We start from the raw sequence: 70,341 nt of genomic DNA, 5'->3' as shown, positions 1-70,341 counted from the left end.
AAAGCCTCCCTTTCATTTTGATACCTCCACAACCACTTACCCAAGAAAGCTTGATTGAATTTCTGCAAGTGACGAATCCCCAAACCTCCTCCAGAAATTGGGGTACAAATTGTAGACCAATTAACCAGGTAGAATTTGAATTCTTCTCCCAATCCACTCCATATGAAATCCCTTTGTAACTTCTCAATTTTATTAGCCACTTTTGTGGGAAGTGGGAACAAAGACAAGAAATAGGTGGATAAGTTAGAAAGAGTGCTTTTAATCAAAGTCAACCTACCACCTTTCGACAAGTAGAACCTCTTCCAAGTAGCCAATCTGCACTCCACCCTTTCGACTACATCATTCCAGATCATTTCAGATTTAAAAGAGCCACCCAACGGTAAACCAAGATACTTCATAGGAAGCGAAGATATCTTGAATCCCAAGGTAGAATAAAAAATCTCCACATTGGGGGCGGCCCCCACTGGCACTATTTCCGACTTAGCGAGGTTAATGCTCAATCCTAACACAACCGCAAAGCAAAGGAGTAATGCCCTCAAGTCTTAGACTTGACCGAGATGTGCACCACAAAAAATAAGCGTGTCATCAGCAAATAACAAATGAGAAATGTTAGATCACCATTCCCTACCGAAAAATCATGGATTAACCCACCATCCACCATCCCCTCAATCATCTTGCTGAGAGCTTCCATGACAAATAAAAAAAGTAGAGGGGAGAGCGGATCTCTCTGTCTCAGGCCACGAGAGGAGTTGAAGAAACCCACCGGAGAGCCATTTACCAAGATGGAGAAACGAGCTGAAGAGATACAAAATTCTACCCATTTCTGCCATTTCCCCCCAAAACCACATCTTTCAAGTAAATAAAGAAAGAACTTCCAGTTGACATGATCATAAGTTTTCTCCATGTCTAACTTGCAAAGTAGCCCAGGCTCTCTAGATTTAAGTCAACCATCCAATACTTCATTTGCAATAAGAACCGAGTCAAGGATTTGCCTACCTTTTGACAAACGCATTTTGCGGCTTCGAGATTAGTTTTTCTACCTCCGTGCTTAGTCTATTTGCTAACACTTTGGATAGAATCTTGTACATCCCGTTCACAAGACTAATGGGCGATAGTCCCTCACATCCCTAGATCCCACATTTTTAGGAATGAGGGCTAAAAAGGTGGCATTGAGGCTCTTTTCAAAACTAGCATTAGAATGAAATTCAAGAAAGACTTGCATGATATCTTGCTTGACCACCTCCGAACAAGCTTGAAAGAAAACCAGGGTAAACCCATCTGGACCGGGAGTCTTATCACTTGCTATACTTCTGATAACATTGTCCACTTCCTCTTCTGTAAATGACCTTTCTAACCACCCTACACTATGCTGGTCTAATATGGAAAAAGAAAAACCATCCACTCTCGGTCTCCAATTATGTTCTTCTGATAATAATTGTTGATAGTATTGTTCAATGTGGTTTTTGATAACCGTCTGATCCGAAGAAGCTGCCCCATCTACCATTAGTGTATCAATAGCATTATTCCTCATGTGAGAGTTAGCCATCCTATAGAAGAATTTCGTGCATTTGTCCCCTTCCTTAAGCTAGAGTACCCTTGATTTTTGTTTCCATGAAATCTCCTCCATCAAAGTAACCCTTTCAAGATCAGCAACTACCTGGTTCTTTCGGATTTTGTCAGGATCAGAAAGGGATCTGGCCTCCTCCTCACTTTCCAAGCCCTGTAATTCCTCTAAAAGAGAGCGCTTTTGCTGAAGCACATTGCCAAAAACTTGTTCATTCCATTGCTTCAGGTCCTGTTTCAACGTTTTTAGCTTTTTAGCCATAATGAAACTTGGAGAGCCTTGGAAACTATAGGAAGTCCACCAATGTTTGACCCTGTCTACAAAACCGTCAGTTTTAAGCCACATATGTTCAAATTTAAAATACCTTCTACCCCCATTGATGCCTCCACAATCTAAAATGATGGGGAAGTGATCAGAACATAAACAGGGTAATCTTCTTTGAGCCACATCAGGAAAGTGTGACTCCCAATCGGGTGTTAGCAAAAATCTATCGATCCTCGACCATGATGGGCAGTCACGGTTGTTAGACCAGGTAAAAGTGCCTCCTGATAGTGGAATGTCCATGAGCCCCTGTTCTGAAATAAAATCAGAGAAATCTCTCATAGCTGGAGTGATGCGAGAAGAGCTCGACCTCTCGCTTGGAAAGCGAGAAGTATTAAAGTCCCCCCTATACAACTCGGTCACTCCCACCAACTAATGACTCCCGCCAGTTCTTCCCACAAAAATCTTCTCTCTGAATCAATATTAGGGCCATAAACCCCAGCAAAAGCCCACTTAAAGCCGTCTTCTAAGTTAACAAAAGAGCATGACACCAAGAATTCACCCATACACTCCTCCACCCTTTCCATCACCCTTGTGTCAAACATAATTAAAACTCCTCTGGAAGCACCTTTTGATGGTAGGTATGACTACCCAATATGTTGTCCTCTCCATAAACTGCGAATTACTCGTCTAGTAATGACTTCCAACTTAGTCTTTTGTAAGCATATGATGTCCCCTTTCCACTGGCGAAGTAAATTTCTAACTTGGAGCCGCTTATTAGGATCATGCAGCCCCCTCACATTCCATGAAATTATTTTTGGCTCTATGGGACAACCATCTTCCCCCTCCCTTTACTACGCTCCCGAGTAGAGCTCTTCTCACCTCCATCCTCTTCCATTGCCCAATCTAGCCTTTTGAGTTCCCTTTCCCTTTTTTTGGCCGAAGCCAAGGATTGATTGGACTTTGCTTGGGCATTCACCGCCTCTACGGCTGTAAGTAAGGCCATAAAATTCAGCTTCAAAATCCCCATAAGAAATTCTTACCATGTGCTTAATGTCCATTGCTCTCCGGATAACCTAATCTGACACATTGGGATGAAAAGAATAGAGTGGAGTAGGTTCATCCTCCCCATCCCTGTTAGTCGAAAACAGAACCAAAGAACTAGTATTTTCGAAACAACCAGGCTCTTCTACCACCTGTTCCGACGCGATGGCTACTGTCTTCGCAGCGAAGGGAACAGAAAACAGCCCAGAAGGAGCTGGCGTCTCTGTCTGTGCCACTGCTAGGCCCGAAAGTTCAACTACATCCAACAAATGATTTTGAGACGGCACCGGTAGAGTCTTCATCACTAGAGGGTCGGGAAGTAGTCCAGAACATGCCGGCGGCGAAGTCTGTGCCACCTCAAAAGGTGGTGGCCCTTCGAAAGCACCTCGTGTTCCAACGAAGCTTGCGCAGGGCCGCTAGCTTCATCAAGGGCTTCCGTAGCATGAGTTGGCGTATCAATGGCTGCCGGCATTTGAGTCGCCGTCGTGAGGGACACCATCGGGTTCTGATTCAGTGAGGATTCTGGCGAACCAAAGACCCTGTGTTCCAACGAGTCTTGCGCAGAGCCACTGGCTTCATCGAGGGCTTCCATAGAGAAAATAGGCGTATTAGTGGCTGCCGGCGTTTGAGTCATCGGGTTCTGTTTCAGGGATGCTGACGTTTGAGTCGCCGACGCAAGGACTCCGACAGTAGTAAGAATCGGATCGTCAACTCTACATCCTACCGACACCACCTTAGGCACCACAGAACTCACCGGCGAGCCAACCACCGCCTCCGTCAAACTCGCCACCACAGACGAGGAGACCTGACCCACCACCAACGGTAGCGACGACACTGGGCTTACTCTGTGGGCATCCCTGCGTCTCCACGCAGGCTTCGAGCCCTGGGCTACGGGCTTGGCCAAGTCGTTGGGCTGCTTGATAGAATTGGCCCGCAAATGAGGCCCACCAGAAACGATTCCCTTCCCCTTAAGCCCAGACTCTACCCAGGCCCATTAAAGAAGCCTTCACCCTAACCCCCCACAAGAATCTTCTCCCTTTGAAGTCCCTCCTGAGTGCAGCGTTTTAATACACCCATATTAAGTATTAACCCACCCACTTGCTTCTCCATCTCTGTCAACGCTAGAAGCAAAGTTTCCAAACTTGGTCCCGACAAAGGCTGCATACACTTGCTTCTTCATAGGGCCGTGTCTTCACTAGAGGACTTGACCCCTTTGCAGGTATTGGAGCTCGAGACTAAGCCTCCTTGTACGAAGAAAAAAATCCATGCCCCTGTGGTAGCAGAGGAGGCAACGTCCATGGGTGGTTCCCTCTATTATCCCTTCCCAAAACAGAGGAGGTTGCAATTGCAGCAATTTCCTTCAACAACTCACAAAAATTCCTCCAACCAACACCTTTCCTCCCTTCCGGAATCACTAGCAAGCCACGCCGTTTCTCTTGACCGAACTCTAATAAGAAGAAACTCCCATAGAAGTTGCGTTGTCTCTGAATCACCAACACCTGAGAGCCACTTCTACGCGACCGGATGAAAACAGAGGGACCCTCTGAAACTATACCTTCCTCCACCATGCCAGCCAGCCACCCCAAGGAGTCTTGCTCAATGAAAATGTGATTCACAGCTCGACAATTGCTCTCAGTGATTCTCCACCACCTTGCATTCGTCTTGATAAACTCAAAACATTTTTTTATCAATAACAACATTCCTACACGACCCCATCCCAATACAACTACTCATATAATCCTGGAAACTCTACACTAAACAAACACTGGTCTCAACCAGCGAAAACAGGAAACCAATGGGAAAACAGAAAACCAAAAGGAAAACACAGCATTTTCCTCAAGTGTACGGAGAGAGAGTCTTTTTCTTAAAAGAAACTCTGAAACCTAAAAGTAAAAGCTAACTGCATTATCTACTATACTAACAAATAAAGTGATAGGTCAATTTGGTTTCTCACCCAATTCGATATTGTCTGAAAAACTTCTAGAATCCAACTTTGTTAATTAATGTTGGTCTATCTATTATATCATTTATATCAAATCAATTATGTAAATAAATTCCTTTTCTTCCTATCATTGCCTGATTTATCTCTCACCTCAATTATCCACTGAGGCACTGTTTATGTTTATCTCTCACACCTAACTGCCACTTCATCACCTACTTTCTCTTGGCCACACAAGTGTTTTGTCTTCACAACTTGTACCGCATGTAAACTTAAATAAGCTGTCAATTTTTGCAATAAATCTTCAGTGTATGGATATTTTCAGATAATTTTGCTGAATGAAGAGATATGGTTCCAGATGTGATTACTATTTGCATTATATATTTTTTAATAAGAAGAATATTCAATATTTTTTTTATTTAGAAAAATTATATGTTATAAGCATATCAATCTTACTGACTATGATTTGTAGGAAACATCTTCTATTGAAAGTTTGAGGAGATGGAAACTTGTTAGGGCATTCAAAAAGAAAATAAAAAGAACCCTAGGAAATGAAAAGAAGTGCAGAAGTATGGGGCATGGTACAGTTTATGAGTGAACTAACAAGTATGATAGTTCTACCATCTATAATTCTGATGCTTACAGAAAAAAACCTTCTATAGATAAATATATATATATATATATATGTTTAAGTTTATATTGTTCCTGACAGCACAATTGTATCCATATGCCCTGTCCAAATCTTCGGTAGTTGCTCTGTGTGACTCTGGTCCCTTGGTTGAAGCTTGACATTTATGTCTATATTTGTTAAAGACGGGATAGGATTGTTTCATGCATTCTTGATTTTATAAGTTTTGCATATTTCCTCCTTTGTCACAGGATCTGTAGGTTAGTTTACTGTTACCTCACTTTTATTTCAACTTTATTTTAAGTATCATTTTCATTTCCACTTTTCTAGTAAAATGTTTTTTATGATTTTGTTAATAAATTGATTTTGACAGGTATTCTTGTTGTTATGTCTGTTAATTTTGGACAATTAACGAGCATAATTGTTGTCAACAGTTGATAATTTGTTTCTGCCCCCATAAAATATTAAGGTCAGCTTTGAATTAATATTTCATGTGTTGTACCCGGTCAGGGTTTTCATTCAAGCTTCTGTGACTTCTAATTCTTTTCCAATTAAGAGTGACTGTAGATGTCCTTAGATTTGGTTTACATGTGCAGCTCTTCTTTAGTTCTGTATCTTCACATTCTGTGGGTGGTATTAGCCTTATCTAACTCATTATTGTTTTGGTTAATCGATGTTTGATTTAGGCATAGAAGGTTCTCTTCCTTTACCATCGCGGTATCCAGCGTACTAAAATCATTTTGAAAACTTGCTCTTTCTTTTTCTTTTTTCTTTTTTTGTTTCTTTGGGGGGTGGGAGGGAATTCCTTTTCCACCTTCTGCTGAGTCTAATTGGTTTTTATCATTTTAAAAGCTAAGGTTAATCCTACCCTTTATAATAAAATCCCAAGTTTTAAAGTCTGCAGACACGTTTGTGTGGATATGAATATACAGTTCTAAGATACATATAATTTTTTTACAGATACGAGTATAGATGGGCAGATGGTGAAAAAATAAAGAAACCTATTGAGGTTTCTGCTCCGAAATATGTTGAACTTTTGATGGACTGGATTGAAGGCCAGCTTGATAATGAATCTATATTTCCTCAAAGGCTTGGTAAATCTGTTGTCAGATTTGTTGCTTATTTCAAATTTTTCTCCAGTTTCTTTTACTTATTTTTTTTCACAAAAAAATTCTGTAGGGGCACCCTTTCCTCCCAATTTCAAGGATGTTGTGAAGACAATATTCAAAAGATTGTTCCGCGTATATGCCCACATCTATCACTCTCATTTCCAAAAAATTGTAAGCCTCAAGGAGGAGGCCCATCTAAACACGTGCTTTAAGCATTTCATACTATTTACTTGTGTAAGTCTCTATACCTGAATGTATTTTTTCTCTCTTTATCATCTTCTTTGGGAGTTTTTTTATGCTTTGGGTTTGATCTATATTGCATTGGTTTTTAATTTAAAAATTGTAGGTTTGGCATAACTCTATGGGAATGAAACTAGACAAGACTCAATAATAAATAACTATAGCACACTACTAGCTTATTGGAATGTGGTCCATGATCATTAGCAATTCGAAAGTTTTTCTTTTCTGTATTTTTTATTTTTTGATACTTCCAAAATAATTCAAGCGATTCTAAATTATTTTACAGATGATGACATTTTGTTCGTTAAACCAGAGTAAAATTATAATGATTAAATAACAAGTACAGGAATGTGGAAGGGTTCCTACATTTTTTTTTTCGGTAATAAATGTTTATTGATTAGCACAAAAGACAACTCAGGTACACGGAGTATACAAGAGAGACACCTTTGTAGAAGGTAAAGTGGAAGGCTTCCTGCATTAAGATCCCATTGTTTGTGATGTCAACTTCTGAAAAGATCGGTGTTAGGAATTTGGACTACATTGTCATCACATTATTTGTGATTCCATTTTTATTTGATGTAAGAAATTATCTACAGTTTTTTGGATAAGGAAATAAATTCTCAGTTGATTGTTTGTCATGCTGGTTTTTGGCAGGAATTTGGGCTAATCGACAGAAAAGAGCTGGCTCCACTTCAAGAGCTCATAGATTCCATAATTGTTCCTTACTAAATGGATTGGCCTATCCTGTAAAACATAATGATGTATTAGGGAAACTTGATTGAGCTAAATGGAATAAATACTGCTCAACTGTATGACTCTAGGGACTCTCTCAAGTTTCTTTATATTACAAATTCAGGTGCTTGTGCTGTATGCCTGACTGCTTAGATATTTTTATGCCAACTTTTATGCTAGTGAATCAAGAAACTGTCGGAATCAAATGTGCAGCAATCGGTATTGGGAGGTTGCGGCAATGGCTAAAGGCCAGTCAATTAGATGAATACATAGTCTGTCTTGTTTTCAGCTGGAAAAGCATTCCAATCTTTTGCACCTGCTCTATCCATTGATTTTTCAAACTGTTTACCAACTTTTCTCTACATGGACCAAGAAAACTTGATGCAATTGAGCAGCTGTTGGTCCAGAGGGTCAGAACTATAATTTAGATCTGTTTTGAATTCGTGTTTTTTTTTTTTTTTTTTTTTAATTTAACATTAGCTTCAGTGCTTATGACAGTATTATTTAAACTCAGTATTGGCTGGGGTCAAAATAGGTATTAAGTGCTGTCGGGTTTATTATCATTTTTAGAGATAAGTTCAGCATTAGCCTCATTGTAGTATGCAGCAGCTCCATGCATTCTTTATCAAATGGAAGAGTTTTTTAGTCAGGTTTGAGAGCCAAGATATCTCTTTGAATAGGTTTCCATATGGTGATGAAGAGTTTCTTGTAATGTAATCTAGCATACCAGTATTACCATTAATATTCAGTTGTAATAACTGAGTACTTTACAAAAAGAAGATGGGGCCTGGGAAAAAAGAGAACTTTTTCAGAAAAAAGAAAAAAAGAAGTTGCTCTAGAGCAATTCAACTTTTGTCGTATGAGACATTTTTCTCGTCATTCTATTGTTTTGTTACATCAATAGCAGACATCGCTTTAGGGGGATTACATGACAGAAGAAAAACTGAACAACTTGAGGAGAAGAAGATGAACAGAATGACAAAATGGTCTCTACATTCACCAGACTCGCAAAAAGTTTTTTTTTTTTTTTCCTCCTTTGGAAAACATCCTCAATCATGTCCGTTGCTGTACCCAAAATAATTATGTTTCAAACAATGTTGCCATTTACCTATGAAAAAGTCTAGGGAGCAGCCCGTTCATGCATCATCCAAAACACACCTTACGTGTCAAAGTAAATTGACAAATTTATCCCTAAGCAAATTGACGAAATCCCACGAAGTCCCCCTCCCCCCCAAATTCGAAAAGTTGAAAACACTCCATTGCTACCGAGGGCTGATCTGAGCTGCGATGGAGAGGGAGGAGGGAGGAGGGAGTTGCTGTGATTGGGGTTCGACGGTGGGGGTTGTTGCGAGGTCGTGAGGCTCGGTGGTGGTGGCTGGGCTGGTGTATGGTGGCGGCGAGAGAGGGGGGAGACCCATTTCAGGTTAGGCTGATTTGAGCTGCAATTGGGGGTTGTCGTGACTTGGGTTTGGCGGTGGGGGTTGTTGGGAGGTCGTGTGGCTCGGTGGTGGTGGCTGGGATGGCTTACGGCGACAGCATTTCGGGACTAAATCCGTGTGAGACCCATTTTGGGAGTGGAGAGGACACTGCGTGTGGAGGCTGTGTGAAGGCTCGAAGGTGGCTAGAGGGTTGCTGGTGAGGTGGTCGGTGGCGCTGTTGGGTGGCCAACAACGCGAAGAGAGGCCGAATGCGATTTGGTTGCTTGGCGAGGAAGGAGTACACGGCGCGGCGAGGGAGGAGTACATGACGAGCATCAGTGGTATCGATGGTGGGGCTGGAGGCTAACGATAGTGGTGGCCAGTGACTGCAGGTGGCGTACAGAGGGGTTGGGTGGGCTGAGAGAGGGAATCGGGTGGGGGTAGGGGCTGGGTGGGGTGAGAGAGGGTCGGTTTTGGATTTAAAAAAACAAACAAACAAACACGTCACGCGTGGATCCGTAGCACAACTCTTTCACATTCGCAGTCCATTTCACAAATTGCACCCCTTTGTAGATGAGATGATATGAGTTGAGATAAAAGTTGAAAATTGAATAAAATATTGTTAGAATATATTTTTTTAATATTATTATTATTTTGAGATTTGAAAAAATTGAATTGTTTATTTTATTTTGTATGAAAATTTAAAAAAATTGTAATGATTATATGATATGAAATGCGTTATGAAACAAACGAGACATTCTGCTGTCCAAACCAGAACCAAGAAAAATAGACAATTATGATACCAGACCACTGCATCATATGCTTCTTGAACAGAATATTTATTGTATTAAGTGCACAGATCCGAACTACATGCAAATAGAATAAAACAATTTCATCTCCAGAAGAGATCAAAATGCCTCTTTGAGAAGACCCTACATAACTGGGACTTAAGAAAGATCATACAAATATATACCCTACTCTAATCTTGATCTAATCCATCCTGAACAGCGTGCAAGCTCCGAAGCTCAGAATGCCCATATCGTGAAGCTGCAAAAGCATATGATCCCACAACAGCAACAAGTACGCCAAGGACCAAAGAAAATAGCTGGAAGTTTGCAAGCAACTCACCTCGGGCCTCGCTGTCTTTTGAGTGACAAGAGATCATCTGGCTTTCCTTAAGCCAACAACCATGTGGCATCATGGGACCATAGAGAGTGAAGGCAGTTTGATAGAACCAAAGACCCTGGAGTGTTATAGCAATGCCACTACACAAATCAACTGGGAAGCTGGTCGGTAAGAAGGCGCCAGTAACCGTGGACATTATGCAAAGCCCTATCAAGAGAACAAGCAGAAGGTGGTAGTACCCTTCAAGGCCTTTATGGGTTGTCGAATGAAAGTAGAATAGGAGATACTCTACAGAGAATGCTGTGGCAGCAATCAAACAAAGAGCTCCTTCTGGCAAGGGAAGAAACCTAAACAGAGAGGAAATGTTGAACAAAAAAAAAAATATAAAGAGGATAAGACAATAAAAGCCATGATTACAGTTGATAAATTTAATTTTAAAATCTTGTGGTGATGGTCAGGTAAAAGTTAGCAAAGATTTACCAATTGCAACAGTAGGGTTCTAATATGATGCAGTGAACCTCTTTATAAAATGGCATTACCAATTTTAATTTCACTGGATTTAAAATGACACTGCAAATTGCCCATAACCATCAATCATTATTTTTTCAGAAACATTGAGCAACATACTGATTAAATTCAACCAATATTTAAGAAAAAGATACAAATAAAAAAGCAGGCAACATATAAGGCTTAACCCTTGGGGGTTGGCTCAAGTGGTAAAGGCCTTGGGCTTGGGGGTATGCTCCTCTTAGGTCTAAGATTCAAATCCCCTAGGGTGCAAACAATCTCTAGGGGTCATTGGACTGGGGGATTTTCCCCTTGAATTACCCAAGGTGCACTTGCGGAAAACTCATTGCCAAGGGCTTGTGCACCCCGGGGATTAGTCGGGAAGATGTTCCTGGACACCCGGTGCCAAAAAAAAAAATATATATATATCAAGGCTTGATGAGGAAATCCATTAAATGCTCCATGACTCAAAGGCTTACTACCATTCACATTTAATTGTCATGAGTTATTATTTATTAAAGTGTTTCCCACGAGAAATACGCAGAAATAAAAAGTGTCTGGACTCGCCAACACATTCAAATTTCCAAAATGTTTCAGAGCAAATAGATTATGGAACCCATCTAAGCAATCTTATTTTTTACTGAAAGTGTATATCTCTTCATGCCACTAATAATATCTCTCAGACACTACATATTTCCTAAAGTAATTTTCAAACCGATCCAAAAAACAATTTTCAAAACTGATCTAATGGATCACCTCATTAGGGAAAAAAACAAGACAAAGAAGAAACATTTCTTCCATCTTGCGCACTTGGCATAATGGTAGCAATGATCGTACTCTCAGTTCAGACTAAAATCAGAGGGAAAGTTGGAGGAAGTGTATACTGTGGGTTTTTCTCTTGTTTTATAGCAAATGCACAAGTCATCCACCAGACTCCCTTGTTTAAAACAAAGGGGCAGATGACGTTTCGTCCACTTATCTTGCTGTGTAAACCCAAAAAACCTGGTTTCTAAACATAAAAAGATGGTATACACATTGAGGCTTAATTAGAAACATCAGGAGAGGAGGAGGCTAGAGGAAATCCCGGGCAAGCTCTCAAGTAAAACTGTCATCTGCAAAGGTTTACATGTTATATTCAAAATTCAGACCTCCAAGCTTCAATGTACATCCGCTAAATTGACCCAAACCCAAGCATGATTGTTGCATAAAGCAGTTCTCAACTTCTCAGTTACAAAACCGTAGCAAAAGCTGGTTTTTCCTTGCGATTTAACATATATCTAATGGTCTACACAATGAATTGATTGGTATACAGAAAATTAAAATTTGGGCACAATGAAAAAATTCAAACCGAGTAAGCCAAAATCATTTTAGGCTCAGCTTTTACCGTTTCATCAATACTCAGGCACCAAAAAGCTTAGTAGCTACATGAAAGAACATGAAATTCTCGAGAGAAAACCTATGACTAACCTTGTTTTCTCAGAGAGCAGAGCAACCAAACCAAAGATGAAGAACATTAGGAGCATCCCTGAGTGCTCCAAATTATTCAAGTGGGACGGATTCGAGACATCATCGGCAACAAATTTGAGGTGGGTCGAATACAAAAGCTCAATACACATATCAATAAAAGCACCAATTGCAACAAGATAAAGCTCCAAATACTTGAGCCTCCCGTCAAAACCCGGCACGGGATTCCAAACCCGAACTCTGAACGTTTTCGGGTTCGCAACGTATCGAACCATAGAGCTCCATATGTGCCACACCCCAACCAACAGAAACAATGTTCCCGGCAGAACATGACCCTTGAAAGATCCCATTTTTCTTTTCTTTTGCTTCTTTTTCCAAAGCTTTTACCACTCTGAGATGCAATCAACTAATCCTTTGAAGTTTGGACTGTTCATCTGTCAAATTTCTGGGGTTTTCATTGTTCTGTTTAAAAAAGAAGCAGTTTCAGTGTTCGTAGTAAGAATCATCTTTATTTCTGTGGCAAACTTTTGGCTTCATGCGTTGAATCGTTCCTGTATCAGACTTCCTTCTTTCCGAGCGAGAGTACCAGACAGACTGTAAAAGTAAATCAATGATGCTTTTAGGATAATGATGTGAACCTCACATGCGGTCCATCACACGAACATTAGATTCAACGTCACATGCGCAACTTCCTTGCGTTTTTTAGCTTCAAATCTTGAAGATCTGAGTATTTATGTCCAAGAGCACTGGTATTAAATTGATCATCTTATTTTTTAAATTTTAATTAATATATAATTTTTTTTATTTTTAGTTAATCATTTAAAATTTAAAATTTATATTGAATTAATTATTATACTCTCTATAATAATAAAATATTATTATTTTTTATTTTTATAATTAACTTTTATTTTTTAATTAATTCTTTTTTCATAATCTTCTATAATCTCTAACAATCATTTTCATTTTCATTTTCACAATCCAATAAACAAAGTTTCATCACACGATATCAATATTCAAAAACAATAAATAAAGTTTCATACAATAAATAATTTATACCATATCAATATTCAAATATAAAAGTTTCATCACAGTCCACAATACAACATTCATATATAGTTGCTCTCCACATTCTCAAACACCCATATTTTTTATTCAAAAAAAAAAAAAAACCACAAAATAGCATAGGCTACAACCCCAAAACAAATACAACCACAAGATACAAGATATAATAAGTAAGTTTTCATAGAAGATTGTAAAATGGTTACCATATGCACTATTTGCTGTAGCAGCTGTTGCAGAGAGTATGCTATCATAGCAATTTTTCACCGTTGGCTCCACCTAGATTTTTCAGGTAAATCCGAAACTTTATTCAATTAGAATAAAGCATTGAATTGAAGAAATATGAAAATCGTAATCAATTACAGTTAATCGAGTTTTATCAGAGAGGGAGAGCTTGAGAGGGCAATTTGGGAGAGTACCTTCGCAGCCTGAGCGAGCTCATCCAAGTGTGCAGAAGGTAGAAACCCATCTTCTCCTTGGCATCGTTATTGTGCAGTGCCAATTTGTGAAGCTTCCCCAACGAGGACTTCATTTCCCCCGAACTCTAAGAATAATGACTGCAAACAACAGATACAGAGAGAGTCACCGCATACGCCCTTAGAAATAAATAATAATAATAATAATAAATCCGCCTTCCCCTATCCCTGGGAATTAAAATCGAGAGAAACAAATACACAGATTTCACCTCCATAAGCCACGGGAGGAAAGGTATGGGTCTTTGTGGGTCAAAACAACTCGTAACAGAGACGCGAGAGAGGGAAGAAGAAAGGGAAGAATAAGAGAAAGAAGAGAGAGAAAGAAATCGTAGGAGAGAAAGAGGGAAGAAGAAGACAGAGATGTGAGAGACAACAGAAAGAAGAGAATAAAGAAGAGACGCGGGAGAGAAAGAGAGAATAAGAAGAAGAAAGAAAGAAATTGCGGGAGAGGGAGCCGAAAATAATAAACAATTCGTTTAGACTTGAAACAGTTATTTTCATCTTTGAAAATAAAGATGAAATTACTGTAGATCAAATTTCATTTGAAAAAGGGATTGGCTAATTCAATGCGAGTAAACTTTCTATAAAATTATTTAAATTTGAAGATGAAATACACTTTGAAAAAATCAATGCGGATGCTCTAAAGAAGCTACAATTCTTCTTACTTTTAAAAAATGTTAGAAAAATTGCAATCGCAATCGATCTAATTCTCGTATTTACTTATTTTACAATCTTCTCTAAAGTAAGAGTTGACATATTTCTCTATTTTACGAAGATAAATTGAAAGTCTAGCAATTGTAGGGATGTTTAATCCTCATGTTTTGGTCTCCTAAGTTGAGATGATATGAATTGAGATTAAAATTAAAAATTAAATAAAATATTATTTTTTAATATTATTATTATTTTGAAATTTGAAAAAATTAAATTATTTATTATATTTTTGTGTGAGAATTTAAAAAAATTATAATTATGATATGAGATGAAATAAAATACTTTTACAAATTTTAATGAACAAAAAACGATGTCATACTGTCTAATATATTAGACGAGACTATTGTCAAAACCCTTTGCTTGACTGAATTTACAACTTTTTCCATAGTTTAGTTACCCAAAGGACATAATTGTATAAAATCAAAGCTTTCTCAAGAAGCAAACAAGCAAACATAGGCTCGTAAGAGTGTTGACAATAATTTAGTCATTGTTAAATCCAAAATTTGGCTAAAATTTGAGATTTTAGCTTTAGCTATTGGAGAGGTTAATCCATATTGGATTATTTATCTAAAAGTTAAAATAATAATATAATATTAGATATTTTAATAATAATTTATTTTTTTATATATTTTATAAATACACTTCATATATTAATTAATAATTTAATTTTTACTTAAAAATATTATTTCCCAACTATGTTTTTCCTCAACCTAATTATCCAATAGTAGCCATTGATAATATTTTTAGAGTCAAATATTGTTTTGGAGATGAATAGTAGATGGCCAAATTTGGATAAACAGATGGATTTATTGTAGCTCAAAATTGGAGTTTTGGAGTTTTGACTGCTCCAATGCAGATTACTTTTGAGTAGGGGTGGGCAGCGGGTGCCCTCTACCATCTGCACCTCCCCCACCTGGGAGGAGAGGGGGATCCGCTCTACACAGACTGGGGGCGGGGCCAATGTTTTTAATTTCGTACCGTACCGGCCGGTACGGTCGAAATTTTTCGTTTCGGCCGTCCGGCCGATACAGGTACTAGATATATACCGTACCGGCCAAAATACTGGCCGTACCGGCCGGTACCGGCCGTTTCGGCCTAAATTTCGGCCTGTACCGGCCTATATTTCGGCCGGTACCGGCCGATATTTCGGCCTGTATTTTTTTTTTTTCGTTTTTTCAAACTACAAGTTTATTTTTTGACCCCCAATTTAGATTAGACTATTTATAATTTATATGTATGTATGTATTTATATATAATTTATTCATATATAAACTATTATTTTAGAATATAATTGTTATATATATTTATATATATAATTTATTCATATATCGACTATCCCGAAACGGTACACGAAACGGTACCGGTACCGAAATATTTCGTTCCAGTGTCTTGACCGGTACGCCATCCGGTACGATATTCAAAACATTGGGCGGGGCCCCCCGCCCGTATGAAAGGGGAGTTGCGGAGGTGGGGGACAGAGGGGGCTCAGCCTGCTCTGTAAATCCCCCGCCCCGCTCCCGCATGTCTAATCCCCCCCTATTCCTTTATCTTTCTCGAACTCTCGTCCCAGACCCAGACTCCCAAACTCTCTCGAACTCTCTCGAACTCTCCCAAACTCTCTTGATCTCATTTGCCATGGAAGTAGTAGATGCTGACAGAGGACTCGATTGAGTTTGTTGTAATAGGCGCCATTGAGTTTGGGGGAGCCAAGGAAGGGAGGAGGGGGCGGGGGGGCGGATGGATAGAGGTCCACCCCCGCACCCCGTGCAATGGACAGGGTACCTCGCCCCTGCATGGATGGAGGCGGATTACGGGCAAAAAATCCCCACCCTCGCCCATGTGGGGGCGGGGGACGGGGAGGGGGTGGCCCCGCCCTGTAAGGGGTGGGTAGCACCCCTACTTTTGAACTATTTAGTCAAAATTTGGCTAGGTCAATGTCAGCGTTCTAAAAATATCTTATAGAATGGTCAAATTATTTTATTGAAAAAAACGAAAGGAAACAATTTCTTCGAAATTACTGGTGGTAGATAAGGTTAATTAGAATTATCTCAACCATAACAGGATTCTCACAATACTGGATATTTACTCGTCTTACAACCCATGTTAAATTATTGTAATTGCCCCTATAAGTGATTTAGGAGTCTACTAGAGTCTTCTAACATAATTTCACAGCTCAAGATTAAGGCTTTATTTGGATTTAGAGTTGATCTCAACTTATCTATCTAATTATTACAACTTTTTTAAATTTTCACATAAAATATAATAAACAATTCAAAATTTTAAATCTCAAAACAATAATAATATTAAAAATTAATATTTTAACAATATTTTATTTTAATTTCAACTTTCATCCAAACTTATTTCATCTCAACTTACTATCCAAATCTAATTTAAGAGTTTAAGATGGTTGTTTTAAAAAATTGTATAGCGAGATGAGAGACATTTGGTTGTACGTTCACTCATTTTTTTCATGCAGCAAATTAACCAACATAAAACTCTTATTTTTAAGAATTTTCTTATTGAGCGGATAATTAACTGTTAATAATGCAGCCTCGTTTGGATTGAGAAGTGATCTCAACTTATCTCATCTTATCTAATTTTATATTATTATTATAATTTTATAAAATTTTTATATAAAATATAATAAATAATTTAATTTTTTCAAATCTTAAAATAATAATAATATTAAAAAATAATATTCTAACAATATTTTATTTAATTCATCTAAAATTATTTCATTTCATCTCATCGTCTAAACGACATCTTAATTAACTCCCATTATAAACAACTGGATTAATCAAAACTGAAGGCCCGAAACAACTTTTTACAGATAAACACATCAACTAATTAAAGAGGGGAAAAAAAAAAAAAAGGCCTCCTTCAAAGCTCAAACAAGACACTCACACGTATTAAAGCACAAAAAATAACTTTTTTCCCCATTTTAAAAGTGTAATAGAATAGTTCAGTACTTCAGAACTGCAACTGATTGGGAATTTAATAAGGAAAGACAAGATGAGGAAGTTACAGTTACAGATGCTCATTTGAGTGATGGATCTCCAAAGCACATGACTTCTGTATACTTATGCCCACTATAAACGGCTTACATTCTGCGAATCAAACCTCGTTTACTGCTGTTTTTCTTTTTATAAAATGAAACAGAGAGATGTGGAAAGATGTGCCGATGATGTTGGTGGTGGGGATCTGAGACATTGATCTTCAAATAAGGGACATGACTTTGTCTTTTCCTTTTCTTTTTGCATGAGATCGAGATCAATGAGTTTAGCTTATTCCTTTGTCAATTATGGAGAAAGGAACACTAAACATGTTGATTCATTGATGGATGATGGATTATAGATTTGAGTTTCTATGAACTTGATTCCAACATGATGAGATTTGTCGTCTCATGTTCTTCTTTTCTCACAGGCGACAAAGGAGATTTGTGAATGGACAATGTTTTAGGATTATCGAGATAACTCATCCAAAAATTGTACGGATTGTGTAACTTTTTTGAAACATTTATGTATATATATATATTTAAAAATAAAAATAAAAATAAAAAATGCAATATTAAAAAATAAACAAATACAAACTTTAAGAAAAAAAAAAAAAAACCCTTATCGAGACAAATGATAGGTACATTTTATCAGTCTACCTAATATTTTCCTTTGCAAATATATAGTGCATGATGCTTATCGTTTTATTTCATTTCTTCTTATTATTATAATTTTTTAAATTTTTTTATAAAATACTGTAAATAATTTAATTTTTTAAAATTTAATAATAATAAAAAAAATATTTGAATAATATTTTATTTAATTTTAAAATTTTATTTCAATTTACTATTCAAACCTCTCGTATGTAATTGCATTATTTCCTTGGTGGGTTCACGAGCAATCTACATTTGAAACTCTAGGACACGTTCTCTATGGAATATGCCTTCAAATGAAACAACTATTCTATAATGGTTAAGGCTGTGTTTGATAAGTGATTATTTTATTATTATTTATAAATAATTTATCATTATTTATAAACAATTTAATATCACTTGACATATGAGCAATTAAGGCCTCGTTTGTTTTCGAAAATGAGATGAGATTAAAGTTAAAAGGTTGAATAAAATATTGTTAGAGTATATTTTTTAATATTATTTTTGTTTTGGGATTTGAAAAAGTTGAATTGTTTATTTTATTTTGTATTGGAAGTTGGAAAAATTGTAATGATTAGATGAGATGAGATGAGATGTTTTCCCAAAACAAACGAGGCCTAAGTCTTGTTTTAGATTGATAAGTAATCTCAACTTATCTCATCTTATTATTATAATTTTTTTAAATTTTAACATAAAATATAATAAACAATTCAAAATTTTTAAATTTTAAAACAATAATAATATTAAGAAATAATATTTTATTTAACTTTCAACTTTCATCTCATCTCAACTCTCAATCCAAACGAGACCTAAGACTCAATTTGGATTAACACTTTCATCTCATCTCATCATTATAACTTTTATAAATTCTCACATAAAATATAATAAATGATTTAATTTTTTTTAAATCTCAAAATAATAATAATATTAAAAAATAAAATTTTATTTAATTTTTAATTTTTATCTTAAATCATCGCTTTCGAAATGATTTAGATTTAGAGATGAATTGAGATGATTTAAGAATAATAGAATAAAATAATTTTAAAATATTATTTATTAATATTATTATTTTTAAATTTAAAAAAATTAAATTATTTATTATATTTTATATATAAATTTAAAAAAATTATAATAATAAAAATAAGATGAATTGAATTACTTTGTCAACGCTTAAGAATTATTACTGCAACAAAATTTCTCACACGCAATTAATAATCTGCATATTTCCGTACTCATTTCATAAATGAGCATGTGACAAATCCAACCCAAATTTTGCAGCTTTACGGCACCTTTAAATGTATAGTACTGCTAAGACAACTGCAAATAAAATTTTTCTAACCTATCCTATTCGCCTATATATGCTACAATCTCTCTCTTTCTTTTTTTCAAACAAAACATAGGGTGATGATACAGCCTCCGCTGGGGCTCCCGTTGGGGTGTAGTGTTATTTTACATATATTTTATTTAAGTAATTTTTTATATAGATCTTTTATTATTTTAAAATATTTTAAAAAAATAAAATAAATTTAAAACATCATTCAGAAAATATTTTCTTAATCAAAAAGTAAAAAAAAATATATTAAAAAATACTTTCTTAATCATGAAGTAAAATAAAAAATTATAAAAAATATTTTTTAAAAAATAAAATAAATTTAGAACATAATTAAAAATACTTTCTTAATTATTAAGAAAGTAAAAAAAAATTTATTAAAATATACTTTCTTAATTACGAAGTAAAATAAAAAAATATTTTTTTATAATTTTTTATTTTACTTCGTGATTAAAAAAGTATTTTTTAATAATATTTTAAATTTTTTTTTTATTTTTTAAAAATATTAAAAATTATTAAAAAAATCTATATAAAAAATAATTTAAAAAAAAACACATAAAAAATACACTAATCTCCAACGAGAGCTCCCAGCGGGAGATATAGCATTTCCCCAAAAGATAACTCGAATTGAGTTCTTCATTTCTGTTAAACATGTCATTCCGTCCACCTTATTTCCTAAATTTGTTTCCTAAATATCTTTGTTTAAAAAAGTAAAAAAAAAAAATTCAGACATCGCTTTTCTTTTCTTCATCGTAGAGTAAGAATTTTATTAATTATTCTCTCGTTATATAATAATAAATAATTAAAAATTATCTCTTATATATATATATTTGCCAATCATCTCATATTATTTTAAGGATTAAGAAACGTTCAATCTATTTTATTTTATCTTATTATTATAATTTTTTTAAAATTTAAAAAAATAATAATATTAAAAAATAATATTTTAATAATATTTTATTTAACTTTCATTTCATCTTATCTCACTATCAAAATAATTTCTAAAACAATGACAATGAGAATAAAAATGTTACAAATATAAAAATATTATACAAAATTAAAACTATAAACTAATATGATTTTATTGTTAGATCTACTTTAAAATTAAAATAATTTTATAATTTAAAATATCGTATTAAATTACATTAATTTATAAATTTATTTTTATATAATAATTGTTTTTAAATTATTTCTTTAATAAGAAATACGATCAATAATTTTGTTGTTTTATTTTTAACTCGCAGCTGGACAAAGACGGCCTCACGGCGCCAAGATCTCCCCTGGCCCCACTGGCCCATGGTATCCCTCCACGTCGCCCGCACATCACCAACTTGAGCCCCTCTCACTGCTCTCAGTCGGTCACAGTCCTCTATATCTGTCTCCCCTCTCTCTCTCTCTGAACACCCTGTACGCCGTCGTTTCGACAATTTGTCCCCGATCCCGGCGTGACGTGACACGCAAAGTAAAGGAAGAAGAAAGCTCCTCCTGTCCCTACTCTCCCTCTCTCTCTCGCTGGATTTACTGCGAAGTCAATCAGAATTTGAATTCGCATCTTCCTTTCTCATGCGGAATTTCAGTATCTAGGATGCGAATTCCCTGCGTCCCCCAAGAAATGAGACATATATTCGCTGATTTTCTGTTCATTCGCTTCCGAATACTGACTATCTGAAAGGATTTCTGAATACCAAAACCATGACCAATCAAGTCACTTAGGTATCTCACTGATCTCCTCGAAGCAAAGAAGTTTGCCAATCTCCGAGCTTCCGAGTCAGCGAGTTTTTCCATTTTCGAGTTGGATTGCGGAATCTTTTTTCTTCGCACGGTGTGAGAACGATGTCGACCAAGGTGGTGTACGAAGGTTGGATGGTCCGCTACGGACGGAGAAAGATCGGGCGCTCGTTCATCCACATGCGGTATTTCGTTCTCGGGTCTCGCTTGCTTGCTTACTACAAGAGAAAACCTCAGGACAATCAGGTGATTTTCCTCTTTCTGTCGTTTTTTTAAGGATTTTGATTCTTTCTTAGTGTGCTAGAATCCTAAATTCCTATGATTTCCCATTTCCTTTCCTTTTCTTGAAGGATTTTGATTGTTTCGTCGTGTGCTGGATTTTCAAACTCTTGTGTGTTTTTGTGTTTGATGCTTTATAATTTGCTTTTAGTAAAAGTGCAGGAGGATTGGCGTTAAAGGAGAACTAGAATTTTTATTAGCAAAAAAGGAACAGAAGATTCTGAAGTCTGAACTTTTAAATTTTTTTTTTTTTTTTAAACCAAGAATCTTTATTTATTCATTTTACGTATTTATTGCGTTCGTAAATAATACAATGTAATTCGACGTTGTAAAGTTTTTTTTTTTTTGGGGTGGGGTGGGGTTTTTTAGGTTCCAATTAAAACCATGGTAATTGATGGAAACTGTAGAGTGGAGGATCGAGGCCTGAAGACCCACCATGGACATGTGAGTTCTCTTTTCTCTCTCTCTTGATGATTGCTTCTTGTGATTCTTCAATAATGATAAACTAACCGTTTGAACTGAATTTGAATGTTTTACGGAGTAGGTAAATTTTACGGGTACTCCTAGCTCAAATTTCTTGTCCGTTTCGTTTTTCTATTAGATTTCAAGTAGGCTAATTGCGGGAGCTGATTTTATTGAGGCAATAGTGTTAAATTATGTAAGATTACGGAACTATGGTAAATCTGTTGTGGCGTTAGTGTTGTTGAGTTAGACTATGTGCACTATGAGGCAGTAGCCAGCAGTTTCTCTTCTAATCTTGTCTTATCTTATTTGGATCATTATTGTGACGGTTATCTGTGAGTTCAATCAGTAAATCCTTATTTTCACTTCTGTGTCTGTTTGGAACTTTGAGCAGACATTAGGACGCTCTTGAACTTTTGGAGATTGGAGTGGCTTGCTTGTGAGTGACCCTAGGATATGTAGAAAGAAAAATTAAGCATATATTTTCACAAATGCCAATTTCCCGAGACGAGAACCTTCGAAATTGTATTTGTGATAGTTGGCACTTGTTTTGAAGCAGGTTTTGCTTGCTGCAGACATAAACAGTTTTTCAACTCTCTTCTCACCCCCCCCACCCCCCCAACCACGCATGCACACGCAATAGACGAACGCTATATCCAATAGATCTGACCTGTTCTAGTTCTGCTGGTATGTAGGATACTGGCTGTATTCTTTCTTCATGATGGAGTGTCTCACTTGGTTTATGTATTTGCTTGGTGCAGATGGTTTATGTTTTGTGTGTATACAACAAGAAAGAGAAGCAGCATCGAATTACGGTATGTGCTTTTCCCTTAATGAGTTTATAAATTAGTGTTGATTTCTTCAGCTGTACACATTTTTTCCTTCCAACTTTATCAATTATCATTTACTATAATTTTGGAACATAATTTATCTTTTGGTTTGGGTGATCTTTGCTGCTGTAGTTTTGATGCTGGACCATGCATAAGAAAAAAATTGCTAGTCATAACTTTTATAGAGTCCTGTTCACTGGGTACTAGTATTTGTGTAGATTCTAAATATGGATATTTGTGGGGGTGGGTAGTGTTCTAACTCCCAAAGACCTCAGGGGATTGAATCATGGAAGAATATAATAAAAGGATGGGGGAAAGTCTTCTACTTGTAATTGATCTAGATTAGATTTTGGCATGATCCGTGGTGTCGAGATTGGACTCTTGAGGAAACTTTCCCAGATGTGTACAACATTGCTGGTGTAAAGGATGTTTCAATAGCAGACCATTGGGAGATATCTTGTGATTTTCCCTCAGTGGAATGTAAGTTTTTTTAGAGTGGCTCAAGACTTGGTAGATGCCTTCATTATATTCTTCTATCGGCTGTATTCCACTGGTTTGGGATGAGGAGCTGAAGATTAACTTCTTTGAGCCCCTACCAAGAAAGGGATGTTCACTGTTTGCTCTTTTTATAATGTCATCATTGGTCATGGTAACAATTTTTGGCCTTGGAAGAGTATTTGGTAGACGAAGACCCAATTGAGAGCTGCTGTTTTTTTCATGGATAGCCTCTCTATGAAAGAATCTCACCATGGATAATTTTAAGAAAAAAACACATTGTAGTGATTGATTGGTGCTGCATGTGCAAGAGGAGTTGGGAGTTCGTTGATTTTTTACTCCATTGCAAGATGCTTAGTGCTGTATGTAATGACTTCTTCCAATGGGTTGGATTGGCTTGGGTGATGCCCAGAAGATAATGTGCATTTTTTTTTTCTTAGAGAGGATTAGGATGAAGCCGACAAATTGTCACGGTGTGGAAGAGGGTTGCTTACTTGCCTAGTATGATGTAAATGGAGGGAAATGAACAACAAGAATCTTGAAGATCATGAACAGATGCTGGAGTTGCTCAAAACTCTATTTTCTAGTACTCATTTCGTTTGGACAGCCTTCACAGACTTGAGCTAACTTTTCATGATTTTCTTGTATTGTTTTCTAATTCTAGATAGGTAACTCTTTTGTATACACCTTGTGCACCTGTATGTGCCTTTTTTCTTTTGTTAATGAAGTTTTATTTCTGTTTAAGCTGATTTATAGGGTGAAGATTAGTGTAGAGTCTACGATAGCTTTGTAATAGAAGCTTTATGTTAGAATATCAATGAAAACTGCCTTTGGTTTCAGGGTTCTTTTGTTAGACCCCTAGGGTTTGCTTGATCAAGCACTGAAGAAGAGAATTTTCCTTCGTTCTTTCTAAGAAACTTATGCTTTAATGGAAGTGAAAGTAAAATCTTTATCTACTCATGCTTCCAGCTTCATCAGAACTTTAAGCTATAGTCTTTTTCATGGGGGTTATGAGAGTATTAAATTAATCAACCTTTCTATTGAGTGTTGAAGGACTTAAGGTCTTGCAGCAGCTTTACTTGGCAGTATTTTAACTAGCAGATTCTTTATTTTTTCTTGGATAAGTGATGTGATTCCTAAAAAAAAAAGCTACTAGGGGCTTAATGTGAGTGTATGGTTCAAATGGCAAATGATTGTCTGTTGTAATCACTCATTGGGTCACTTGCAAGTTTAATAACAAAGTCTGCTGAACAAGCTGTTTTCCTAACTAGCTGGGTTCATCAACGTGAATGTTACCTTTTATTTTAAAAATAAAGTTCCATTAAGCCCCATTGAAGGTAGTATTTTCCATTCAAATGTAAGCAATCATGCTCTTCCTCACTACTTTCACCTATGTGATATTTTTGCGTCCCCTTAGTCCTTCTATTTTTTAAATTAAATTGTCTGTGCAGTTTATTAGTGTAACATAGGTTAGGAATGTTACGCACATTTATAACATAACGCCTGGTAAAGAGATTCAGTCTCATAAAATACCTCATCTATTGGATCATAAAACTCATCTAGTATGACAGTCTTTCATAACATAAAAGCTGAGAAATAAAAGAAATGACATAAGCTAGTTCTATGTGATACCAACACTGCTTAAATGTCTAAATCATACACTAGGGCTCGTTTGGATAGTTAGATGAGATTGTTTTAGATGAGTTAAATAAAATATTGTTAGAATATTATTTTTTAATATTATTATTGTTTTGAGATTTGTAAAAGTTGAATTGTTTATTATATTTTATACGAGAATTTGGAAAAGTTGTAATGATGAGACGAGACGAGACGAGATGAGACGAGATGATTTATGTATCCAAACAAGCCCTAAGTCTCTAGAAATTTATTCTACTCTTGGCACTCCTGCTCTGTATTCATGAAATCATCATTTGGGACATTAAAACATAAAAATAGAGAATGAAACAAATAAGTTGAAAGCTCAGTAATAGCACATCATACTGTAAACTTAACTTAGTTTAACATTAGGCTTAATTTTGAAAACTTACATATATCGTCACATATTCACATAATATATATATCATTCATTAGTAACATAAGCGGAATCAAACATAATCATGGCAATACATGTAATATGGATGCATGAATGATTGACTCCATGCATTTCCTATCATTCATACATATCTTATTTATCTTGTCTTTCACTTACTTAGTGACCATAATAACATGTGTACATTGGTCCAATTGTCGTTGACTGTATATAACATATCATAACATAGGGTAAACCACGCTTGGGTCCATGACACCGTCTAACGTATCATAACATGTAGTGAAACACGCTTGGGTCTGTGTTATCACATAGCATATGGTAAACCGCACTTGAGTCCGTGGCACCTCATATCATAACCTGTGGTGAAACATACTTGGGTCCGTGTCACCTCAAAACATATCTTTCATGTGGTAGACTACGCTTGAGTCTGTAGCTTGCACATCCACCCATAACATAAGGCATCTTAAAGTTTGCTTGTCATTCATGTGTGTTTTCTTACTAACTTTCATAATGCGTGAGAACATGTTTGACTTCATGAATTTACATGGCATGGCATACTCTTGTGCATGGCATAACATTAAGCATGATATATTAACATGAGTCTTACACAACATAGCATAGCATAGGCATGTCATAACATGATCTAAACATTACATGGCATACATGTGATTTTCATAACATCTCATCCATCCAACAATAATCCATATCAGCATAGCATCCATAGTCTTATTCACAAGCATATCATTGTAGTTCATCGAGGTTTGTGAAAAGGGGCTAACCTTGAATTGGCTAGTAGCGTAGCGTAGGTAACATCACATTTTTCATGCGAAATCAGAATATTTACAGCACACATAAAGTTATGATCATGCTACCTACCTTTTAGCGTTGCTCCTTGAATCCTACTTCGTAGCTCGTTACCGAGAGAGAGGAGAACCACTGCGACAATGGGTCTGGGTGGCTGGCTGTGAGTCATGGCGGCGCAACTGGAGGCTCCCTTTGAACATGGTGGTGCGACATAGGGAGAGAAGAGAAATTAGTTTGGTTCTTCACACTGAGAATCGGCAAGGTAGAGAGAGGGAGTGGTTGACGTGGCTTACAAAGGGAGGAAGGACGTGCATTTGAGTTCAGGAGGCTGGGCCGGCAGCTTTTGTGGTGTTTTCCGGCGAGGTGGCTGCCTGGGTTGGTGAGAATGGTGTCTCAGCTATCTGTGTAGGAAATTTTGGTTTCCATGTGGGGAAGTTCTGGCCGTGAGAATTCTTTGTTTGATGGAGGGACTGTTGTGGGGAAAAGAGGATTTATACTACGGTTTTTGCCATGTGAATTGGTTACCAATTAGGAAACTATTCAAACTTGGGAAATCAAATAGAGAGATAAAAGGGGCATACAAAGTGGAAGAATCCTATTAAAATAAAACCACTATCTCAAAACTGATCTGATAAAATAATTACTAAAATAATAATAATAATAATAATAATAATACTAAAATTCTAAGCCCTAATTTAGGACCCATATGTTACAATTAGTATCTTTATACACATGACGTGTTATTCTGCTAATCATTTTCCTAATGAGTTTAGACTTCTGTTCAGTAGTAATCACATAACCTTATTTGAGTACCTGGATGAGACTACATACTCATATGGCATGTGTTTATGTTCTAGATGGCAGCATTCAACATTCAAGAGGCGTTAATCTGGAAGGAAAAGATTGAGCTTGTTATTGATCAGGTATGTTGTTTTAAGACTGCATAATTTACTCCAAATTCTCCTTTCCACCTACCCCTCTGTTTTTAATTTTATGTATTTATCTATGGATAATGGTAGGAAGTTGATCCCTGTTCTTGATCTGTTCTTTATTTGTTTTGGCCTTTTATTACATTTTTTGGTAATTAAATAAGAATGTTTCTGGTCAATCATTACATCTTAGGTGTTTTTCAGCTTCTTATATATTTATCTGCAGGGAATATACTTCCTGCACCATAGGCATTGATGCATATAATATTCATTGCTTATTTATGCGTGTAGCATCAGGGATCACAAGTGGCAAATGGGAACAAATATGTTTCTTTTGAATATAAATCTGGGATGGATAATGGAAGGACTGCTTCCTCATCTGACCACGAAAGTCAGTAAGTACTTATTTTTTCTCTTCTTGTTTTGGTTATAGTTGTGGCATTACTTCTGAAAATATATATGTACAAATTTACGTGTAATATTTGCATTTAATTGCCAATATTTTGCAAGATTATCATTCTCGTCTTTTTTACTTTTTACAATTATGCATATGGTTCAACGTTAGTCTGGTCTCAGATGAAATCTTTGTCTTATTGCCGTGTTCCTGTAGATGCATCTTTCTTCAAATGTATTTGGAAATTATTTTGTTATCTTCTTGCCGTCCTTAAATACTGCTCATGCAGCTTTTTTTGTGTATTTTTTTACTGCATTTTTGTGAACTAGTTCTATCCTTGTTATCATACTTCGGTATATAGTATTGCTTACGGAGAACCACATTTCTTTATGTTGCCAAATTGCGCTTATGCCTTGTTAAAAAATAATTTCTGTACTTGGGCAGGTTCAGTGCACCGGAGGATGAAGATGATGCTCATCCAAATTTGTTGCGAAGAACAACTATTGGAAATGGTCTTCTTTGAGTCCTCTTTTTGTTTGTGTTAGTTTGATGCATTTTCTGCCTGAATCTGACTGTCTTCATATAAGTGGCAGGTCCTCCAGAGTCGGTGTTTGACTGGACACGGGAATTTGACTCGGAATTCTCGAATCAGAATACCCACAATCAAGCATTTTCAAGAAAGAATTGGCGTCTTCTCCAATGCCAAAATGGCAAGTATTTTCTTATTGCCTACATCAGTTAGAAGTTTAGCTCAGAACGGCAGTTTTTAGAATAATTATTTAAGGAATAGGATTTGATGAGATTAATCACTGGCAAGGTTGTAATGGCATTATGAATTGTTTTTGACTTATCATTATTAATGTTGACAGGACTTCGCATTTTTGAAGAACTTGTTGAAGTTGATTACCTTGTATGGAGTTGTTTCTTTTCTCGTGCTTTATGCAAATGAAATGGTTTTACTATGCATTGTGTTGTTTTAGTTCAAAACATTATTAATGGTCTTCCTTGTGCAGCCAAGGAGCTGTAGCAGAGCAATGAAGGCTGTTGGTGTTGTGGAGGGTACCTGCGAAGAAATATTTGAACTTGTTATGAGCATGGATGGGACACGGTTTGAGTAGGTGTTTTACTTTTTCAAATGAAGCTTATATGGATTAGGTCTGCTCATTGTTTTGGTGTTCCTTGTTTTACGCAACTAATATTCACTTTGTCTGTAGTTGGGTGAGTGTTCAGGAACATTGTATACAAACCCTATTTTCACTTAGGCATATGGAGGGTTTTGAAATAGAAAAAAATTCAAAGAATTCAGTGGTTTCTCACAAGTAGCAGGAGATTAAGACCTATAATGTTATGTGATCTCTCTGTGTGTTTGTGACCTTATTTCATTTCCTACCCAGTCTTGATCATTGTGCTATTCATTTCAACTTTTGTCATATTAGTTGCTACAGCTGTGTAAACGCTATTAGCTTGCTTTTGCCACTTTTTCACAGTTTGTCTCCTCACATTAGATGTAGAAGTGTCATCATTTTGATAGCTGAGATCTTTCTTCCATGTACAAGAAAGACTCCTTCCAAGTAAATTTGAGACGGGTCCTCATCTTTCTGTGATGTCATTTGGAATGAATTTATTATGGATTACGAAGCACAATAATTTGTAAAAATTTCTATGCCATTGAGGAGCTACCACTCTCTTAGAGATAGCCATGGATTGGCTCATCTCCATCGATTTGGGTTGTGCTCTTTTAGAGAACTCGCTTTCCCGTTGTTGCTTGGGCTCTTTTTCCACATTGTCGCTCGTAAGGGGAGATGCCAAACTTCGCCACCCTTTGTCTAAGATCCCTTCGGCAGATAATGCCTATGGTGGAGCTTCGTCACACTTGGTGGGGAGATCTTTGGCAACAATGGGCATTGGAGGGGATCTCTCCCTATGTGCGGCAGAAATACACATGGAAGGGAGGGGATCTCCCCCTTCCATCTGTGGCTGCGTGAGTGGAGAAGGGGGAGATATCCCCCTAGAATTGCAGCCTATACGACTGTGCACGAGGTGGGGGTAGATCTCTTCTTTCTAGGTGTAGGCATGACTGCCATGAGTGAGAAAGGGGGAGATCTCCCCTTCCATTGCATCCTGTGGCAGCCACTTGCGAGGCGGAGGATTGCCCTTGCAGAATTGCAGCAAGGCGGCATTGCTCCCTCCTCCCCTCCCTGTTTTTGTTTGTTATTAATTTTTAGGCTTTTTTTTTTAAAGAGTTTTGGAAACAGTTTTTTTTTATAAGTAAGAATCTTTATTGAATAGAATGAAACTAGGCAATGCCCAAGTACATAGGAAGTATACAAAGGGAGACACCTAATTACGTTCTAGTGAGCTGAAAAGAAGATAGAAACTCATGGACATTCCCCCCCTTCAGTATAATAGCAGAAAACCACTGAAAAAGACAAAATACAAATAAATTCCAGATTTCCTCCGCTGTACGCTCCTTGTTGTTGAAACAGTTTTTAAACGCTGTTGTGTTTAAAGTGGGAAATTTTAGGAAGTGTTCCCAAGAACTTCTTTATGACCAGCTGAATTGGCATAGGTGCGACATCTAGACAATAGAAAAACTGCAGGATTGGTTTTTAGAGGCTTTTGTGGAGGCTTGAAAGCTCTTTAGGGTTTGGATGCAACTTTTTAGAGTTATTTTTCTTCTTTGTAGATGCTTGCATCCCCTAATGTTCTTTAGTACATTGGTTGGTTATCAGAAAAGAAGAAACAAGAAAAAATTAAAAGCATAGAATGTGGCAACATGAAGGGAAAACTTTATTAGGTCTTGCCTTATATATATACTAAATGCTCATCCATTTCAGGCATATCGTCTCAACTTGAGTCATTTATGTTCTTATACTTCTGTGGTTCTTGAAAAAGTTTTGTTACATATTATTTGGTGCTCCTTTGGCCTTCATTTTTCAATTTCATAGGCAGCTGTCGGCCGCTACTATTCTCTAAGCATTCATTTGTAGAACTTATGGTCTATGCTTACACCCCCGCTTGTTTTCTTTTGATCATATGCCACTGTGGATCTAGAGAGCAGCTTAATTTATAGGATTAGCAGGCTGATTGCTCATAAGCATGGTGTGTTGATTAGTTAGCACACCTACTTCTTGAGGTAATATAAAATAGTGAGCTCTGGTATCTCTTTTCAAATTAAAACCTTACAAAATGGGGACTTGCATTTTGTCTTATTTTGGAGTTTTTATTGCTTCATTTCGTACTTGGCAGTCTTCATTGGCTTTTATTGGAACGTGTAGGTGATAGCTTTTTCAAGTTTCAACTTGTGTTTAAATGTCTTTGGTAAATGATAGGGATTCCACTGGGGGATTCCGTTCATTTATCCCGTTCCATTTTTTTTTAGTTTTTTTTTACGTAGTGATTCAGAAAATGTTGTTTAATAATATTGTGATTTTTTTTTTCTTTTTAAATATTTAAAAGTGTTAAAAAATGATTTAAAAAAATATTTAAAAATGTTTTTTTTTCACATTAGTTTTTTAACACTTTGAAATATTTTTAAAAAAGGAATAAAATTCACAATATTATTAAACAACATTTTCTTAATCACTACATAAAAAAAAACTAGAAAAAAAAAGTAACGGGATGCTTGAACGGGATCCCCCAGCGGGATCCCTAGCATTGCCCAATGTCTTTTGTCTATTTTCTCCATGTCTTACCCGTTTGACTCTGTCAATTTTTCATGATTTTATGTGGCTTGAAAACACGTGAACTTCCATGTCTCCTTTTTAAGAGAATCATACAGCTATAGAATATTTTGAATTAGCGCGGCCCCCCCCTCCTCCTCCAGTAATTAAGTTATAGTTGATGCACTGCTAACCATGTGTTGCCTTGTTTTTTTTTAACGTGGTGTCCAGGTGGGATTGCAGTTTCCAGTATGGCCGTTTAGTAGAGGAGGTGGATGGGCACACAGCAATACTTTATCACAGACTTCAGTTGGACTGGTTCCCGATGTAATGCTTCCACCAATTGATGTCTAAATAGTTAATTTATAATAAGTGATTTTAGTATTCTGAATAAATACTGTTATAACATGCTGCGTTCATGCAAACTTCAAACTAGAGCTTCTACCCCTCCCTCATCTCATTTGGGTTCAATTGTTACTATTGATCTTTCTGTGAAGACCTGGATGTGTCCTAATATCTAGAAGCGTATTTTAGTGGCGTTGCAAATTGTTTCTTGCCTTTAAATTGTGGTATCTGTGGTTTATAATGTTTTGTGGAGAAGTATGTAACTGATATGCATTGTTGTAATCATGAGTGGTTTGCTAGATATGTTTTATCACAAAATTTTTATTGTGGATATTGTTTTTATTCCTTTTCATGTATTTAGTTATTTATTAGATTCTAAAATCAGATAGAACTCCTTAGAAAAGTTATATTCTTAATGATTTTTTTTTTTAAAGTTTAATTATTAAGTCGTTCAAACTTTGTTGAAGTTGGAGAAAAAATTCACGGGTTTTTAGGGGCTGCTATATTGCAGTATTCTCTTGGAGGAATAGCATCAGGAGGGGGGAAAAATTCACGGGTTATGTGCTTTCTTGAAGTTTCCTGATTGGGGCACAGAAATTTGTGTTTTTCTGAACCATGGAGGTCCCTGTTTATTTTTCATAAGCTGTTGAGCAACCAAAGGTGCTTGTGCACTCCTTGGGCATTGATATGACGGCTATATTGGCAACTTTGTGAAATGATTACCTCAATGGGTGGATGAATTGGCTTTCGAACTGCTACATGCATATGCATGCCAAAAATATAATTATTTATGCATATCATTCATGTCTGAACCATGGAACCCCGGCGCCTCACTCTTCCCCCTTTCCCATTTGATATGTTTTGAACCAGTGTGGTCCTTAGGGCTTTGGGATGATAGTTGTGTTCGGTGACATCATTCAAGGAATGACTCCTTTCCTTGGCGAAGAGAGTTTCTCACTGATTTTTGGTGACTCCGTGAGAATGAAACTGTTATAACATGGACTAGCTTGTTTCTGTAGTACCAAATAAAGAAAACATTTATTCTAGATATGCTTCTTCCCCGTGCTTGGGTGTTTTCCCTTTTTTTTTTATATAAGTAAAAATATTATATATATATATATATATCAAGAGGAGTAACCAAGTAAATTGAATGTATACAAGAGAACACCTTGCCACTTGGGTGTTTTCCCTTATCTTTAGGCTTAGTAATTGGATGAACAGGACTGTTTGGGTGTTTTTCCTTAGTTGTTAATTATGCTTCTTCCTTGTGCTCAATTCTCCTTGAGGGCTTTCTATATCCTTATCTTCATAATGTAAAACAGATAACATTTTTGTTTTCCTCTTTTCATTGCCGTGTTGCATAAAAATTTCTTCAGGGGTTTAAATTTAAGTTCAGTTGTTAGGAAGAAGATCCCTTTTTCCTTTCTACAATTATATGCATAATTTCACTTGTTTTGGATACTCAGTAACCCTTGCTGTTGCAGGTTTGTGTGGCCTCGTGATCTTTGTTATGTGCGATATTGGCGACGAAATGATGATGGAAGTTATGGTAAATGTTCTGCTAGTTTGGACAATTCACTTATTGTTTCTCTCGTTAGAAATTTCCATGTTTTCTTTCTTGTTATTGTGCAGTTGTCTTATTTCGTTCTAGGGAGCATGAGAACGGTGGTCCACAACCTGGATATGTTCGAGCACATATTGAGAGTCAGTTCTATTTTTCTTCTTTGATTTATTCTGATGCCTGATTTTTGAATTCGAGAGATGGAAATATTTTGTTAATTTATATATTTGGATTTTTAAAGGTGGAGGATTCAACATTTCTCCTCTAAAACCTCGTAATGGGAGGCCTAGGGCACAGGTGCAGCATCTTATGCAGATTGATCTTAAAGGGTGGGGTGTGGGATATATATCATCATTCCAACAACATTGTGTACTTCAAATGTTAAATAGCGTTGCTGGTGAGTTCCTTTTGCTGTTTTTTGGGGTGTCATTGATATGGGTAAAATTTGATTTGATGTCAAGATGCTGGTTCATGACTTTTTTTTTCTCATCAGCAAGTTAGAACTTATTAATGATTGGTTCGTGACTTAATATTCATTTCCTATGACTTTGCAATTGTAGGATTGGGATTTGGGTTAACATAGTCAGTCTTTCTACTTTCATTGTTCCTCTACATTGAGATCAATTTAGGAAACCTTTACCTACTTGTTCTTCATGGTGGGCTTAGGTTGATATTGACTAGGGTTTCAAAAGATTAAGTTTGATGGGCAAAAGAACTGCTTGCTGGAATTTGTAGGCAGCAACCAAGAACCTAAGGCGGTACTTTTATGGCGGATGAAAAAGGCCATTCGATAGCTAAGTTTGAAATGGTTGCTGAGGTCCATTGGGTATCTAGGAGGATGTATTAGGCCTGAATAGATCATGGATATGCCTATGACAGGGAGAAGAGAAGTGTCTACTTCATCTGCTCAGCCTAGAATCTGACAATCAAACATGACCTCATCCTTTAATAGGGATTTCCAGGATTGGGAATTACCTAGTGTCTCAGTTTTTTTCAGCTTATTATATTCCATGGAGATTCCTATGGCACAACGAGATAGCTTGAAGTGGAGGTCTAATAATCACAAGATATGTACAGTCAAGGCGTATTATAGCATCTTGACTACACATCTTGACAATACTCCGTTCCCATGGAAGAATATTTGGAGAGCTTGTGTGCCTTCTAAAGTAGCTTTTTTTGTTTGGAATGTTGCTCTTGGGAAGATATTGACCACGGAAAATTTGAGGAAGAGAGGTTGTGTATTGGTGGATTGGTGCTACATGTGTAAAAAGAATAGAGAATCCGTGGACCATCTCTTATTACACTGTGAGGTAATAAGGGTGTTGTGGGATGAGATCTTTCAAAGGGTTGATGTTGCTTGGGTTATGCCTTTGAGGGTGGTGGATTTGTTGGGTTGTTGGACAAAGTTGCAAGGCTGTCAACAAGTGGCAGCAGTGTGGAAGATGATTCCGTTGTGCATTACGTGGTGTACTTGGATGGAAAGGAATGCGAGGTGCTTTGAAAATAAGGAACGCACAATGACCGAGTTGAAGAATTTTTTTCTCCACACTCTAATCTGTTGGTTTTCCACTATTGTTTTGCATGGGGACAATATTCATGATTTCATGTCTTTAATTTATCGTTCTTAGAATGTATTTAGGAGCACTTATGTATACTTCCTGTGTACAAGGGCTATACCTTTTCATTCATATATATAATATCTATCTTTTATTGATAAAAAAAAAAAAAAAAAAAACAATTCTTCAAAAAATTTAGATAGGATCTTGGCCTTTGAGACCAAAACTGGCACAAGACAGCCTCAGTATTGAATCTGACATAGCACAGCAGCGACCCAGTGGTTTTGGGGCTGATTGGAAGAAAAATTTAGAAGGAAGATTGTGGCTTTTGAATTTTAAAGGATGGGAAAGGTTATCGAAGGATTTTGGGCACATATCTGTTTGTAAAGATTGATTCTCTATGGCGCTAAAGTGACTGAAAGTAGATAGCAATGTTGCTGGACAAAGTGGTAGGTGTGAGAAATGACTGTTAACAGAACTGTCGATTGCTAGAATTTTTCCCAGAAGCAGGTATCTGACTGAAACTTGGGATTTCTGGTTTAGGGTTGGTTAGTGTTTAATTATGGAATACAAAGATGGGTATGTTTTAGAGCACACAACTGACATGAAATGAAGAAGTTTAGATTCGGTCATGGCTTTGAACATTAAGTCCTAATTGTAGTGTACTGATTCTGCAGGCTTGGAGGTTAATAATAGTTGGATGTGATAGTGTTTCTATCCTAAGGATTTAGGGTTATGAGGGTGTATTTGGTTGGAGGGAGGTCTCTTAAGTTTCCTCTTTGGCCCCCAAAATTCATTTAGAGAATGTCTTATAACTTGTATCCATTTCTAGCTCCTAATCTGTAATTAGGTGCTCTCCTTTGTTACTTTGTATACTTCCTATGTACTTGGGCTTCGCCTATTTACTTGATTCAATAAAATTTTATTTTGCTTACAAAAAAAAGGATGTCTTGCAACTTTGCATAATAACACACTATTTCAGTCTTTGAATTGGACTAAAGCCTGAAGAGGACTAGATGAGAGAATTAATTCTTTTTGCATAGAATGTTCAAGGAAAGTTCGTTATCCTTTGTTTTGATTGGTGAGATTGATTTGTGTTCTGTAAAATGGTTGATGAGACTTTTGAGTGCCTGGTATTACCCATATAATCAATATTCTGAGGTTAGTTTTTACAACGAAGTTTTGTGAGGTTTGGGAGAAAGTTGTGGAAAGGTAGCTTTTCTACCAGTATCAACTCATTTAGCCTACTACTGCCTTGGTGTGCCTTCACTTTTGTGTTAAGTTAAACTTGTTAATGGAAAAGAGGTGTTTTCCAAGTAAATAGTGGGTATTCATGAGAAACACCTAATAAGAAAATGGGAAAAAGGTAAGATGTCTTGAAAACTAGAAAGTGGTAATCAAAATGAGCAATTATCCAATGATAAAAGGTTTTTAAAAAGTAATCATCAAGATCCACGACCGTCTTTTCCTTACCCTCAAAAAGCTTTGATCGTTTTTCTCCAAATACACCACAACAAACCCTGGGATAATCTTCCACAATACTTCACTGTGAGGGCAACTAAAGGTTCGTTTGTTTTCGCATATGAGATGAATTGAGATTAAAGTTAAAAAGTTGAATAAAGTATTGTTAGAATATATTTTTTATATTTTTGTTTTAGGATTTGAAAAAGTTGAATTATTTATTTTATTTTGTATTGGAAGTTGGGAAAGTTGTAATGATTAGATGAGATGAGATGAGATGTTTTCTGAAAACAAACGAGGCCTAGCCTCCCTTTCCAACAAGTCAAAAGTCCCACCATGCTAAGAGGCATGACCCTATCTAAGCTGAACAAACTGATAATAGCAGTCCAAAGAGTGTTAGCCACTTCAACAATGCAATAAAAGATGATCCATCATTTTCCACTTTTCCTATACTTGCAACACCGAATCCATCACTATAATATTCCGCACTCTGAACAGGCCCAATAGAGCTTGTCCTCACAACTGCTTCTTAGTCGAATAGAATACAAACCAATTCAAGAATGAGGTAAAAATCTTCGCCTCCTAATCTCGTGTTGCTCTCATGACCTATATTGTTGATATTTTTTTGAAATCTTGTTTATCACAGGACTTCGTGAATGGTGTGCCCAAACAGATGAGAGGAAGGCTCCTCCAAGAATCCCAGTAATGGTTAATATGACGTCAGCTTCTGTCTCCTCAGAGAAGGGTGAGAAGCTGAATGCTTCTTTTCATCCTAGCGCAGCTACTGATCAGATAAATGCCACAAACAGAAATTCAGTGATGATGGAAGAATACTCTGATGAGGATGAGGAATATCAAATAGCTGAGCCTGAACAAGAGGTTTAGTTTGCATCAGTGTCTTATTTTTTCTGCATACGCTCTCTGAAATCTGAACAAAAAGTGTGTCATGTTTTCAGGCAGATCCATCTCGGCTTGAGAGTGATATCAAGAGAACAGGTAAATGATCACTGGTTTCTTTTTCTGTTATTTTTAGCAGATCTTTGGATATGGATCTAAGTAGAAAATCTGATCACAAAACTTTTCATGAGGTGAAGCCTTGGAAGAAGAACCAGCAGACGAAATTGATTTAACCTGTTTTTCGGGTAATCTCCGGCATGATGACCGTGATAAAGCACGTGACTGCTGGAAAATCTCAGAAGGGAACAACTTTAGAGTCAGGAGCAAGCATTTTTGTTATGACAAAACAAAGGTTTCCTAATTTTTTGACCTTCAGTTCTTTGTGAATCAACTGCTGAGGCATTGTTATGCTTGCTCTAATCCCATTGTTGTCGATATGTGTTTGAAGATTCCTGCTGGGAAACATCTAATGGATCTTGTTGCTGTTGATTGGTTCAAGGACACCAAAAGAATGGACCATGTTGCTAGGCGGCAAGGATCTGCGGCCCAGGTAAGTATTAGCTGTTAAAATATGTTTGCTTGTGTACATTCTGGAGTGGACTGACACTAACATAATCATAGTGCCATTTCTCATCATCACTTTATCTATGTCGAGGGGGTGCAGGCTGCCCTGCTCCCCAAAAACAGCATTTGATTTGCATGTGTTAAGCAATGATTTGAGTGAAGATTTATCACCTGAAGTATTTTCAAAAGGTCATCAGGCATGCTACTGTTGCGGATATTTCTATATCCTGTAGTATATATAAATGTATTATTAGATAAAAAAAAGTTTAAATTATTTTATTTTATTCTACTTCTGCTTGGATGTTGCTCCTAATTAGAATCTAGGGTGATTGTCAATCTTCAACTTATTTGGTTTAGATTTTAACTTACACATCATTTGTTGTTAATTTCTTAATAGGGTGTTACGTATTGACGAACTTTGTTTTAAATCTATATAGGTTGCCTTGGAAAAGGGGCTTTTCTCTATGGTTATAAATTTGCAAGTAAGTTGATTTCATTCGGCTGGTTGATTTTTAAACACAAATGTACGAGGAATTTTGCAGTGGAAATAATGCTTTACTCTTACAGGTACCTGCGTCAACACACTACAGTATGGTATTTTATTTTGTAATGAAGGACTTGGTACCTGGATCACTCTTGCAAAGATTTGTTGATGGTGACGATGAATTCCGCAATAGTAGGCTGAAGCTCATCCCATCAGTTCCCAAGGTATTTATTTCGTTTTTAGTGCATCATTGTGGCTCAATTACTTATATACATCAATGTCTATTGTTCATCTTTTAGGAGGTTCCCATCATCGGAAACGTCCATGTGTGCACTCAATTGCTCTTGTATGTAGGCATGAATTCATGCATGTATACCATGTAGATAAAAATGGAACCATGTGGGTGAAACATAATATATTATTCTCTTGTACTATGCTAGGATGTTTGATAGAGTTTATCTCTCAGTAATTGAAGTTGAAACACTTAGGTAATCACTTTTTAATTGGACAGGTGCAATCGGGGTATTCTGTTATTTATATTTCCTGGATTCCTTGGACTCTCGTAATTTTAGTTCAATATGTATTTTTGTTCCTTTTTTGGTTGAACTTGTATATTTCTCATTTACTATGGCCTCCTCCCTTATTTTTTTTTTTATGCAAAATAGAACTTTTAATTTTCTATATATATATATATAAAACTGATGTCTTGGTGACACCATTGATTTATGACACATTTGTATCCATTTTTAAAGGTGATTTCTCCTAGGAAAGTTATATTTTAAAGATATATGTGCTATCTTCATTCAGTTTGTGTTTTGCGTGTATATATGAATATTTTGTCCATCAATATTATAGTTGGCCTGTGAGTCACATGCACATGCATACATTTGAACACTAATTACACAGTCTAAACATGCACACGCACACATTTACACCTGCAACCACCCTCCCCTTCTCTTCCTTGTTGACTCTATTCCAAGCCAAAAAATAAATGTAGCAAACCGTATGTTTTCTCAATTGTCCTTTATTGATTTTAGTTTTGAATTATGCAGGGCTCGTGGATTGTGCGCCAGAGTGTTGGGAGCACCCCTTGTTTATTGGGGAAAGCAGTTGATTGCAACTACATCCGTGGTCCCAATTACTTGGAAGTAAAGACCCGTCAATCTTTTTAATTCATGTTTTGCTATATTTTTCTTTTGGCACGATTATTTCTATTTGAAAAGTGTTAGGCTTACACACAAATCTTACACAGGGAAGTTTACACACTGACATGATTTAATGTAATACGTCAGATCTACTTTACAATAAATAAAGCTTTCCACATCAATATGTAAACTGTCTTATGTAAGATTTATGTGTAGACCAAACATTTCTCTTTCTATTTAGCAGTTTAACTTTGTTCATCTTCTGTAGATTGATGTCGACATTGGTTCTTCCACTGTTGCTAATGGAGTTTTGGGGCTGGTAATTGGTGTAATCACAACATTGGTGGTAGACATGGCTTTCCTTGTACAGGTATGTTTTAATTACATTGGTTCATCTTTTCGAGTTCACGTTGGCCTGGGGAGACTGCTTGCTAAACTCATACTTAGTACTACATTTCACACATTTGATCATACGATGTAATTAGTTGCCTCTTATCATAGACAGCATAGTCCAACTCAGCCACAAAAGTTAAATGGGATTTACCTATGAAGATGTTAGATGACTGTTTTAATTTTCAGGCAAATACGACCGATGAATTGCCGGAAAGACTGATTGGCGCTGTCCGCGTTTCTCATATAGAGCTTTCATCTGCTAGAGTCCCCAAACTAGAACCAGACCCATCGTGACACACTTTGAATCTGTGTTGGTTTTCCAGAGTTATCCAAAATCATTTGTTCAGATAAGCATGCATTCTATTTCCCATTAGATTTTGCATTTTCATATGCACCAGAAATCATGTTATTAATGTTTTCCATACTTTTATCTTTGTATAAAATAGTGAAAGAGAAATGGGTTTTTTGGTCCATCGACAGTTGAATAAGATTACAGGATGCGGTAAAATTGGTTTGCCAATATTCCTCTCAATTGAGTTCATTGTTTAGACCCAAAACACTAATTTCCCTTTACTTTTGCACCATGCACTGCTAAGCTTTATGGGAAATTTTAGTCATTAAAATGCATAGATGGAGTCGAGAGAGACCATAAATTTCAATGCTTATATCGGAGCCCTTAGCTATGCTGCTTTTGGGTCCGTAAAATTCTCCACAAACGCATCGAAAGAGGCCAATGAGCTCGCCGGAAATCCATGCTCGAACTTCCCTCGAAGAATCTCGGACTGCCTTCTGATCTCTGCGTCCGTCAAAACCTTGTCTATCCCATGCAATATATCGACCTTAGTTACGACGTCGGCCGGGTAGCCCTCGGAAACCATGGCTCCCACCTTGAGATGGCCCACCACCAACTTGGCGTTATAGTATTGGTCACCCCTAATTGGCCACGCCAAGAGTGGGACCCCACGCACCGCCGACTCCACGGTGGAATTCCACCCACAGTGTGATACGAACCCACCCGTCGATGGATGGCTAAGTATCAGCAGCTGTGGTGCCCACCCGTGTATTATCAACCCTCTCTTCCCAACTTTACTGTCCAATCCGTGAGGGAAATATTCCTGATCTTGAGCTGCCGAACCGGGTTGACCCGTTTGAATAACGGGTCTGCCGGCCTTCCGTTGGATGACCCATATGAATGGCCGGGTGGATTCCTCCAATGCTTTGGCTAGCTCCGGGTACTCCTCCATTGAAGGTCCCACTTCACTCCCGAACGAGACGTATAGGACGGACCTCCGTGGCTGCTGATCCAGCCACCCGATTATCTCGTCGTCGGTGTAATTGGATTCTTTCTTGGGTCGGATTTCTCGGTCCCGGAGAAGGGATTCGGTGGACTGCCAGTACTGATCAGGCAACAGCGGGCCCACGCCCCAGACGGGTTTTCGTGTCAGATTCGCCACGTAATCGAGGAACGGATGCTCGAGATCGTCGCACGTGTTGATCAATATTGCCGCCGAGGTTTTCACTTCTTCCACCCACGGCGCCGGCTCTCCCGGGAAAGGTGGGCCGCGTGGTGGTGCTGGACCACCACTGTGGGCCTGGGGCACCCCGGACCCGCCCTGTTTATGCGGCGCACGAAGCCAATGACGCCGTTGCTTAAGATCCGAGTACTTCAGGACCATCTCTTCAGGTAATCCGGGAAGGGCCCGTACCTCTCCGGGTCTCATATCCGCTGGCCGGACCACCCATACGGCATGCTGGACCGCCGCCCAGCACGCACCCGACGTGATGAACACAACAGTGGGGATGCCGAATTTGGAAAACACCTCCTGGTTCTTATTCATTATGTGGTCTACGACGGCACAGACGGGTCGGGGCGAAGACGGATCCCTTTGGGTCAGGAACGCCTCGATTCCGCGACTCAATTGCTGGTGGAGGGACGGATTCGGGCCCGATCCGGAAGGTGGCGACAAAGACGAGACGTCGGAGACTCGGAAGAGGGGAGATAGAAGGACGGAGGGAATAGAGGAGGAAATATCGGAGTCGACGAGGAGGGTGATGTGGTAATTTCGGGAGATGAGGTGTTTGCAGAGCTCGAAGCAAGGGAGGAGGTGGCCTTGGCCATTTTTGGGCACCACCAGAATCTCACCTGAAGACGACATGGGTGTTCTATTTTCGGACACTCTTTCAGAAATTCAGTGCAGTTTTGTTTCAGCGAGTGGAAGTCTTCGGAGACAAGACATTAGCAAACTTAATAATTTCAAGATAAAATGATATATTTGAACAGAGGAGCTGGACCGTTTGGTTCAACAAGATCGCTGGGAATGGCTTGTCCTCGTAACTGGGCCAAAGCAAGCATACAAAAATAAAAATAAAAATATTATATTTTCAAGCTTATGTAATATAATTTAATTTAAAAGATAAATTTTAAAATTTTACATCTAAGTGATGTGTATGTTTTTATTAAAAAATAATTATTAAAAAAAATTATAGGTTTTTTAACTAATAAAATTATAGGTTGATGTTTAATATAAAGATAAAAAAAAAGAAAATTTATAATCCTACGTATTGGAGATTGTACTTATAGCCTGTGTTTTTCCCAACAAACTGTCCAACCTCAATCCTAACAGTATATCTCACTCGTTACACCTATGACCTGGAGGAGTCCGTTTAGTGGACATTGGAGCATCATCAAAAGTTCAAAACGTTTTCACTTAAGGGCAAAGCAAAAGAGTTATTTTGGAACATAAATTACTCTCAACTCATCATTATAATTTTTTCAAATCTCAATATAAAATATAATAAATAATTCAATTTTTTTAAATCTCAAAATAATAATAATATTAAAAAATAATATTCTAATAATATTTTATCATCTCAATTCAACTCAACTCATTTCAACATCTAAACTCGAACGAGCCTTCAACATATGCTGATCTCAAAATGGTGGATATGAATTTGTGTGCGCGTGTAGGTATATGTTTTCTTCTATTGTCTCAAGAGTAAATTTCATAGTCAGAAAATGATAAAAGTTCAGTTTTTTTTCCATGGGGTTTATGCGAGCACCAAATTTTTTATTGTCCACCACGCTCATAAATGTTTCTTAATAGTGATGATATGTCGTATGAGATTGGTTTGATGTAATACATTAGATTTACTTTACTAAAAAAAAAAAAGACTTTACAACCTAACGTATCATATCAAAATACGTAAATTTATTTTTGTGAGATTACTTAATAGATCTAGCATTTCTCTTTAAGAGTTTACTTTCGTGGATCGAGCATTTCTCAAAACAGACCACTTCAACCTGTGCAATCACCTTGTCACCAACATTCTAATATACCTCAACTAATGTTTACCTCAAAGCTTTCTACATGCATACTCAGGTCCTGACTCCATTTTGGAGTAGAAATCAGGAACCCATTTGACAAATTGCGAAGAATCGAAGGCACTCCATTCTTACTAACTGGATTATGATATTGATATTGAACTTAAATTTCGAAGCAGTAGTGTGATATGTTATACCCTTTCTTCATATATATTAATATCCAAGAACCAGTAATGTATGTATTTACATTCAAAACTCACTAAGCAATACCAGCTTTTCCTTCCTGGTAGATTTTCTACATACATACTAAATGGAAGAATGATGCAGCCTGAAGGAGATTTGGTCCTTTCAGGTAACACCCAGCTGTACATCTAAGATGAGCACTTCCAAGCCTCTCTGAATAAACAAGAAAAATTTAAGAAACTTGTTTCAACAACTAGATATCAACTTAAGGCTTTCAAAGGTTCTGCACACAGATAAGAAGAATAAATTACATGAATATTATTTTGGATCATTAGGCAAGTGTAACTTTAGGCTCATTAACAATGTGTATAACACACCACAAACCACCATGCAGACAAAAAACTGTTACATCAGGAGCAAATGAGACAAAATTTAACTGATAAATAAATGAAGTAGTACACATATTCTAGGGTTACAATTCTTTTCCGAACTTACGAAACAGGAGGTTATTTCAAGTTACCAGTAGATTGTTCCAACAAAATTATGCTTTGAAACCTATGGATTACTGCATTGATCATTAATCCCAGTGACACAAATATTCTGAAAAATTTCATCCTACAGCACTTGATTCTCAAAAGAAGGTCAGGGGAGTTTCTTTGACTGGGCTAATCGAGATTGAATTATGATGATGATAGAAAAAACATGGAACTTTTTAATTATTATAATATATTAAACTGAAAACCCTCCATGGACAAGTTCTTACCAGACATGTCAAGCTGACGTTAGAATATCCAACGCAACTTCCTTGAGGGAAGGCATTTTCTCCTGCTGATGCAGACATATAAATTTGTTCCCCACTTTTCTGAGGACTCTCCAGGGGCCAGGGTAGCACCTAATGCAAAATTTAAAAAAGAACAAATTTAATGTTGAATGTAGCAGTTAGAAGTAGAAACATCAAGTCACCCACAAGGTATAAATATAGAAATCCCACTATAAAAGGCTATGTAATATGGAGTCATTGGCTTTACAAGACCTGAAAAGGGTCCCTCCATTGCGTCCCTTAAAATTGTGAATGTAATATACAGTCTCCATCTTAGGAAAGAGGGTCGTGGAAAGTTTTGCCAGCTTCGGGTAGAAGAATGATGGATAATCTTCATTCATTCAAGGAAAATTGCCATCTGAGTAAAGCAAAAGAGGTACCATATTATCCCACAGATGAATCATACACTCTAGCCAGAAGGGCCTCAGAAAGTTTGGCCAGCCCAGGGTAGAGCATAAAGGCACCATATAATCCAGTAGATGGACCATCATGATTCTCAGGCTTCCTTACACTACAGGATGAACTTAGTTAATCAATCTTTGGTAAGTTTCAATGGGCACCCATCTGGTGCTATACATTCGCTCCAGCCACAAGTGTAGATTTTCAACAAAAACTATATTATTTTCTATTTCTGGATCCCGCTGGTGCTTTGGTAGACAAATGGGAGAGTGCCACTCATGGACAACAAGTGAGTTCAGTGCTGATTACTTTGGTAAAACCCAATATGATGATGTGAATAAAATATTTTTACCTAGCTTCTACCCTCTGCCACTTATTAAGTTCAAGATAAAATATGCATAAAGAACCATGTAAAATTGGCAAAGGATACACCCAGATCTTATACGGTCAAGTTCCCCATTGAAAATAATCAGCTTTCTAGCAGTGTTCTCAACAGCTTCTTTGTAAAGCTCTTCTACCACAAGCATTTCTGAAATGCAAGAGAATACCAGATATAGAACTTTTGGGGTGACACAAGAAAGATGGGATATTGAAGCTACCATTGACATTAAAATATGGATAGGCGACCAAGAACAGTTCATCCTCTAGCTTCACACGATCTGCCATTTTCACCTTTTCAAAGAAACCAAAATCCTCAAAAAATGACGGCTTTGTCAAATAGTCCAACTTAAAGGAGGTTCCTCCAAAGGTTGACTCTCTTGCAAATGTAACTTCATTGGCCTCCGGGAAAAACTGGAAATGTTTTTGGAAATGGTTGTATGAATAAATTAAACACTAGAATTAATAAGGGAAATAAGAACAACAACAAATAGTAAAATAAGAATTCACTTTTGTTTTGGACATTGAGACAATAAGGATCTGAACATGAATTTCATTATTGTCAAAATCAAACAAGATTAAGAGGACTCTGACATGAGCCAAATTTAGCCCATACCAATTATACCTATGGTGTTCATGATTTTCCCTAATATGGTTCCTTAGTTTGTATGTTTGAATGCTAATCTGAAACTGCAATAGAATCAATCATAAAGTTCATCAACAATATAATTCATGCCAGCAGCAACTAATATATATCATTTTTGCAGGACCAACATTTTTTCGTACTTTCTTAATATATATACACCTGTTTAATTTCATAATGATTCTAAAAAATGATGGTTGAAGAAATTAGCGATTTTGAAAAAAGCAATAGAGAGAAATTCAAACAAAATAATCAAGTAGTTTACTATTCTGGTCCTTGTGGCTTTCTCTGGATTTATGAAGCCATCACAAAATTCACGAATCAATTGCATGCTTCCAGTCATTTCTATTCCTCCTTCACCATCACCTGATAAATGCATTAAACATCATTTATGGGCAATACAAGTTATTAGAACTTAGGGGAAATAGAAGACAGATTGCAATGTAAGAAAAATACAAATAAAGAAAGAGAAACAAACAAAAATCACAAGGCATGGGGAGAGGACCTGGTACAGATTGAAGTCCAGCTGTTGGGAATTCAATCTCCTGAAACAGATACTTTTTGGTCACAAACTCTGATAATCCTACAACATACGTTGTACATGTAAGTTTTCAGTCGTACGGAATATCTAGTACTAACTCACCATCAACTGCTTGTTATCCTTCAAAGCCAAGTCAGTTGCTTTCCTGGCCTGTCAATTGTTACATGTACCAAATAAACAAATTTTAGTACTGCAGTGGCTACTATGAAAAAAATATAAAACCAAGGGAAAAATGGAAATAGATGGCATAAATAGATCCTAACTTCCCAACCAATCATGTGCAAGACTAACAGTGTATCAGGGAGGGAAGGAGAGAGTTGGAAGATCCAATCAAAGATTCCAAGAGGTTCCTATTGACTTTTTATTCCTTCTTCCATTTTTCGTTTAGTTTTGATCTACATATCATCAAGCTTGATTCATTCATTATGATGTAGTGTTAGTCTGGGAACATTCAGAGAAAATCTGGAATTAAAATGGCGCATCATCACCAGACACCCACATCATCTAAACATGGACGCCATAGGGTCCGCGAGAAAGTCCTAATTTGTTTTTTGTTTGCCCTTTTACTCGGGAAGAAAAAGAAGAATGAAAATACTTCAGTACCAATAAGATCAAGAATACACATATACATGCGAAAATGCAAAACAAAAGATTCCTAAATTCGAAACTCTAACTAAGGGCTGAACAGTATGATCGCACACTAAAAATTAGAAAACAATAAAGCACAGACAGCAGTATAAACTTACTTGGTCAAGAAGCTCAGGATAATCACTAGGGAATGGCACATCAACGTCGACTGAGGCATTGCGATCCCCAGAAAGCGACTTCGTAGCGAAAGAAAGGCTTCTGGACACCATGAATGCAGCGGCTCTTTGATGACCAATATTCGCATTATTATTGATTGGAAAGCTTCTACATTTAACAATCTACAGTTTTGGGTCAACACATCCTTTAGGAAATCAAAAGGTGGGTACAACAAATTCGAAAAAGCATTGCATGAGAAGTTTATCAAGAATGATCTATTTTAGTTTACTTTGTCTGCGATTTCGAAGAACCCAAACAGTGAGGAAGAGAATAGGGTGCGCAGAACTGAGAAAACTCACTCACCTTTGGAGTTGGAAGAGATGGGAAATTGATCGAAATGTTGGAAGCAATTGCAGCACTGGATAACGGCATTTTTGAACCACTGCTGCGAGAGAGAGAGAGAGAGAGAGAGAGAGAGAGGTGTCAGCAGGACTAGGATCTAAAGAATCAGTTGCGGTGCTTGTGTCAGGTTGCCATCTGTTATCTGTGGACATAAAACGCCAAAACAGAGGTATTCAGATTTTTTTATCGTTATTTTTCTAAATTTTAGAAAAATTTCCCCTCGAATTTCCATAAGTTAATTACTAATTACACTTTTAGAAAAAAAAAATTATTTATAAATTCGGTTTCTTCTCCTCTATTTTCCATAAAATAAGCACAGCGGTCTTGAAAAATATCAAATATAATTTTAGGGTAGAAAGAAAAAATCGAAAAACCAATTATATCAAACCGGTTTAATACCAATTAAGTCGGTTTCGATTCTTATCGGAACTTCAATTTTCGAATCAAAACAGTTTTGATAAGAATCGAAACCGACTAAAAATCGGTTCAATTTCAATTTTCATGATTTAAAAATCGAATGGTCCAAACCATACGGAAATATATATATTTTATTTCTTTTTATATTATATATATTATATGCTATATATATATATTACATATTATAAAATTAATATTAAATAAAATTTTAATATTATTATTTATTCTTCCTTCATCTAAACTTACTTTTAAACATGAATATTAATATTAAGTTATCCTTATTAAGTATTACATATATATATATATTATATTTTTTATAAGTATATTTTTACACATTTTGAAGTGATTTACATTTTTACACTGGTGGTTGCATTGGCAATTGTTTAAGTGTAATTTTTTTAAGATTTTGTTTATATTGACTAATTGTTTTTATATGCATGTTTTAGTCTTTAGCTGGTTTGGTTACGCAAAATCAAACTATCTAATCTCATCTCATCATTACAATTTTCTCAATCTTTCGCACAAAATATAATAAATAATTCAAAATTTTTAAATTTCAAAATAAAAATTATATTGTAACGATATTTTATTCAACTTTTAACAAGATATCTCATCTCATCTTATCTCAACTGCGTAACCAAATGAGGCCCTAGTTTTAACCCTTAGGAATGTTATTATGTGCAAATTTTAATAGGTTTTTCTAGACATTATTAAATGCATCTTTTAATTAAATTAATTAGTATATTTTGGCTAATTGATTTTAGCTTTTATTTTGGCTAGAAAAACCTACCAACCCAATAAAAAAGTCCAAAACCTAATCACACCTGTAAAACCGAATCGAAACCGAAAGTTCTGGTTATTTGGATGAACTAGTCGATTTCAATTATAAGAATTCTAAAACAAACTTAGACTAGTTCGATTCAAACCGAACTAGTCCAAACCGATTACACCCTTAAATAATTTTAAAACTTCAAGACTCTATTGAATTCTTTACTCGTATGTTTACAGAAAAAATTTAGAATTCCTTAAAAATGAAGTGATTGTAGAGGCGAACATAAGCTAAAATACTTTCTCCAAAAGTATCATAAAATATTTTTAGTGAAAATTTTAAGGCTAATTAAGTTATTAAGATGTCTGGATTATTTTAGGAACGAGTAGCCTATATTCATTGTTGAAAAATGTTAACGAAATTTAGCGTGACTTTAAAATTATTTTATCATAAAGTTAATCTCTCAATTATTTGTATATTTATTTTTTTATAAGCTTCAAACATATTTCAGTTCCCCTTGCAATTTACTTTTTGGGATGGTTATATACTTTTTTTTTAATTTACAAAAAGATACGAATAACGGCATATTTATTATCATTATTATTATTATTTTATTCACTTTATGGTTGTATGTATAATTATTCTTTTCATAGAATGTAAAAAAGATTGCCACTTGCCACAACTCCAATGCAAAATGAGTGAAAATGGGAAAGAAAAAAGAATGGAAAATGACATGATCAGATCAACCATATATTTGGAGCAATTATTCTAAATACCCCAACCAATTATTCTTTGTAATATATTTCAGTACTGAAAAGGAAAAGCGATCTTTTATATATATATATATATATATATATATTTTTTCAGTACAATAATTCCATATAATTTTTATTTTATTTTTTCAGTAATTATTGTCCAAACCATATTTATGCATCAATAATACAATTTTTACTTATAAATGTTACAAATAACGTCTCATGTAATCCTCCACAGTAGTGTAGTTCACCTCCGGATAAAGCTCAGAAGCTTCTCTTTCATCTTTTCCATTAATCTCGAAATTTGTTAGACATCCCTCGTAGCAAACATGGTAGTAATGCACTAATCCAACTTGCTCTGCATACTCTTGTCCTTTTGCATGCATATAAGGTTAACCAAGCAGAAAAAAATATCAATATTAATTAGGTCTACAAAAAAATAAATTAAAAAATAAAATTTAAAAATTGACGTATTTTAATATGATACTTTAAAAGAAAATGATTTTATATAGTTTTAGGATGTTTTAAGTCCCGTTCACAAAATTTGAAAAAACTGGATACATCTGATACTCATATGAAAAAATAATAATTTTTTAATAGTGGATCTCACTTTTTTCGAATAGAATATGCAAGACTTACATATTGTTACTGTATCTAGCATTACTGATCTACTTTAAATATATAAATCAAGTTACATATTTTTGAAAAATAATTTTTTATAGACCAAACATTTCTGGAAAGAAAATTTAAATAGGTACCACTGATTTCATTAATCTCACCTTCTAAGGAAGCTAGAAACTCTTGCTCGGATATGGAAGACTTGTGCAAGTCTTTGCCGATCAATTTCTCCCAAATCTCAACAACTTCTCTTTGAGATAGAATGTTTTTTGGGGGCCTGATGTATATTGTCTTGTTGAGAGCTCGAGGGTCGTCTATGGTTTTGATAGTGTACGTGGCAATATCATCTTCATCAACATAAATTGCTGGAAAATCACAATAATAATTTTCTTTTGTAATTAATATACAGGTAAATCTAAATAAATAAATAAATAAATACTAAAACCAATATATAGCAACAAGGGTCATGACTATTTTCTTAGAAAATCGCCTACATATTGAGGAAATAAATTGGTTAATTGACATTGTTTAACAAAGTAGATTTAAGAGAAGTGCTACAGATTTAGAGGGTTTGCATAAAAGTAAAATCATAAATTGACGTGATTTCGTATGATCCGTTAAATCTATTTACGATAAAAATAACTTTAACATTCTATATCAAGTCACGTCATTTTGTGATTAAAGTATTTCTTTTTAATAAATTGGTTAATTGACATTAAATAGATTAGAAACATCTTAGGCCCATAAAAAGGATCATGATCATGAATTATTTTTTGGAAAATTCACATCCAGAAGTTAATTAATCAAGCCTAGCAGCTGAGTAATTAGGTGAAATGAAGTGTACTAGTCCTACCTACTTTCATGAGACGTACTCTTCAAGGCAAAATTAAAGGTTGTCATGGAAAATACCTTTGGTGTTGCCATCTCCCAACAAGAACACTGAATCCCTAGAAGGAATGATCCTGCCTGGCTCGCACAGACCGCCAAGAAAGTAACCAGCAAAACAGTTTGCAGAAACATACGTGAAAGGAATGTTTGCTTCTTGGATGGCTTTCCTTACCACCATTTTGTCATCAAATGTCACTCTTCCAGGTTCTAATGCATGTTCCATTCTTGCAGGATCCGTCCCAAACTCAGAGGGCAGAAATCTCTACAAATATTATTACCAACTTCTCATATAAAACTAATAGAAATTAATTAACTAATTAACAAGATCAGTCTAGTGGTTGGTTATATTGCGAACATAGTAGTATATTAGAGGGGTAAAGTGTTATTTCCCCATTACAATAGAGCAAATCTTGAAACATATATATGCACATATATATATATATAGAGAGAGAGAGAGAGAGAGAGAGATCAAAGGGTGCTTTGTTTCTTTAACTTTTGAAATATGCAGAGACCATGCATGCATCAAGTGAGGAAATCAAGACAGAAGACATTAAGAACTCATCCTATTACCTTGACATTGCCAGCCTCTTTAATTGCATCAACAAGCTTAAGTTGGAGGAGAATTTGGTGACTGCGAATGTGAACCCCAGATATTGCACAGATAACAACATCAACTAATTTCACTGCATTGACAAGGCTCTGCTGGTCGCTAAAGGAACCTGACACAAGGTGAGCTCCTTGCTCCTTAAATGACAGAAGCATTTGAACTTTCTCAATGTCTACACCAATCTCAGGTCTGTAGAGGATGTATGTCTCATGTCCTTGAGCTAAACTAGCCTTTACCAACCTCTTACCCAGATACCCAGTTCCACCTACAATTAGCACTTTGCTCTTTTCCATCTCTCTCTCTCTCTCTCTCTCTCTCTCTCTCTCTCTCTGGTAGAGATATGTCCTCTACATGCGTGGCTTTATATAGCAGATGTTTTTGGTCTATATATATATGTAGCGTAGAGTAAGAATGTTTAAAAGTTATGCTTGGCACTAATATTTGTAGGTAACCTCATCTACAAATAAACTATTGCTTTGCCTTCAAAATCAAGGGATTTTCCAGATGTTATATGGATCCAACAACTGTAAAGAAAATAAATTGATAGAATAGAATCTTCTTTTTCTCATTTCCTAATATCATGGTTGGCTAATTTCCTAAAATCATGGTTGTTGATGTCGTGTTTCGCGTGCCTAGGTCATTCCACATTGGCAATGCTCGGACTCTTCCCTGCAAGGAGGAGGACGGGGGAGCTCGGGGCCGTGATACCTCAGAAGCTCAAATTAGTTGTGGAAGAAGAAGAAAGAATAGAGACTAGAATGAGATACTTCCGAGCCTTCTCCTGAGCCTTTGGGGATTCCTCCCCTCGCCATGGTGTTGACAATGGTTTGATCCGTGTGGTCCTGTCAATAACAACTAGCACTACTGCGTATTCAATAAGCTGATTATTTTCTAAAAGATCACATTATATTAGTCCTCATATTTAAAATACATAAAAATAACTCTTAAACCACAGCCATTTATAAGGATCCTCAATCCTAACACAACAGCTCAAATAAACTCCCTTGCAAGGGTGTTAGGTTTTTCCTCCAGACCGAGAAAATTGACCAGGGTATTGGTTGCTTCAGACCAAACCGACTGAATTTAATATATAAAGTTAATTTAAATAATTTTTCAAGTAGTTATATAAAGTTTTTGTCAAAAACTTGAAAAAAAGAAGAAAAATTATCCGCAACTAGACTAAACCAAAGCAGCCCGGTCTGGTCCAAAGGCCTCATCAGACCGGACTTTTGGTGGACTGAAAGAATCGGTCTCGTCTAAAATTATTCTCTAAAATCGACTAAACTGGACCAATTACACTCCTACTCCCTTAGATTGAGAAAACATATATAGTAACATACTTATCCCCTTGAAGGAGAGACAGAAGTAGCTCTAGTTTGTAATGTTGTAACATTGTGCATTGGAACAACTAACAAAATTATTTACTTCTTAACAAATCAACATGACCATGAAATAATGATATAAACATTCCACTGCCGCTATATTATCTATATATGACGAAAAGTCAATTCGGCCGGCTTGATCACAAAAATAGTGTAAATAAATAGATTTACGAATAAATTTTAAAATAAAATATAAAAATCAATACAACTTTAATTATCGATCTTTAAAATAAAGATAATATTAAAAATATATATTTAAATAATTTTATAATTTTATAATATTTTTTAAAATTTTTTTATTTTTTAAAATTTAATAAAATATCTTAACTCAAATATTCGACGTCTCGAAAATTCAATAAAATCCTATAAAACTTATTTGAATTAATACTGTTCAAACGAGTCATACGTATCTTTTTGGTTTAAATTTGCTTGTTATCTCCCATCATAATGGCAGGGTTTGATGTAAGTTGGTCACGTTGACTACTTTTTTGTTTTTATTTTTATTTTTGTTTGTTTTTATGGTGTGTATGAGAGTGAAAAAGAGAAAGAGAGAGCCATCAGGAAGTAAGGTGGGAATGCTTGATTGAGTTGCTATTTCAGGTATACTATATATTACAATTTTTTTTTTAATTTTTTTTTTATTTTTTTTAAATAATTAAATTCTTCTAATTATTATTCATATACTCCACATTTAATTAAAAAAAATTAGAAAAAAAGTGATGTATGGTATGTGAAGCTTATGAATAAATTTTTTCAAACTTATTTCTAGTACTAGGGTTTATGATCATCTCTAAATCCTAATTTCCACTACGAATTCTGTAGATTAGACCAAAAATCCATATATATAATTTATTGTTCTTTTTAATATCCCAAGTGCAGATGGAATCATGTGCTTGGTTGAGTCAAATCTATTTATACTTAAATTAAAGTGTTTGATGCCAAAAAATAAAATAAAATAAAGACGTACCCTATCATTCTCTTTAGAACAACTTTAGTGGTGTAATTACAACAGCAATATGTTTTGTGTCGATCGTCTGAATCGAATCAAAACAAGTTAATTTCATGTTTTGGTATGGCATACGGACTAAATTTCGATCCTTCAAGTTTTTTTTTTTTTCGAACTCTAATAAATGGAAGAAAAATAGATATATAAAATGAATTCTACGTATAATATTAAGAGTGAGACTACTTTGCCGCACCACTCTTATCGCTGAGTATATCATCTAGTATTTATTTTTTATATTTTTTTAATATATTTTAATATTTTTAAAAAATAAAAAATATATATTAATATATTAATATATTTAAAATCACTTTTTTAATTATTAAATAAAATAAAAAATTAACCAACAGCCAAATTGAGTGATCAAAATAAGGAGACAAAATAACTTTTTCCTAATATTTATACCTCTCGAATAATGTCAAGAGGAAGCCATTTTTGTTCTAGGCTTGCATTTTTGTAGGAAAGTAGCTTGACTTGCTATGTCAATAGAAAGCCTATATTAATAGGAAGCCATTGTTTCTTTCCATGCATTAAATGCAGGCATGTTTTGCAAGCAAAAAGTGAAACCTATGACTCTAGGTGCAAGTCTTGCTTTGTTTACCTAACTTTAAGTCTGAATCAAATTGAGACGAGTTAAGTTAAGTTAAATTAAATAATAATGAGTTAAGATAGTGTAATAAATTTTATATAATCTATATAAGATAAGTTTAGTTATTAAGATGAATTTAAATATATTTATAAAAAATTAAAAAATATTATAGATTTTGCATGTAAAGAGATGTTAAGTTGAAAAAGGTCGTGAGTCCTACCTGTAAAGAAGTTTTAAGTTGAGATTAGTTTAGTGATTTGAGAGTTTAGTGTTTGAATGTTAGACTCAACTTAAAATTAGACTGAACTGAATTGATCTCAGTTCAATTTAAATTCCAAACGTGGCCTTCAAGTTTGTCATGTTTTGGGCAATTACGACCTGTTTGTATAATAAAAATATTTCATCTCATCTCATTTCATCTCATTATTACAATTTTTTCAAATTCTAACACAAAATATAATAAACAATTCAACTTTTTCAAATTCTAACATAAAATATAATAAACAATTCAACTTTTTCAAATTCTAAAACAATAATAATGTTAAAAAATAATATTTTAATAATATTTTATTTAACTTTCAACTTTTATCTAAAACTATCTCATCTCATTTCATTATCTAAACTGCAGTAAGATCATTGGCAATGGCTTATGCATCTTCATATTTATATTCATATTTGCATAATATCTCTCTAAATTGGTCTACATTAGATTATGAATCTTCAAAATTTTACATAGGTATGAATAATGTTTCTTCAAATTTGAATAAATACTATTCACTCTTCAAACATTTTTACTATTTTTTTTTTTACCCATTAAAATCAACTTTGTGAAATTTGTATTAAGATGATTTTGATATATGAAATTTGTATTAAGTTGATGATACAAAGGGTTTTTTAGTACATATTAATATTTATTGATAAAATTAGTCATTTTGATATATGAAATTAGTAATATTTAGATATATAGAATTGGTATTTTTGAGCACATGGTGCTAATAGTAAAATATATAAAAAAAGAAAATTAAAAAAAATATTTTATTATTATTTAGTTTAAAGATGCGTAATCTAATGTGAGAGTTTTTTATATATATATATAAAATTAATTTTTAAAAGATATGATTTTAAAAATACATATATAGAAACCAATATTAGTGCTCGTGATTTTTCCTCTTGTTAAAAGAGATGTATGAATAGAGTCAATCGAGTGTTGTCTCTCTGATTAGATTATGAGGCCTGTGTATTGGGGCGTTGGGTTTGACTGATTTGTTAGTATTCTTATGTACTCTATTTTTCATTAGTGAATTCTTCTGAGATCGTTCCCGTCTGTAGATATAGGCTATTCTTCAAGCCCAATTATTTAAATTTTGGTGCTTTATGTGATTGGTCAAAATAATTATTTTATATTAAAAAAATAATACAACCAATCACATTAATAGAATGCATAAAAGAGTACGTAAAAGTGATATTTAAAACAATGGTGTGCTATGTGGTGTTCAGTATCTTAAAATTGAGGAAACAAACCTTTTATCGTATTTAGCGCACCTAAAAAGAACTTAAACTGCTGTTTATCTTTAGCAGCGGTTGCAACCGCTCTGTTATAATAAAGCTATAGTGACGGTTTTAGGACTGATCTCCTACAAAACTTACCGCCGCAACAGATAGCGACTGCAAGTCTGTAAGTTAGAAACTACAGCACAGTTGAACGAAAATTAATAAATTCTCTTCTTTTTTTTTTGTCTGTGGGGATTTTGCTACAGAGATAGTTATCTACCTCTGAATTAAGGGTAAGTTTTGAATCCAATTCTTATTGAAACTGAACCATTGAACTTGTAATACATGTCCCATAACAGGACACAAAGAATACGTATTGCTTATTAAACGAGTTCGATTTCAAACTCGAACCAAATTACCTTAAAGAGGTGGAAACTCTATGGACTAGGACTCTTTACCTGATCATAAGAACTATGGAAAACCAAGAAACTTGTGAGACAGGAGACTTGCATGTCAGTTACAGTTGTTGTTAAACCTCAAATGCAAACATATATAAGCAAGTGCTAAAAGGGTGATCACTTGTATGCCATCAAAGTGTAAGAAAATCTATATATCATGCCATTTTTCTATCTCCTATAGGAAAGCATTTGGAGTTCCAAATTCAGCTCCATCTGCAGCAACAAAGTCATAATTACCTTTGGTATTCAAGTCAAATTGTATCAAACCCCCTTCTACCTCGAGTTTAGCATCCTTGTGTTCTCCTCCTCCTCCCTCTTGATAGTTTTGGATGGCTGAACCATTGGCCTTTCTATAAAGGCCATTCATCTCTAGCATGCGTTCTTTTCTCTCTTCTTCATTCATATTCTCCATGAGGTTGGACAGAGCTAAATTGAAGTCGTTTAACTGAGCTCTTGCTGCTTCTACACTACCGGGGGAGAGACTCTTTCGCGCTTTCTCCAATATAACTTGCAAGTACTTCCCCTGGGCCTCTATTCTCATCTGCAGCTTCCTCTGTACCTATTCGTAGCAAGAAACTGATGTTTAGGCGCTTCATATAACATGCATGACTTACCAAAATTAGTTATGATTGAGCAAAAGATGATGAGGGATTGATCAAAAACTTCGTAGCAAAACTGCCCAACAGAGATATACCTCAAGCTGCTCTTGTAATCTTTTCTGAACTTCGAGCTGATGCTTGAGCGCTTCTGCAAGTGGGATTTCTCTGTTTTGTTCGCAGCATTAATTACTCATTATCAAGTGGGGTAGTATGAAAGAAAGTCACGAGATGAATCTAAAATGATAAAAGTTCTAGAAATGAGAAATGGACAATTCAGCAGTATGAATTTCTGTTTCATTAATTCTGAATTCAATAGCTCAGACAAGGAGGCTCAAAAGGAACAAGTGAAAGAGAGTGTAGCTGAAGCGCAACCTTATCTAACTCTCTATCTTTCTGTCCAACATTCATTTTTATTTGTTGAATATAAAAGGATAACAAAAATCATTTAATTAGCGACTCTATTTTGGCACGTCCAATTTGTGAAGTTTTGTTTCTATAGTTTTTTGGCTACAGACTAGCCAAATTAGCTAGTTTTAGCGATACAGATCTAGCAACTGGTGTCTAAGTAAGTCTAGTCCTGATGAAAGGGAAAACCACATTTGGCACCCATGTGTTACCATATGTTTTCAATGTTCACCCTATACTATCAAAACTTGTAATTTACATCCTTGGTAGTTAGCACACCAATTAAGATCTAAGCATAAAGATGGATGAAAAATTGGAGATGTGGAATAATCTAACGGCCAGATCTTAACCAATGATGCAAATTATCAAAATTCAGGGGTATAGTGTACTAATTGCCAGTTTTGAGAATTTATGGTGCAAATTGAGAAAGTGATAATAGTTTAGGGATACAAAATGTAATTTTTTTGGATTAAAGGGATAGAAACCAAACATCCTAATTACTTAAAACTTCAATTACCATTTCTGACAATGTTACAAAACCGACAGATGTGAGATTAATGATATGGCATACCCTTGTTCATTATCACTTCTTGAAGAATTGGTACTAGTCCCTGAGGAGTGATTACTGAAATGTACATAGGCGCTCCCTAAAATTCAGAAAGGAAACTGAATTAGGATGGAGAATTTTGAAGTCAAAATGAAAAAGAAACAAACGAATAAAATAAAATAAAATGCCAAGCACAAACCAGTTCACATAAGAGAGGTTATGTGCAGAAAAGATTATTGGTAGAAATTAAGTTGATTGCCTATGGACAAGTCCTCAATTTTAATTCATCATAGGATTGGAGTTGAGACTTGTGATTTTCTTAAACATTATATTTTGAATGGACTCACCACTGCTCTCTTTGGCTTGTTCTGTAGTATTTTGTCTCCGCGACTGCTGTCCAAGTCTGTATTTCTGCATATGGATTATCTTCATAGGGTTACATTCATGACCAATAAGACCAAAATTTAATAAGAAAATAAAAATTGAAACCCAGAACTTGATACTCCCTCTTACATTCTGCAAAAGGGTGGTCCCATATAGGATTTAGTGGAAACAAGGAGAGAGGAAGGGTCTTCGTAGCTACCTGTAAATGGCTCTTCAAATGGTATAGTGTCAAGCCCTTCATGCCCATCAACCTCAGCACAGACTTTGGAGTTGCTTCTGAAAAAGAAGAGTGGGCCAGGGAAATCTCAGCCTTAACTTTGCAAGAGAAAGAGGAAAGGTTTGGTTAATTCACATCGAAGTGGCACGGCTGTGAACTGGTAATGGATGCACCCAGAAGATTTGAGATTTGAGACAGCCAATGCAAAGTTTATTCTTTTACATAGTTCAGATCAATAAAATGAAAATTTCGTTTCTCTGGGGCCTTGTATCATGCAGTATACATTCAGTTTATGTATTGGTAGACGAATTATTTATGAAATTCTCATATTCAACCGAAACAAAAAGCCAAAAAAAAAAAAGGCAGCTGCACAATGTTTAAGACAGGTCAAGTTGACGTCTTTAAAATGCTACGAGTTTTTTTATGAATTGGGAGGAGGAAATGGACGATGTACGAGAATTGAATCATTGAGCAATTATTGCCTCAAAAACTAAAAATAAAACATTTAAATGAAAAAAATAAAAGTTGGGAAAATAAAAGCAACAAAAAGGGAAGAGGTTTTTTTTTGGGAGGGGGGTTTAGTTTTAGGAAGAAAACATACTGTCGGGGCCACCAAGTTTAGTGACAGCATCGACAAAGCGGTCGTGCAGATCAGCCGTCCACCTTAGCCTCGGCTTCGGGTCTCTCGTCATCACCACCCCATTCTCGTACGGATATCTGCCACTTCCACCTCCGCAATTCCTCTCCATCGCCGCCGGCACCACCCCCAGCGGCAGCAGTACCCACTAACCAATCCCAACCGATAACTTAAATATCAAGCCAATTCCTTTACTGGGAAAGCAAATTCGAATTCCAGCTTTTTCTTTCCCGTTTATCCACTCACTCAGATAGGCCCCATTGACTTTAACGAAGAAGAAACCAAAAAAAAGAAAAGCGTAAAGATGACAGAGGTGTGTGCGCACCGAGCGAGATCAGTAAAGATCATGTATTTATCTATTAATATTGATGAAGGCGACAATTTAATCTGATATTTCAAGGAAATCAAGCATATTGGTAGTAACAAGAAATGGAGATCATGATTATCTCCATAACACAGTTTTGTTTGTGTAAATATAGAATGGGAAAAAAAGGCAGAGAAGTGGGAAAATCAGATTCCACAAAATGCTTAGTGTAAAGATCAAGCAAAAAAAGCAGTGCTTTGTTTTGTTTCAACTTGTGTTGATTATTATAGACAGAAACGATTTGTTTTTCACCCCTCTCAAGTAATGGATGATTGAACGAACATGTAGAGGAAAGCTCGGCGACGAATCTGGAGCGACATGACAGCATCATACATAGAATATAGTGGAAATTAACCATTACTGTATGCGTATGCCCTTCAGCAGAAAATAAAGAGAGGAAAAAAAAAATGGAGACAATTGTCCTACCATGCATCGCTGATGCTAGTGGGGACAAATGGCCTGGGTAAGTCGAGATGACACGTGGATGCCAGCGTGGAATATTCGCCGGGAAACAAGGAGGAATAGGATATTCGATGGAATGACGTGGCAGTGGCAAAAGGTCAAGTCACATGTGAGGAGGGTAGGGTGGTGGTGGGGATGGTCCATGAAAGAAGGACACGTTTCGGTATTTCCGTAAGGGGCGGTCTTTTTGGAGGTGACGGCAGAATATTCCCCCTCCGGGCCTCTGTCAAGTTGGGGTGTCCGTGTCTGTCTGTGAGTCACCCTCATCACCTCCTTCCTCTTATCTTCTCAATTTTTTATGGGCACCCTTTTGGTTTGGTTATCTCATTAAGAGGCACTCCGGTCGAGTGTGAAATTAATTTTCACACCGACCAATCATGAAGTGCCACGTAGGCATCCCAAGGGAATATAAACTGGATCCGCATACAGTGAATTGACTCTCCCTCTCCCTCCCCCATCTGCACTCAATCGAGCCCCAAAAAAAAAATTGAGTATTCTGAACCTCATTTGTGTTTCTCTATAATTTTTGTTCATCATTTGATTAAAGAGTTTATTTTATGGGTCCCCTGCATATTAAACCTGTTATTGGAAAGAAAGTTAGCAAAGAACATAATATCTGAATTCAGAATTTGTTTGGCAAGCAGCTAACTTTGTGCAGATTTACACTTGCAGATCTAGAACAAGTGTAAAAACATATCGCTCTGCAGGATGCAAATCCGGAAGAAGCTTCTCTGCGTATGGTTCAGCAGAACTCTGCCATGAAAAGTTTCGGTACACACAAGGAAGGTTGTGCTAGAGTAGAAAATCACAGATGAAAGCCAATCATTCACTGATGATCGTAATGCCCTCGTCTTCACGTCGATCTCATCCAAAGTGTACGCTGTAAAATAAATATACGTCTTTTAAGCCAAAACCAAGCAAGTTTTTTAGCTTTCGCGTTTGGATTCGAAAATGAGTTGAGATGAGTTGAGATAGATTGTGAATAGTAATGAGATGAGTTGTAAATAGTAGTAAAATTTATGAGTTAAAGTTGCTGAATAGTAATGAGATGAGTTGAGATGAGCTGAGATGAGTTACGAATCCAAACATTTTTTTAACAATGTTACGTAAAGTTTCTATTTAAAAATTATATTGTAAGTCTAATTAATTTTATTTTTAAATTTTTTAAAATTATAATAATATTCTTATCAAAACTATATTTTTTTCTATTTAATTAATAGTTTGCACATGCAGTCGTCATTTAAAAACTGTAAATAAAATTTTTCCTTTTTTTTTGGGCTCGATTGAGTGCAGATGTGAAAATACCCAACCAGCCTCACGATTTTTCCTATTTTATTTTATTATTACAATTTTTTTAATTTCTACATAAAATATAATAAATAATTTAATTTTTTTAAAACTTAAAATAATAATAATATTAAAAAATAATATTTTATTTAATTTTCATCTAAAATCATCTCATATCATCTCACTATCCAAACCGGATATCGGATGTGGATTACAATAATGTATCATTTTGTACATATCTTTTAGGTTATTAAAAAAATGGTAATAATGTCAACCGGAAGCACACAGAACGACAGAAAGGGAATCTGAACCAATTTCAGCACAAGTTGTCTCTTTTTCATTTTAATTTTATTTTGTTTTCAAGAAGTCAAGCTTAGAGCTTTCTCTTCTTTGGTTCAATGGCACCGCAAATTTCTTTTTGGTGGCTTACAATAATTTAGATTCGTAAGTGTAATCTACAGCAATTAATCTGCATTTTTGTGTCCCACCTTACAATGCATTTGGACTTTGGACAGCTCAAGACTTTCCCATTTTGGATTGTACCGAGCTTCGTTGACAAACATAGAAATAAGAGGAACCCTCACCATTAGCACAATAAGGAGCATAAAGACAACCACAGAGGTAGGGAATAAAGCTCAACACATCCCAACCCGAGACTTGGGTTTTTGTTGTAACAAGGAGAAAGAGACCTTTCATTGGGCATAAAGCTCATCACAATTATTAATGGTCTGATCCAAAGACTTGGATTTTGAATGTAACAAGGAGAAAGAGACCTTTCATTGATAGACCATGGCTTGCTTGGGGTAGTGATCATTAGCCAGTTCTACATAGTGCCCAGATTAGCTCATATGATTTATCACTCATTCACTTAGACTGCAACAATTAGGGTTGTGAAACAGACCAAAATTATGCTGCTTGGGCGTCTGACTTGTTAGTATGTTTATTTATACCTCTTTTTCCTGGACTAGAGAAACATTTGTTGATACAATCCACATGGATGCAAAAGGAGGAGGTGAATGATCCCTAAAAACACCCAATACCAGTAAAGGTAGTATGAGAAGCTCAAGCTAGACAACCTTTGAAACCTTTTCTTAGGGCAGTTTCGTCCAAATTTCTTCCTATGAATACCAGTTTGTTCATTCTCTTCTCGTCCGGTCCCCATGCTTTGCCTGGGCAGCCATCCAATGTAGAATGCACCCCCTGAAAGGTAATGGCACCGTGGCAGGGTAAAATTAGTAAATAGCAATATAAGCTAGATATGATCAACACAATCACAGATGTAATATCCACATCATAAGAAAACAATAGTAAGAAGAGTGATGCAAGTACCTGAAAAACGTAACGGTGATCAGAATCACTAACAGACAAGATACCCTTCATTCTGTACAAGTCCTCTCCTTTTTCTTCTATCAGCCTTTCGAGCCAATCATCAACCTGGAACAGCCACAACAATGGTTATACAGGTCAAATAGCTTACTCAATTCTGCCCTATGACATGGTGCGACCAACCAGATCTCTATTCTCCTAGATAATGTTTCTCGAGGGCCCACCCAAGGTTACCAACAGGACCTAAAATAGGCTAGAGAACAACTCAAGCTACGATCTAAATAGCCAAAAAAACAAAACCACTGGATCAAGAAAATGATAATGTTAAGTACCTCATCAAGATCAAGAGTTCCTTCATAAACAATACTGACACTAGAGACAGCAGAATCGTGTGTATGATCATGATGATGTCCTTCCTGGTGTTCTGCAATAATCACAACCAAAATGAGATTCAAAAGAAACCAAATGAAAACAGTTTGGAGGAGTTGTCCGTATGTCATAAAAAAAGAGTCATCTGCACCTTATTTTGATATACAGGCAGGTGCAGAAATAAAATTAGATCCACTCATTCAAATTCCAAATATTTTACTATCAACGCCTTTAACTCTTTTCCCTTAACTATATCACCTACGACCAACTCAAAAATGAAGAGGGGGGAGGGCAGAAAAAGATAATGAAAAAGAGAAAAAAAAAAATATATATATATATATATATATGGGAAAGAAAAAGTGAGGGCACTACCATGTCCAGTTTCATGTTGATGGATCGCAGAACAGGAACTATCCACATGAACTTCAGATTCAATTCTGCAAAATCAGGTCCTTTGACATATCAACAGAGTGAGGTTTCTATCATGCAGCTTGAAATGCAAACATACATTAGAAAGCTCCCATCATACTGCTTGAAGTACTAATATGCATTAGAGTTTTGCTAGTGCTAAGTAGAAAGTACACACACACACACACACACACACAAGGAAAGGGGGAGGAAGACGGGGTAGTAAAGAAAACAAATAATATAAAAAATAAAATAAAATACAAGATTTGACTACAGGCAGAAACAGATTAGATTATAACCTTTCAAGATCATAACCTCCAACTCCCAAAACAAAATCCATGTCAACAGATCCAAATTTAGCTAGCTTAATTGGTGCAATCCCATTGATATGCTGATAACAATGCACCAAAATACAAAAGTTGTCAGATCATGGTAACCCAATGTAAAAAAGATAAAACAGATTCAATAAAAACAAGAAGCAAGTAGAGAAAAAATAATGCCAATCTGGTAATTTCAATCGAGTGAAGAGCATGAAATTACTCTGAAAGGCTTCATAAATTTTGTTTTACTACGGAATTCCATACACAAAAACATTTTGGTCTACTGAGTTACATATGGAGATTTTGATCTAGGTCACAGAAGGATCAATCTATACCAGACCCACCCAGCCATCTCTATACATCTTCTCTTCTGTATTCATACCTTGATTTTTGTAGTCAATATCTGCAACTCAGCCTCACTGACCAAATCGATCTGCCAAAACCAAAATAAAAAACTTTAAAAAATAATAATTGATTTAAAAAGATTGTCCAGGAATTTGGAATATTAAACTAGCACAACACAATGAGATGGAGAATAACAGAAAGATTAGAACCGCAGCAATCAAGGTAATAGATTGAAATTCACCTTGTTCAAAATAATACGATCAGCATAGGCAACTTGTTCTATCGCCTCATTCACCACAAATCTCGGTTTGACTTCATCCAGATGTTGCATGGCATGCTTGGAATCAACCAAAGTAACAACTCCATCTAGTTTCACATAACGTGAAACCAGTTCATCAGTAAAGAACGTTTCTATGACAGGAGCTGGCTTCGCAAGGCCTGCAAAAAAGATTTCATGAATGATCATATACTATCATTTTCGGTCCTGCAACTAATGCTCTTGGAAAAATCTGATGTTGAACCTTTTTCAAATAACATCCATAGATGGATCAATTTTCCACCAAAGGAATGACACAAGATATTGAAAACTTCCAAGACAAAGAAAGAGAAGCCATGCTATATATGAGGCTTATAAATTGAATCAAAACTCAAAACACCAAAGGAGAAAAAGTTTACCAAGACCATAATAACTTTTTCCTTTCCTCTTCTTATCTATTATAAGTTTTATTCTTGTTCTTCTCCAGTTTTCCTTATGATTTGGACAAATAAGGTTGAGACTTATGATTCAAGATCCATATCCCTATAAATCATTTCGGAATTCTAGTAGAACTTAAAATAGAGCTCGACCCCACCCCCCCTTCCTCCCTTGTGCAGGTAGGAACTAAGATCTTGCACAAAAAAGGTATTAACATGATATACCTGTTGTTTCTATAACAATATGATCAAATTTGTCTCGTTTTTCCTTGGCCAACTTTAAAAGCATTTTTACAAGATCTCCCCGCACAGTGCAGCATAGGCAGCCGTTATTAACCATGACAATGTCTTCAGACACAGAGGAATGGCTAGCAACCAATGATCCATCAATATCCACTTCCCCAAACTGCATTGACAATATCAGATTATTTAATAAATACAGAACCACCATCCCACGCTATGCCAAAAACTGTTCCACCCCTAGCAGGAGCTGAAAGAAAGCAAAAGAGGCCCGCAAAAATGCCAAAATATCTCCAAACCAATAACACAATACAAAAAATTTAATAACACCAAAGTCAAAGCATGCGTGTGTTGTACGTATTAGGTACTTTAGCCATCTAGAAGCAACACATATATGTATTATGTCTACTATCCATGTGAAACTACGCGTGGTTGGTGATTTAGCATCCTATCAACTCTGAATCAAACAAAAACCAATAATCTACGAGATTTGAGAAAAGCTTGATTTTATAACGGGTAACATAATTATTTGTCCATAATCCATATAAAAAGAGTTTGATAATTTGAAATTTAAACTAGACATCCAGAAAACAGTTTTATTATACTTTATTCAACTTTAAGTAAAATTGACAAATCATCTCATATTCTAGGCAGTCTTTTTCTTTTTCCTTTTTGGAAATCAAAAAATTTTACTAAGCAATATGAAAATTTATAGAAAGGAACTATACCAACCTTTCCCTTGAAATTACTACTAGAGGAAAAAAAATCTACAAAAGAAAGAATGGTATTGGTACCACAAGCAATAATGCATACTCACTTCACAAAGATGAAAAGAAATAACAGGAAGCTTGATTCGCCAAAGGGGATTTTATAACTTGAAAATAAGATTAAAAATAAATAAACAAGCAGCAGATCATTATTACAATACGAAGAAAACTTTCAGTACCTCATTCTCTATAACAGCAATTCGCTTGCCATGCTGAGATGTAAGAATATGATTCAGGAGAGTTGTCTGCATTGTATGGCATCAAACAATTTGAATAAATACAACAACAGAAAAAAAAAAATAACCGGCATTTCTTTTGTTGAAAAGATATTACCATCAAAGACCCCTACTTTTTGTTACTTATCAAAAAAAAAAAAAGACCCCTACTTTTTGTTCCAAATTCACTGTTTTGAAATTTTATTCCGAGAAAATATATTGAACTGAACTTACCACTGTGCGTAAATGAGCTACAGGAAAGATTCGTCATTACCTTAATTGACCATTGATTACCCAAAATTTTCAAATTCAATCTTCAATACATTAAGGCCAGAGCGAACTCGCGTCCAAACTTGACATAGGAAATGAAAAACCTAGAGGCTAGAGTTCATTCTTCTGGCTAAAAGTTAAACAAAAAACGAACCTTTCCGGAACCGAGAAACCCGGTGAGCACGGTGGCTGAAACGCGGTTATCGAGAGTGAGTGAAGAAGCACCGACCTCATCAAGATTGTAGCTTGGGGCAGAGACCAAGCCCCTAGAGTTTCTGGGATGAGAGTTGTCGAAGCCACGGGAACTAAATTCCCGGGAAGCGAACGAGTGATGAAGGTTTCTGAGGAATTGGGAAACAGGCGGGGAATCGTGGAAGCAGGGTCGTAGTAGTTGGTAGAGGTTTTTGGCCGATGTTCTTGAAGTTATGAACATGGTGGCCATTTTCGAAGGGGAAAAGGTGTTCAAGAGTGTAGAAAAATGGGAATCCTTAAACCCTAGGGAGACTTTGAAAACCCCGGGTATTTATACCAGGACGCACTGCACTTTACTGTTGCAATACAGTAGAAGAGAAGTGTCATTGCCACGAATAAATTTCACAAAATATTCGTGATTTTATCTAATAAGTTGGACCTATTTTGTAATAAAAAAAAATTACTATTTAAAATATAATATTAAGTCACATTATTTTATAAATTTATTTTTATAAATATTTTTTATGTCCGAAACATTTCTCTACAGTCTAACATATATGGTCTTGAAATTGAAGGGTAAATAATTCAATTATTACATAATAATGGTTAAAGAAAAAAATTTATTCTCAAATTGATGTGTAAAGCATATCTAGTAAAGTATTTATATGATATAGTTTGATTTAAGAGATAAATTTAAAATTAAATCTTACAAATCAAATCTTACAATGATATATATGAATGGTGTATTCTACACATTAATTTGATAATAGAATAACTCTCGATCAAGTGGATAGAAGAATTATAACCTTTTTCTTCTATAGAATTGCTCTTTTTGATTGGAAGATCAATGACTTTCAGTATTTGCAACAACACCCATGTGGGTCGAAGAAGGTGATCTATATAAGGATGACTAATAGATAATTTCAAGAAAAATAATATTTGCAGTTGTGAGTATGTAAGCGTCGTGCAGTCGCTTTGAAAAAAGTGAATAAATATGAGACCCACATGAAAAGAAATTAATTTTTTAATAGTAGCCCTCACTCTTTTTCAAAGCAACTGCATAGTATTTGTGCACTCTACGACTGTATGTAGCATTACTTAAATTTCAAGAAGTTGGCTCAAGTAGTGAAAGCCTTGGTCTTGGGATACCACTGCCGTCAAGGTTCAAAATTCAACACCCCATGGGTGTAAATAATTCTTTGGGACCACATCTCTTATTGAAAAGTCAACGATTTAACCAGTTTCGTATAGAAAAATTTTCGAGAGTGCGATGCATGGGACTGGCGTTTACTTTGCAGAAGTGAATCTGAAGGGCCTTGCCTTGAAGAGGTTCCTCGACATAAAAAAAAAAAAAAAAAACACTAATAGATCATACTTTATCTTCAATATATTCCAAAACCAATAAAAAAAATTTCTTACAAAAATTTTGGATTTGTCCATAATGAGTATAGTCAAGATGGTTGATACAAAAGGAATGAACTTTAGGAGGCTCTAAAAGGGTGTGCAAGAGTGTACCTTACTTGTTAGGTAAAAGGGAATGAGCTAAATAATGCATAGTATTTCATACTAGTTGAGAGTAAAATGTTATTCTTCTTTTTAACGATTTCAATGAGATTCCAATGAAAGAAAACTTATATTAGATTCTGACATTCCTTGAAACTTCGAAGTGGCCAGAATAGAAAAATCCACAATTAAAAAACACAGAGGTATGGTGCTAGAATGGTGGCCATTGGCCAACGGTCCAGGAGTTTTAATTTAGCACCAAGATATATAAAACTTGACATATTAGTAATCGATGAAAGATAGTGATGTGGTTCATACGATATGTCAACCATCCAAAAAAAATACTACAAATAAAATGAAACAATGAGGAGAGAACAGAAGTTGAGAGAAAATGGACTAGTACCGTTCAAATTTTAATTCATTGGTATATAATATGTTACCATAACTTATATTATACGTCAAATTGTTAAAGTACTATTTTTATTATAAGATAAATTATACGTATTATATTAATCTGCTTTGGTATCAAGGTCCTATCAAGTTCTTAATCGAATTTGATAGCCTCCAATACTAACAACTTCTTGCACAGAGTTTCGAGGCTAACAACTTCTTAACCGAATTTGATAATCTCGTTTTCTCTCTCGCTTCTGAAAACAAATCGCTACCTCCACCAGGAGTTTGATTCGTTCGTTGGGGGGAGGGTGGTTGAAGCTTTGGCTTCACCCACCTCCCTCCCTCACCAACCTTAGTCTCTGTTTAGGTTTTTATGTTAGTTTTTTAGCGATTGTATCGAAACTAGTCGATCTGTTACTTTCCGGCGAGCAAAGTCTGACATGCGCCATGCCATCAGTCTCCCCAGGCGCCGATCTTCAAGATGGCAAAAGAAATCTGTCCATTTGAGTGGCGCGTAAACCTCACGCGCGGTCTATGTCATGTGCGAGTTTCACGCGCCGCCACACCTGCGAAAGCTTCCTGCCACTATGCGTGGCACCGTCGGGATCAGCAGCGTTGGATCTTCTTCTTCCATCCTTTCAACCCTCTCAAAGTGTGGCGTGTGTACTGCACGCGCTGCCACAACCAATGATGGCCCCTCGTCGGCAATTCATCTCAATTTTTGGTTGCTACATTATGTTTCCGCTTTTCCTAACCGAAGATCAGGTGAAAGTGGATGTGACAGTTCCTTCTACCCAGTCCAGACCAACACGTTGTAGCACACCCCTTTGTCTGTGGCTTCTAGCTGTAGTTTAATAGTCTGTTCATTAAACTATATAAAAATCGTCACCAAGCGGTCTCCCCTTGTGGGAATTGGATGGGAGTCAATTTTTTGGCTCCGATCACCCCCTTCGTGTTTTTACTTGTGTGTTGGCTTTGGGAAGATTGTAGGAGACTTCCACCCCACCGAACTTATGTCTTGTATTCGTTAGTTTATCTATAAATGCTTACTTGCAGAGAAAAAAAAAAAAAAAAAACCTCTTGCACAAAGACATTACACTAAAAACATGGCTTGAGGTAGAAGTTGCAAAGGTACAACAACTAGATGAAATTAGGCACAGCTACACAACAGCACTAGCAATATGAAATCCATTTTTATTTCTTGTAACTGGCCGGTGTTCGAGAACAAAGTCCCGACTAATCCCGAACCTAAAATCCATATATTGCAGCAAGGAAATCCCATGCAGGAAACATGATGAATTGCAGCACTACACCTCATGAGCTTCCAAAACCAGCCAAGTAGAAAGTACCAGCATGCAGTAACTTCAGATCAGATCTAGAACACAGCTTGTAACCAAAAGAGAGTAACATGTACAGAATCATGTCCATAGCAGAGTATATTCGAATGCATAACATGAGCATATATAATGCATGCATGACGAGTTTCCAATAACAAATTGGGACAATATAATATATATAATTTAATTATAATTTAAATCACAGCAAAGATCATATATAGCATCACCATGTGACCAGCCATTTAGAGGAGAATATTAATATATAATGCCCAATATCGATAACTTGGATCATATATAAAGGTTATGAACTAATTAAAAAGAAGTTAAAATAAGAATTATTCTGTTTAATTAATTGCAAACCGGCTTAAATTATTGTAAAATATCCTAAAATTATACGCAGATGAGTACACCATTTCATTTTCTTAAAGACCCGAAGATAAATATGTATATAAAAAGCAGAAATCCAAGAGTTTTTAGAATGATTCCAAATTATTACCCTCTTTTCTTCAGACAAATGGACATACCGAGGAGACTCGAAAAATTCTTTGAGAATTTCGCAAACCAGCTGTTCCTGTGAGTGCATGCTCCATCAAACACACATCACTACTCTTATAATAAACCCTCATCTCTATCCTCTCTTCTAACGTACTGATCCTCTACTCGAGCTAACCGCCTTTCCTTTCTGATCATCTTGATCTTCTTCTTCTGCGAGTGCGTGCGTACGTACGTAATTAAAGGCAAAAGAAAATGGCGGAAGATCTAGAGACGCCTGATATCCAGACAGTACTCCAGAACCCGATGTCGTCACCAGTTCCGAGGCCATTGCGGGATAATGAAGAAGATGATATAGTTAATACGCCGGACGTCCAGAGCATGGCGATGAAGATGGAGAGGGCCGAGAAGGCTTACATGGCATATGAAGGGCAGGAAGGGGGGAAGCCTGATGGGCTGGAAGTTTGGGGTTGGTATTTGTACGAATTTTGCTCCTACTTTGTTCATTCTGTTCTGATACCCATCGTTTTCCCGCTCATCATCAGTCAAGTCGTGTCGAAGCCGCCAGAACCTGCGCAGGGCTGGAGCAAGAACTCCAGAGGCTTTGTTTGCACGCAGAAGGAAATGAAACTGTAAGTTGTTTTTTTCCCATATTTTTCTCTCTTTTTTAAAGTTCTGATCGGTCTATACAGTAAACTAATGTTGATGATATGTGATCATCATGATAATTTTCCTTTTTTGGTACTTAAATCATGAGGGCACATCATTCTACATCTGATCAAGGAGGAGATGATCAATTCTAGTTGATTCATACCACCCAAAGTGCAAAGAAAACAGTAAATTTTAGAATATTATTTCTTTAATTTCC

The 70,341-nt window shown here is 35.9% G+C and overlaps 8 protein-coding genes across 10 annotated transcripts in view; 2 read left to right on the top strand and 6 right to left on the bottom strand.

Moving 5' to 3' along the window:
* The window catches only part of LOC109014254 (MOB kinase activator-like 1A), an 11,654-nt gene extending 3,849 nt beyond the window's left edge, over positions 1-7,805 (top strand). The window contains exons 5-7 of the mRNA XM_018996641.2: positions 6,397-6,530; positions 6,616-6,779; positions 7,440-7,805. Coding sequence (XP_018852186.1) covers positions 6,397-6,530; positions 6,616-6,779; positions 7,440-7,514 — 373 coding nt within the window. The 3' untranslated portion in view covers positions 7,515-7,805. The remainder of the gene's footprint in view (positions 1-6,396; positions 6,531-6,615; positions 6,780-7,439) is intronic.
* Positions 7,806-9,727: 1,922 nt separating this feature from the next.
* LOC109014255 (transmembrane protein 45B-like) lies at positions 9,728-12,641 on the bottom strand. 2 transcript variants are annotated; one of them, XM_018996644.2, is made up of 3 exons: positions 12,035-12,625; positions 10,064-10,407; positions 9,729-9,982 (listed from the first exon to the last, which is right to left on the bottom strand). In XM_018996644.2, the coding sequence occupies exons 1-3, from the start codon at positions 12,379-12,381 to the stop codon at positions 9,915-9,917; spliced, it is 759 nt and encodes a 252-aa protein (XP_018852189.1). In that variant the 5' UTR covers positions 12,382-12,625; the 3' UTR covers positions 9,729-9,914. The 2 variants fall into 2 exon arrangements, with proteins under 2 accessions (XP_018852187.1, XP_018852189.1); XM_018996642.2 differs by having other exon boundaries at positions 9,728-10,407; positions 12,035-12,641.
* A 7,982-nt stretch (positions 12,642-20,623) lies between these two features.
* On the top strand, positions 20,624-39,812 carry LOC109014256 (protein ENHANCED DISEASE RESISTANCE 2-like). 2 transcript variants are annotated; one of them, XM_018996647.2, is made up of 22 exons: positions 20,624-21,227; positions 21,630-21,704; positions 22,484-22,537; positions 26,759-26,824; positions 27,128-27,225; positions 27,669-27,736; positions 27,818-27,934; positions 28,094-28,134; positions 28,238-28,338; positions 31,118-31,213; positions 32,716-32,780; positions 32,864-32,935; positions 33,034-33,189; positions 36,456-36,688; positions 36,766-36,805; positions 36,904-37,058; positions 37,155-37,256; positions 37,708-37,752; positions 37,838-37,978; positions 38,807-38,902; positions 39,168-39,269; positions 39,479-39,812. In XM_018996647.2, exons 1-22 carry the CDS (start codon positions 21,087-21,089, stop codon positions 39,584-39,586), a joined length of 2,172 nt encoding a protein of 723 aa, XP_018852192.1. In that variant the 5' UTR covers positions 20,624-21,086; the 3' UTR covers positions 39,587-39,812. The 2 variants fall into 2 exon arrangements, with proteins under 2 accessions (XP_018852192.1, XP_018852190.1); XM_018996645.2 differs by having other exon boundaries at positions 27,122-27,225.
* LOC109014257 (UDP-glycosyltransferase 73C4-like) lies at positions 39,791-41,622 on the bottom strand. Its single transcript, XM_018996649.2, has one exon. It carries the CDS (start codon positions 41,446-41,448, stop codon positions 39,973-39,975), a length of 1,476 nt encoding a protein of 491 aa, XP_018852194.2. The 5' UTR covers positions 41,449-41,622; the 3' UTR covers positions 39,791-39,972.
* A 1,155-nt stretch (positions 41,623-42,777) lies between these two features.
* LOC109014258 (protein LOW PSII ACCUMULATION 3, chloroplastic) lies at positions 42,778-46,827 on the bottom strand. The gene is made up of 10 exons (XM_018996650.2): positions 46,686-46,827; positions 46,325-46,504; positions 45,681-45,728; positions 45,543-45,582; positions 45,303-45,403; positions 44,616-44,808; positions 44,447-44,545; positions 43,831-43,948; positions 43,561-43,689; positions 42,778-43,010 (listed from the first exon to the last, which is right to left on the bottom strand). Exons 1-9 carry the CDS (start codon positions 46,752-46,754, stop codon positions 43,569-43,571), a joined length of 969 nt encoding a protein of 322 aa, XP_018852195.1. The 5' UTR covers positions 46,755-46,827; the 3' UTR covers positions 42,778-43,010; positions 43,561-43,568.
* A 1,997-nt stretch (positions 46,828-48,824) lies between these two features.
* LOC109014289 (bifunctional pinoresinol-lariciresinol reductase-like) lies at positions 48,825-51,115 on the bottom strand. The gene is made up of 4 exons (XM_018996706.2): positions 50,742-51,115; positions 50,193-50,433; positions 49,445-49,648; positions 48,825-49,038 (listed from the first exon to the last, which is right to left on the bottom strand). Exons 1-4 carry the CDS (start codon positions 51,069-51,071, stop codon positions 48,872-48,874), a joined length of 942 nt encoding a protein of 313 aa, XP_018852251.1. The 5' UTR covers positions 51,072-51,115; the 3' UTR covers positions 48,825-48,871.
* A 4,641-nt stretch (positions 51,116-55,756) lies between these two features.
* On the bottom strand, positions 55,757-59,190 carry LOC109014259 (myb family transcription factor PHL11). Its single transcript, XM_018996651.2, has 6 exons — positions 58,455-59,190; positions 57,836-57,912; positions 57,600-57,663; positions 57,277-57,352; positions 56,396-56,465; positions 55,757-56,260 (listed from the first exon to the last, which is right to left on the bottom strand). The coding sequence occupies exons 1-6, from the start codon at positions 58,600-58,602 to the stop codon at positions 55,877-55,879; spliced, it is 819 nt and encodes a 272-aa protein (XP_018852196.1). The 5' UTR covers positions 58,603-59,190; the 3' UTR covers positions 55,757-55,876.
* A 2,081-nt stretch (positions 59,191-61,271) lies between these two features.
* LOC109014260 (P-loop guanosine triphosphatase YjiA-like) lies at positions 61,272-66,070 on the bottom strand. Its single transcript, XM_018996653.2, has 10 exons — positions 65,711-66,070; positions 65,251-65,316; positions 64,290-64,470; positions 63,613-63,809; positions 63,409-63,459; positions 63,006-63,097; positions 62,671-62,735; positions 62,262-62,353; positions 61,933-62,037; positions 61,272-61,803 (listed from the first exon to the last, which is right to left on the bottom strand). The coding sequence occupies exons 1-10, from the start codon at positions 65,996-65,998 to the stop codon at positions 61,666-61,668; spliced, it is 1,275 nt and encodes a 424-aa protein (XP_018852198.1). The 5' UTR covers positions 65,999-66,070; the 3' UTR covers positions 61,272-61,665.
* Between the last annotated feature and the right edge of the window lie 4,271 nt (positions 66,071-70,341).

This window comes from Juglans regia, chromosome 9 (assembly GCF_001411555.2).
Source record: "Juglans regia cultivar Chandler chromosome 9, Walnut 2.0, whole genome shotgun sequence".
Taxonomy (NCBI): Eukaryota; Viridiplantae; Streptophyta; class Magnoliopsida; order Fagales; family Juglandaceae; genus Juglans; species Juglans regia.
The sequence above is the reverse complement of the archived record's forward strand: the minus strand, read 5'-3'. Positions and strand labels throughout refer to the sequence as shown.

Coding starts and splice junctions, on each gene's coding strand:
- LOC109014255 (XM_018996642.2), bottom strand. CDS start 12,381: ATGGGATCTTTCAAGGGTCATGTTCTGCCGGGAACATTGTTTCTGTTG. Junction 10,408..12,034: donor CTGCTCTCTGAGAAAACAAG/GTTAGTCATAGG, acceptor CTCTCTGTTTAG/GTTTCTTCCCTTGCCAGAAG.
- LOC109014256 (XM_018996645.2), top strand. CDS start 21,087: ATGTCGACCAAGGTGGTGTACGAAGGTTGGATGGTCCGCTACGGACGG. Junction 32,936..33,033: donor TGTTCGAGCACATATTGAGA/GTCAGTTCTATT, acceptor GGATTTTTAAAG/GTGGAGGATTCAACATTTCT. Junction 37,753..37,837: donor CTATGGTTATAAATTTGCAA/GTAAGTTGATTT, acceptor TTACTCTTACAG/GTACCTGCGTCAACACACTA.
- LOC109014257 (XM_018996649.2), bottom strand. CDS start 41,448: ATGTCGTCTTCAGGTGAGATTCTGGTGGTGCCCAAAAATGGCCAAGGC.
- LOC109014258 (XM_018996650.2), bottom strand. CDS start 46,754: ATGCCGTTATCCAGTGCTGCAATTGCTTCCAACATTTCGATCAATTTC. Junction 45,404..45,542: donor TGGACTTCAATCTGTACCAG/GTCCTCTCCCCA, acceptor TGCATTTATCAG/GTGATGGTGAAGGAGGAATA. Junction 43,949..44,446: donor TGACCGTATAAGATCTGGGT/GTATCCTTTGCC, acceptor GAATGAATGAAG/ATTATCCATCATTCTTCTAC.
- LOC109014289 (XM_018996706.2), bottom strand. CDS start 51,071: ATGGAAAAGAGCAAAGTGCTAATTGTAGGTGGAACTGGGTATCTGGGT. Junction 49,649..50,192: donor GGGAGATGGCAACACCAAAG/GTATTTTCCATG, acceptor GTGATTTTCCAG/CAATTTATGTTGATGAAGAT. Junction 49,039..49,444: donor GTTTCTAGCTTCCTTAGAAG/GTGAGATTAATG, acceptor TGCATGCAAAAG/GACAAGAGTATGCAGAGCAA.
- LOC109014259 (XM_018996651.2), bottom strand. CDS start 58,602: ATGGAGAGGAATTGCGGAGGTGGAAGTGGCAGATATCCGTACGAGAAT. Junction 57,353..57,599: donor ACAAGCCAAAGAGAGCAGTG/GTGAGTCCATTC, acceptor TCTGAATTTTAG/GGAGCGCCTATGTACATTTC. Junction 56,261..56,395: donor GATTACAAGAGCAGCTTGAG/GTATATCTCTGT, acceptor TGCTACGAATAG/GTACAGAGGAAGCTGCAGAT.
- LOC109014260 (XM_018996653.2), bottom strand. CDS start 65,998: ATGGCCACCATGTTCATAACTTCAAGAACATCGGCCAAAAACCTCTAC. Junction 62,038..62,261: donor GAACTCTTGATCTTGATGAG/GTACTTAACATT, acceptor TGGCTGTTCCAG/GTTGATGATTGGCTCGAAAG. Junction 61,804..61,932: donor ATCACCGTTACGTTTTTCAG/GTACTTGCATCA, acceptor ATTACCTTTCAG/GGGGTGCATTCTACATTGGA.